Genomic DNA, 72,089 nt, shown 5'->3' on the forward strand with positions numbered 1-72,089 from the left:
AAATAAGGAAAGACAAGTCTTAAACATAAATGTTGAAAACTAAAAGCTCAAATGTCAAGTACTTGCATGACGAGGTTAAAAATTCAGTGATCATATGGCTTAAACATCTCAAGGATCTCATCCATATTGTCACGCCACCATTTCTCATCATCGAGATCAACGTCCTCTTGAATTTCTTGTATCTCTTCCTGTTTGATTGTTAAATCTTTTGGAGGATGAGTTTCTTCTTTGATCTCCTCTTTTACTGATACATCAGTAGTAGCTGCTGGAGCAGTTTGGGGAACTGAAAGAAATGTTAAGTATTTTAGTTACATATGTTTTATCATGTAAGTTATAAGATATGATAGATAGGTAGATACCTGACACATCTTCCATTTTGCTCTCTGTCTTATCCATAACAAATTCTTAATCAATTTGCAAGAGAAATCCTGCTTAATAGAGTTTGACAATATCTTGCAGGCACGGGTTAACGGATTCCATAGAAGTAACTCACATGTGTTTTTAAGGCAAACACAGAGCATGCCATCCAAGCTTGCTAAGAATAACAAATTCCTTGGACGAACATTAAATGGGGTTGGAACGTCGGTGGCTAAGAAGTAGTTAGCATCCGCAAAGTTCAACGAACGTACTAAACACAAGCTAGGGTTTCCAACAGTGAGGATTTTCTGATCGGGTGATGCTCGCATGAAATGACAATGCACCCTTAGAAATTCCGGTTTTGAGATGTAGGCCAACCATTTCTTGCTGACCGTCTTGCATTTTGCGACAACTAAGGGGGGGCCTTGCAATTATATCCAGCATAATTACATAAAATGGTAGTGACGACATACTGACCTTGATCTAAAAAATGAAAAAATAACTATGTCACTGTATATGACTAATGAAATATAATTGGACACTCTCGTAGGTGATACATATAATTGAAATGTAATTTGTGCATCCGAGGGGCGGTGATACATTAGTTAAAAATATAATTGGACACTCTCGTAGGTGATACATATAATCGATTCACTGGGCGAAATCTAGGGTTTCATCCTTTTCATTTTGTTATATAAAGTAGCACACAAAAACAGTCTAACCTTTGATTTATTTTATTCATTTTGTTGTTTCCAATGCTCTTAGTGGACGTGAACCAAAATTTCAATGGGATTTTTATTTTGCTATTTCCAATATGCTTTACTTTCTCCGATGGTGGTTGAAATTATTATATGTTAATAATTTATTTTAAATTCAAAATAAATAATATGTTGGTATGGACGGTGGATGATGTGTATTGGAAGATGAGATGTGTGTGGACGGTGGATGATTGTATTGAGACGTGGGATGAATATCAGACAAACACTTCAATGATTTTACACAATCCAAACCCTAAGATGCCGCCTCCTCCTCCTAAATTAGAATATCTCTCACAAACACCATATGTTGCACATCGCTCACACTTTAGATGCCGCCTCCTCCTCCTCCTCCTCTTCCTCCTAAGTCCTCTCTCCTTCTATCCTTCACTTTCCGATTCGATTAATTCGTTCTGTTCAGTTCAGGCTTCAAAGTTCAACCGTGTCGTGTTATAAACTGCCAATTAGGTATTATTGTTAGCCTAAGTGAAGTTTTTGATTGTGTTTTTCAGTTCGTATTTGTGTCTTAACTGGTGGTGTTATTATCTTAAACAGGTCGCATTCCGTCCCGGAGATCCACCTCCGGCGACTCTTTTTCACACAGATTCTTCTCATCTGAATCGGTAATCTATTACTACCTCCGTTTGTTTTGAGTTATATTTTGAATTACTTGAAATTTAGGGTTTATTGTGGAACTCACATGGATCTGCGAGATAAAGTCAATTCTAAATCATGCAGTTCTATATTTCTATTGATTTGATTACTGTAGCGTTTAATTTAGTGTTAGTCGTATGTAAATCATTTAGTTTTTTCTTAATTAGTGTGCGATTTTGTTAATAGATTGCTCACAGATTGTTAATTTTTTTTAACTTTATTACTACGCTAGATTTTTTGAATTTAGTTTGTTCGAAAGGCATGTGTCAGTGTGTTTTTTTAATCATGCAAATATGTATTTCTATTGATTTGATTAATGATTACTGTAGTGTTTGTTCAGTGCTAATCGTTTGTGAATCATTCAGTTTTTTGGTGAATTAATTTGATTTTGTTAATAGATTGCTGACAGACTGTTGATTTTTTATCAGTTTATCATTACGCTAGATTAGGGGTGCAAACGAGCCGAGCCGAGCCCGAGCTTGACCAGGCTCGAGCTCGGCTCGATTCGAGCTTTGTTTTCAAGGCTCGAGCTCGGCTCGTTTGTATTTTCTCAAGCTCGAGCTCGGCTCGGGCTCGGGTCGTTTATTATCTATTAAAATTAATATATTAAATAAAAATAATATAAATAATAGACTTTTTAGGCTCACGAGCTCGATAAGTGAAGCTTGGGCTCGGGCTCATTTACTAAATTAACTTATTTTTAGATTCGATGTCGGCTTGTAAACAAGTTTGAATAAGCTCGGCTTGACTCGGCTCATTTACACTAAGGCTCGATAAGGCTCGACGAGCCTAACGAGCTTCACATGCGAGGCTCGAGCTCGGGCTCGATAAACAAACGAGCTTTATTGTAGGCTCAAGCTCGGCTCGGGCTCGATAAGACTCGGCTCGTTTCGAGCTTTTTCTCGAGCCGATCTCGAGTAGCTCGCGAGTCGCTCGGCTCGTTTGCACCCCTACGCTAGATGTTTGAAATTTGATTTGTTCGAAATGCATGTGTCAGTGTGTGTGTGTGTGTGTTAATAGTGTTTCTGGATGTGTGTGAACAGAAAGTTGGAGGATCAGCGTATATGATAGTTGATGATCATACATACGAGCCGGAGGTGCGGGTTTACGAGCTGCAATTGGTCTATCTGAGCATGGCTTTAATACTGCTTGTATAACTAAGCTGTTTCCAACTCGTTCTCACACTGTTGCCGCTCAGGTTTGCTGTATTTTTTAATTAATTGGCTCTATTTATGCTTGCTTTGTTTAGATTTTGATGAATTGATCTTAGAGAGTTTGCAACTTTACTGAATGGAGATCTAGATTATTGGCTTCATGTGATCCTACAAACCTCCTTTAACAATTGATTTTGTAACCTTTGGGAATAGAAGCAAAAAGAATTGGGGCAAATAATGTAAAAAAGGGGACAAGTGATCACATGACTCTTGTTTCCTACACTTTATCGCTTTCTCATCTGGACCAAATAAGTAGTTTAAGCATAGTTGTATATCTCACCTCAAAAAGTTTTTTCTTGCAATATTTCATTTACGTTTGGAACTTGAAAGTAGACTAATATGATCACAGATGTACTGTAAGTATAAAAACATGTAAAAAATATTATTGTTAGCCTAAGTGAAGTTTTTTATTGTGTTTTTCAGTTCATATTTGTGTCTTAACTGGTGGTGTTATTTTCTTAAACAGGTCGCATCGTGTCTTTACAAGCGCTATATTTTCCGGCAAATTCAAGGTATCATCCTATTTTATGTACATATACATTCCCCTGAAAGTTTTTTGTTGATTTTTTTTATAGCTTATTAGGGTTATAATTGGGGGAAATGGTTTACTGTATAAAACGTGAGATCTAAACTGTTTGAAAACGGAATGATTAATATATCTAAACATGATGCATCTTTAGAAGAACACAGAAAATTATAAAACACAACAGTTAGAAACATATATTTTTATAAAAAAAAAGCATACATCATAATCATTTTTATGAAAGAATCCATACCTGTCTAAGATCAACTCAGGATGAACTTTGATCAACTAAAACCACTGCAAGGATGAATGTTTAGATTAAGAATTGTTTGCAAAAGTCATTGTGTATTGACGATGTAGAAAAACTTGAATACGGTTCTTACCTGCTAAACCCGCCAATTGAGAAGAACTGGCTTTTTGTTGGAGTAAAACAAGTAATGAATAAGGGAGTTGTATCTATATATAACACACTTGAAACCTATGAATTTTTAACAAACTGTAGCTTTTTTGAATCAACTAATCTTATCTTATTAGTCAAAATTTTAAATAATAATCCCTATTATAATGCAACAGTATCTAGTTTACTTGCTGTAGCTTTTTTAAAATAACTTAATCTTATCTTATGCTGTTTTTAAATGATAATCCCTAAAAAAATGCAAAAAGATCTAGTTTAAATTTGCTGTAGCTTTTTTGAAATAAAGTAATATTATCTTATGAGTCTAATTTTTAAATAATATCCCCCTAAAAAAATGCAACAAATACGAACTATCTAGTTTAACTTGATGTAACTGTTTCTTATAATATGATACTTACCCAAATTAGGGCTTTTTTTAGGGATTTTTTATATTGGTTACGTGCTATATATAATGCATAGTTATTAAAATACACCATGTTTTAAATTCTCTCCTTAAATCACTCCTATTTTATCTCTCATTATATTTTTTAAATTTTCAATCTATCTATATTAATTAAAATTTTCAATTAGCTCAGGGCCCTCATATTACGTTTTTTCCCACTGCCCCTGATTTTTCATATGAGCTTCTAAATAAAAGTCCTTATATTTGGCATTTATTTAAGTGGAAAATACTTTAATACACGAATTATTATTAAGAATCAAACAAAAAAAAAGAACATAAAATAGAATCTTAAACAATTACGAGAAGGTAACCTAGATTTTCCCACTGCCCCTGATTTTTCACCGTTTTCCTTTTCGAATGGCACATAGATACACATTACGAGAAGGTAAAGTTTTACAAAGAATATATATGGTCTCTAATGTAGTAAAAATATATAAATAAATTGAAGTTTGTTTTTTTTTTATTACTGTAACTGCAATAATTGTTCACTGGATTTAAGAGGATGTGGGAATTCAAACACTGAAAATTTAAAATATAAAATAAAGTTTATTAGACTGCATTAATTCTAAAAAAAACTGAAAATGAAAACAAAACAAGTGAAAATGAAATTGTCTAGATCAAACATAACTAAAAATGAAAAAAAAAATAAAAGCACTTGAAAGATTTCATATTATGCTGAATGAAATCTATTCCTCTTCTGAATTGACACTTGAGGAATTTTTAATTCGGTTTTCTTCTTTGCGCTTGAATCGGCTGTGTCTTCTAGTTCTTCTTCTTTGTCATCTTTTTCAGAATCATCTAAATTGATAACTTGGCTCTATTTCCATTCTGATAGCCTCTTGTATCTCTTCCTTTGAGCTTCACATGTTCGATCCTTAAAAAAAGACAAAAACTGAATAAATTCGATCCTTAAAAAAAAGACAAAAACTGAATAAAAAAGTTAAAAAAAAGATTAAATAAACCCTAAAATTACCTCTTCAGAAAATTCACGTTGAAGATGAGACTTGTACGGGCTGAACATGTGACCGTAACTGATTATCTCAACAGATTTATCACCGTCATCCTGCAAAAAACCCGTTAATATGAACAACTCATTATTTAATCGATGTTTGAACAGAAAAAATTAATAAAATAATCAAAATCGAAACCTTAGAAGTGGGAGCTGCAACTGGATTGTTTAAATCGACGCGTTCACCTTCCAACTGAAACGAAAAAATAACATAACAGCTCGTTATTTAATCGATGTTTGAACATAAAAATTAATAAAACAATCAAAATCGAAACCTTAGAAGCGGGAGCTGCAACTGGATTGTTTAAATCGGCGCGTTCACCTTCCAACTGAAACGAAAAAATAACATATATTATAAAATTAAAACAGAATTTATAAATTGATACGAATTAACAATCTAACCTTTGAAAGTACAAAACATCATATGATTGTTTTTTCGCAATCACTGGATTCGAAATTGGATCCATAATCAAATGTTAAGCAATAGAAATGGGTGCCCTACTATAATAGTATTTATAGTAGGAATATAGAGGTGAATGACGTGATGTCGTGGTCACAATCAAATTTAATCTCAATAACAACTATATAGATAGTGGCAAGTGGGTATCGAACACAGGGAGTTTGTGGAATATGTGTTATTTGAAAGTTTATCTAATTTAACTAAATTAATCTAATTGCAAGAGAAATGAAATTCAAGAGTTGGTTTGATTGATTGAGTTTTCAAAAACTAAATTACTATTCTAATTGCAAAATGAAAGTGTTGGTTGTAAACAATTTAGAGACAAATGATCATCTTTAGTTTCCGGTTTGCTTTGACATTTATGCTATCATTCCACTAGAAAGAACTACATAGACATAGCTCATGTGTGATTACGTGTAGTGATGAAAGGGAACTAAGTACTCAGATTCCTAGAACGTGAGGTTGTTACCCGATGATCAATTAACCCTTACCCAACTCTAATTTTACCCATGATATCTCGATTGCCAACGGCACCAAGAACGTATGATTTCAAACTAGATTAACATAAGAATCAACAATTTACAACAAAGCAATCAGACACCATAACAAACAAATCATAAAGATAAAGATTGTTATTCTAGAAATTAGGAAATCAAAGCATAAAGTCTTACAAACCTTCAACTAAAGACAATCATAACAAGTTTAACCACTCATGGCTTTAACAAACATCATAACAAAGTCTTGATCTTCCAAATAAGTTAGAAACATAAGAACAATGATTAAAGATGTCTTCAAGCTCCCAAGCACAACCAAAAATCGTCCCTAAGTGTTGTGTAACCGAATGGGATTGATTAGAGGTGAAAGGGCATCATAAATCCGCATTAAAAGGTGGAAGTTACACATTTACGTAGGTCAGCGCCGTAAGCTACGGTGGCCACCGTAGCTTACGGTGGCTTGGAATGGCTTATGGTGGCTTTAAACTGTCATACGGTGACAAAAAGTGCCAGTCGGCGCCGTAAGCTACGGCCCTTGTCGTAGCTTACGGCAGGCTTCAGCATGAAAACTTGTTTTCAGCATAACTTTTTCGTTTCAACTCCGTTTTCTTCACCGTTTTCGCCTACGTTCTCGTAATTTGGCCCTCTATCATGCTATCCTCTTAATTCTTCAATTCCAAAAATTGATTTTTTCATTGATGCTCCAAATCACTTCCCTTTTAAGCTCTATTTGCACCTGCACGTCCAAACAACTAGTAGTTACCAAGTTCAAACAATTAAATGTGTAAAGCATGGGATTTTAATCTTTTTAAGGCACTTAAGGGTTGTCCTACGGACCACCCGTGACATCCCCACACTTACCCGTTGCTTGTCCCAAGCAACTCATTCACTAACCAATTCAAAACCACAAGCGATCAACATGCAAACCAAGCTAAAATGTACCGTACTTTTACTAACTTTTTATCATACCACAAGACACACCCCTCACAACAACTCTCGGTGACAAGTAATATTAGCAACATTATGCTAACACGCTCAATGCAAGTGTGTGATTGTGCGACAATAAGCTTGTATACAAATCAAGTTTCCTCGTATCAAATACCTAGCATGCTTATGAATCAAAAGGACTTACGGGTTATAACGGGGCTATGTGTAAAGGTAGGAAAATGGTGGGATATATATGCAAGAGCTAATTGATTTGACCCGGTTTTTATTTCTACTACTAAACAAAGCAAACATCAACTATATACACAACTTCTTCAACATTCTCAACTACTATTGCAACTAAATACTTCTTTTTTTTTGTATTTTTCTCATATTTTTCTCTTTCTTTTTTTTTCTTTTTTTTTTGTTTTGTTTTTTTTAAGCATAGAACTCAAAAATATATACAAGAACATCAACAATCACAAACTAAATTCCTAAATCGGGTCATCTCAATAGGTAAAGTTTTTTGTAAGAAGTAGGTTTGGGTCACAACCGAATGGTATAAGGCCCAAACATGGCTTTCTAAAGACCAAACCCCCACCCCCTCACAATACCAAGCTCATATATGTAACGTATGAGGTCCAACCCCCAATTCCCACACTCTCACACATTCAGACGAGGCTACCTAAAAATCCCTATCATTTTCACAAGCATGCTAATCCTAGGCTTCAACAAGAATTCGTACACAAGCTTGTTAACACAATACAAACACCGCCACTCAAAACAAAGAAATATTCTCTAATAATCATATGTGGCTCAAACACTCACCAAGAAATGACTAGAAAGGGGTGTCGGTGTGTCAAATGGAACAATATCAAGTTTTCAAATTTTTGACACTTTTACTTGGTTTCACAAAAAATATTAACTTCTCAAAAATTTCCCCCCATCCCCACACTTGGGATACATTGTCCCAATGTATGGTTTTGAGGGAAAGATCGCTTTCAACAAAAACACCAACATTTGCTTTACATCTCGAACCCCAAATTTCTTTTTTTTTTTATTTTTTTTTATCAACTAATACCAATATTTTAATACTAAAGAACATAACAAGACTAAGGAAAGAGTACATTGACCTGGTGAAGTTTGACACAACAGATGTTGTAGATAATCCGACTTCCTATCATCACCTTCACACAACTCTCCTCACATCTTCCCCACACTTATCTAAAAACACCTTGGGTTGCCTCCCAAGCAGCGCTAAAGTTTAGGTCTTCAGCCCGACCGTACCTGATATGTCTCAAGGTGGTCTCAATGCACATTTACCTTTTTCGTTGCTGATGTAAGCACGGTGTTTGATTCTTCTATTGTGTGTGTGCTTTGTCACGTCCCATCTTTCTTTGCAAAATTCTTTAAATCCACATTTTCCTACCGAATTTCCAACAAATGCTCGGTAGTTTACTCTACACTTCACTACTTCGTTTTCTGTGCCCAACAAATCCAAACTCTCCCATAAACATAACTTATGAATGAAATCTCCCACATCATGAAGTGCCACCTTCCTAGTTTCTAAACATGCATCCTTAACACTCTTGGTTTCCATAACCACCACAGCCGGAGAGTTGTAATCAACTTTGATTGGTTCATCAAGTAAAAGGCCCTCAACTTTGCTCTCCATAGTTGGTTCCTCCACAATAATTTCAATTGTATATTCCTCATTTGGCCCTAATAATTCAGTTTCAAGTTCGGGAGGACTCACAACCTTTTCTTCTACATCACCCATAGGTGTCATTTGTTCAATCTGCACATATATCCAGTGTTGTTTTGCTTGACGTTTTTCCAATATCGACGTCCCTGGCCTCATCTCTTTCACCTCTTTTGGTAACAAATCATATTTCCATTCCAAAAGTTCTACTCGTTCTTCCATTGACAAATGAGGTTTTATTAATTCTTTTTCAACATGAACCATGTGTCTCTTTCTCATCATCTCGTCAAGACTTTCAGATTTATGTGACTGATAGTGCAAAGTAGGTTGTTGGGTTACCCATTCATAACCATACTGATCAAATGTATACTGAGCATGATAATAGTCTTGATCGTACATCTGAGGGCCTTCATATGAAAGTTGGGAATATTCATAATAATCACCGTAATCGTACTTCTCTTGGTAACTCATTTTTTAATCCCCTTAATGTTCGCTAAATTTCCGGATCAAACGCCAATGGTGTCACACCCCAACCAATGGCGGAAACATCGGGATGAGACGAAGTGTGAAGATTGCTAGAGACATCATAACGCTATTTGTGACAATATTTAATAAACCGATTTCATTTCATAATTCATTTGTCAACGTTACAAAGAAATCAAATAACGTCAGGTTCAAAGGAATTAGAATACAACATAATCAAAATTGATACAATGATTAAACCTAAACGTCTATATGTGTATCTAGGCATCAACGCTACTTCATTTCATAGCATCATCATCCTCAACCTGTGACATGTTTAAAATAAAGTTCAATGCAAAAGCAAAGGCGAGTATACAAGTTTAAGCATAAGTATAAGTATAAGTATAAAAGTTTAAAACGAATCCACATGGCAACTTAGTTTATACGAGATCAACCTATCGTGGCATGCAATATTTCTAGCCAACCTCTGTTTACGCAAGTAAGTTTAATTAATTCAACATGACCCAAGTTTAAGGGGGGCGGTGCGTTACTCCTATAGCGCTATACATGTCGAAGGGAGGCTCGTGAGAGCTAATGACTAAAACATATCACATAAGTATGGTCCACGTAAGCATCAAGTATCATAACATAGTATTCATGTATAAGGATTGTTTTGTGCATTGCATAAAGAATAAGTTTAAGTGTAGTTTAATAGTAAAACATGTTACACCCCAAAAAGTGGTAAACATAAAAAGGGGGTTGCGAGTATACTCACAAATTTGCATATGCTTTCCGATTATCCAATGTGACGAAGTTGATGAGGTTAGAAAGTTGAATGTGTAGGGTTAAAGTTCTAGTATGCTTAGAGTCGAGATTCAGTATTTAAAACAACATAAAAGTAAGATATGAGAATAGCATGTGAAAATAATCATCTTCAACACTTAACCCTTGTATGACACTTGGTAACCACAAGGGTTATGATAATGTTTTCATGAGTTGAACACCCATAAGAATCACAACAAGGTTTAGGTCTTAGGTGATGTTCTACTACTTTAACATATAAACACAAGTTCAACATCAAAGGTTCGAATGAGTGTATATATATACTTAGGTTAGGTACTACATATTATTTAGTCCAATAATTCAAGTAGGAGGTAGAAGATTAGGATCTTCATTTAGGCACCTCGTATTATCATAGATGTCATGTATGGGGTAGGAAGGACATGCTTCCATTTAGGAACCCCTTGAATGTTCACCACTTCACTTGGTGTAACAACAACCAAGGAGGGTCACGAACTAGGATTTGCACAATAACATAAACAACCTAACTATAGAGAAATCATCAAATCATGTGAGGATTGTATGTAGGACAACCCAAGTCGTTCCATAATCACTCATGTATCAAAGGCTATGTTTGACATGATTTGTGGGTTGAAACCCTAAACAAAACACCAAGTTTATGAGGTTAATCCTCTGATTTTAAATGTGTCAACCTTGTTTTTAAGCTTAACCAACCATGGGATAAGTTGTAAGCATTAGGACATAGGTATAAGATGTGTTGAACACAAGTTACATAGGTTTAAACAAGTTTTTGATGAACATAAAAACAAACAGAAAGTTTATGGACGATTTCGGGGCATTTCCAGGTCTGATTTCTCCAAGGAGAAGTCTAGGAATCGAACCCCATGATTATCCAAGTAAGTAGGAAAAAGAATCAAGTGATTTCGTTAAGAAATGAGTGAGTTATGCTCATTTTCGTGAAGGGGTGTCAATCTGCTCAAACCCTTGCTTTCAGCTACGGTTTGGAGGATGTTTTGAGAGTTTTTAGTGTTGCAAAAGTGGTAGGGAGGCTGGTTATAAGTGGTATTTATAGGGGGAAGGATTAGGGTTTCAATGGGTTGGGCTTTGGAAGTGTTTAGAAGGGGTTACACCTTGAAACTAGCCCACAAAGCCCAACTATATGGGGCTGAATTTTGCTGAATTGGGGCTGCCATATTTCTTTATTTTTTTATTCTTTTAAAACATTTTAATGAGTAATTTTGTTAATTAAGTTGTGTTATAATATGCAACAATATTTCCCCTAACTTGTAACAAGGTGAAATATGAAATAAAACATGATTTAACTAGGTAAAAAGTGTAATGTACAAGTATCTAACATGTTTGTAAGTGACAAGTATATGTCACATATTAGATGATTAACTGTTGTATAAATAAGCATATTATTAGGGGTTTTTAGGTAACAATTTGAGGACAAGCATGGACATGCATCGTGAATAAGTATCGTATAAGTATGAATTACAAATAAGGATTCGATGTACAATGAATTCCAACGTATGAACATGTATGAATATGTAGATGGCGAATTTAAAGAAATACGAATTTTATTTATGATCCAAGTCTCGGATTTTACAACGAAAAGACGACTACAATAATACAAGAATTCCAAAAATAGCATTACAAGGCGAGCTTTCTAATTATGGAAAGTATGAAAAAGCAGGGCGTTACAGTCTCCCCTCCTTTAGGAAATTTCGTCCCGAAATTTATTTAAGAGGTAGATTTAAAGAGTTTTGGTAACAGTTCGAGACTTGAGATTTTGAAACGTTTTGAAAAGTACGAGATTTTGGGAAGATAAAGATAAGTTTGTAAAATGATTTGTCGAGCCGAAATGGGTTTGAGGCATAAGCAGGGGTAAACAGGTATAGGTAAAATGATTTGTAATGGCTAATAATTAGAAAGTTCTAAGGGTAATAAGATAAGTTAGGATTTGAATGCTTAAACGAGCTTGATTGTGAACGAGGTTCGTATGAAAGGAAGGAAATAGGAGCATGGGGCGAACAATTGACACTAAATGAACGCAAGTATACGAATGATATGGGCATTAGATAGATGAAAGTAGCATGTTACGTATGAAGTCTCGTCATGGATAATCGGACATAATGTGTTTGTGAGTTGCTTAAAGCTTGTATTAGGTCCAAGAGGTCTGTAAAACACTGAATTTCCCATGGCACGTTTTACGAAATTTTGGTAACATGGTGAAAACACTTATATATAGGAAGTACCAGCGGCGTATCCACCATGTTTTGACCATGTTACGTCCGTTTCGTCTTCGGTGTCATGTTACGTTCCGTGTATTACCATACGCAGTAGCACACTCTATGGTTCTCATACGCCTATCACTATAATCCCGTGTGCACCCGTGATTATTTTGATCGTCGCATGATCCGCATAGCTTGTACTAGTTGTGTATGCATCGGGGTATACATAAAAAAGTTTAGAATGTGTACGTACAAGAATATAGTATATAAGCAAGTCCATGTTTAAGTATGTGTGGGACCCACGCAAGCGAATCCCTCAGGTTATGCTCACGTATAGGTACGAATGTATGAATCATGAGTAAGGATGAAAGTATGAGCATAAGTTTAAGTATGAATACGCATGTATGTATGAGCATAAACATAAAATGTGTAAGTAGTATGTGTACAAGCAGAAGCGTAAAACGTATAAGTAGTATGTGTATGAGTACAAGCATAAAACGTATGAACATAGGTGTAGGCATGAAAAATAAATATTGCGTATATAGTGTTCGTTGGGACATCACGGATCTAAGTGTAATAAACATTCAAAAGGTCGAGTACGTAAATACGAATGATATAAATGATGTTATCGCGAGGTATCGACCAAAATGTGTACGATGATATGCATGTATAGTTGTTTAAACGAAACGTTGAGTTTATTGAATCAAATTTAGATTGAGCTTGGTTTGAAAGGTAGAATATAGTTTGCATATGTAAGAGGATATAAAGTACTTATTGGTCATGCATATCGTATTTTGTAATGAATGGAAATGCTACCTTTGTTTTAAAAGAGTTTACGAAATCCGAAGATGGTCGGTCCCCATGGAGTCTTCTTGCCCACGTGTTTTGAAAAATAGGTGTAGAAAAAGGTAAGTTCGTTTCATCAAAACAAGAAATTTTGGAGTTTTTGTGAATACGTTGATCCTTGGAAAAGGGATTTATCAAAGGTCTTAGTGTTCATTTTAAAGGGTTTTGACAAATGGTTCGTTGATGTTGGAAATATTCTTTGGTAAAACGATCTCATAATATCTATAAGATCCTATAGGTAATTGAGAAAGGTTGGTTTGGTTTCAATTAAGAATGGAAGTCTCTAGTATGACGATATAATGTGAGCAAGTTTTAGTGATTAAGTCGAATACGAAGTTCATGGGCAAGAGTTTCATTGGGCCGATTAAATTGATAGGTAGCATTTCGTAAGGTTTTGAAGTTTGCGTAATAAAATGTTTTAAGACATGATTAAGAATCTCGTGTATATGAATTGAGTACGTTTTGACAAATCAATGTATTTTGAAATTGGTATGAGTGGGTATTTTGAATAATGATAAACAATTTGGGTATAAAATATGATCGAGTTTGCATAATAAGATATTTTGAAGAGACGTTTTGGTAACGATCACCTAGGTAAGAGAATCACCCCTAACTCGTTGGTGAGGTCGTTTTTAAGAAAAAGGGAGTGGAGTTAATCGTCAAGGTAAGGAAATCACTCCAATCTCGATGATACCTCTCCACTAGTTGTTACAAGGAATATGAATTTAAATTATAAGAAAATCATGCATATATAAATGTATCGAAAAGGTTCGATATGTTGTGCGTGTGAAAAGAGAAATCAAAGGTAAACTCGAGGTTGAAAGATTGCATCGTATAAAATGAACAATAGAAACGCATGTTTGACCAAAGTTTGGAGTGTTCCAAAACGGAACTTTGACTAACCAAAGTGGTCGAAAAGTCTTTTGAATTTGAGGAGCATGCTTTGGCCTAATAGGTAAAATACTCTCGCCGACAAGTCGGTTAACGGTATTTACCCTTCCGGTTACTACATGTCCCAAATCAATCGAAATTTCGAGACTTGGCGGGATTTATGAAAAAAAAATGCCAAGGAGTGGAACTAGTCGACAAGGTGTGGGTTTCACCCCTAACTTGACGATTTCGTATCCTAAGTGTGGTTGGTACTCGTCGGGTCAAAATTTAATTTCGACGTGTTGACGAGGGTCCACTAGAATTTGAAATTCGAATTTCTCCATCAAGGTGAGGATTTCACTCCTAACTTGGTGGTGAATTCCGTGTAAAAAGAAAGGTAGAAGGATTGAGGTCATTCACCAAATTGTGGGTTTCACGCCTATTTTGGTGGACTCGTCTCGTTTGTGCAATATGTGTGTTGTCGGATTTAGAATAGTCGAGTAAAACGCGTGAGGAAAAGTGTATATTAAAGATTAAACAAACAAGTATAACATGTCAAGAATATCACAATAAAAGTGAAATGATGAAACGAATATTAATGCATAAAAGTATGTCAAGAACACACATAAAGGATAAGACGATGAAACAGGTATTAACACATAATAAAAATAAGTATAGCATGTTAAGTGTTAACGCATAAGTGACACATATGCTTACAAGATCAAGAGAATAAATAAAAGCAAATAAGATAGCATGCAAGTAGTTTTTAGTAAAACGTACGAATAAGGCTCTAGAACTATAGACTAGGTTAAAGCATTCCTACTTTTCCTAATTCCCTATAATTATGGCTCTGATACCAATCTGTCACACCCCAACCAATGGCGGAAACATCGGGATGAGACGAAGTGTGAAGATTGCTAGAGACATCATAACGCTATTTGTGACAATATTTAATAAACCGATTTCATTTCATAATTCATTTGTCAACGTTACAAAGAAATCAAATAACGTCAGGTTCAAAGGAATTAGAATACAACATAATCAAAATTGATACAACGATTAAACCTATACGTCTATATGTGTATCTAGGCATCAACGCTACTTCATTTCATAGCATCATCATCCTCAACCTGTGACATGTTTAAAATAAAGTTCAATGCAAAAGCAAAGGCGAGTATACAAGTTTAAGCATAAGTATAAGTATAAGTATAAAAGTTTAAAACGAATCCACATGGCAACTTAGTTTATACGAGATCAACCTATCGTGGCATGCAATATTTCTAGCCAACCTCTGTTTACGCAAGTAAGTTTAATTAATTCAACATGACCCAAGTTTAAGGGGGGCGGTGCGTTACTCCTATAGCGCTATACATGTCGAAGGGAGGCTCATGAGAGCTAATGACTAAAACATATCACATAAGTATGGTCCACGTAAGCATCAAGTATCATAACATAGTATTCATGTATAAGGATTGTTTTGTGCATTGCATAAAGAATAAGTTTAAGTGTAGTTTAATAGTAAAACATGTTACACCCCAAAAAGTGGTAAACATAAAAAGGGGGTTGCGAGTATACTCACAAATTTGCATATGCTTTCCGATTATCCAATGTGACGAAGTTGATGAGGTTAGAAAGTTGAATGTGTAGGGTTAAAGTTCTAGTATGCTTAGAGTCGAGATTCAGTATTTAAAACAACATAAAAGTAAGATATGAGAATAGCATGTGAAAATAATCATCTTCAACACTTAACCCTTGTATGACACTTGGTAACCACAAGGGTTATGATAATGTTTTCATGAGTTGAACACCCATAAGAATCACAACAAGGTTTAGGTCTTAGGTGATGTTCTACTACTTTAACATATAAACACAAGTTCAACATCAAAGGTTCGAATGAGTGTATATATATACTTAGGTTAGGTACTACATATTATTTAGTCCAATAATTCAAGTAGGAGGTAGAAGATTAGGATCTTCATTTAGGCACCTCGTATTATCATAGATGTCATGTATGGGGTAGGAAGGACATGCTTCCATTTAGGAACCCCTTGAATGTTCACCACTTCACTTGGTGTAACAACAACCAAGGAGGGTCACGAACTAGGATTTGCACAATAACATAAACAACCTAACTATAGAGAAATCATCAAATCATGTGAGGATTGTATGTAGGACAACCCAAGTCGTTCCATAATCACTCATGTATCAAAGGCTATGTTTGACATGATTTGTGGGTTGAAACCCTAAACAAAACACCAAGTTTATGAGGTTTAATCCTCTGATTTTAAATGTCTCAACCTTGTTTTTAAGCTTAACCAACCATGGGATAAGTTGTAAGCATTAGGACATAGGTATGAGATGTGTTGAACACAAGTTACATAGGTTTAAACAAGTTTTTGATGAACATAAAAACAAACAGAAAGTTTATGGACGATTTCGGGGCATTTCCAGGTCTGATTTCTCCAAGGAGAAGTCTAGGAATCGAACCCCATGATTATCCAAGTAAGTAGGAAAAAGAATCAAGTGATTTCGTTAAGAAATGAGTGAGTTATGCTCATTTTCGTGAAGGGGTGTCAATCTGCTCAAACCCTTGCTTTTAGCTACGGTTTGGAGGATGTTTTGAGAGTTTTTAGTGTTGCAAAAGTGGTAGGGAGGCTGGTTATAAGTGGTATTTATAGGGGGAAGGATTAGGGTTTCAATGGGTTGGGCTTTGGAAGTGTTTAGAAGGGGTTACACCTTGAAACTAGCCCACAAAGCCCAACTATATGGGGCTGAATTTTGCTGAATTGGGGCTGCCATATTTCTTTATTTTTTTATTCTTTTAAAACATTTTAATGAGTAATTTTGTTAATTAAGTTGTGTAATAATATGCAACAATGTTTCCCCTAACTTGTAACAAGGTGAAATATGAAATAAAACATGATTTAACTAGGTAAAAAGTGTAATGTACAAGTATCTAACATGTTTGTAAGTGACAAGTATATGTCACATATTAGATGATTAACTGTTGTATAAATAAGCATATTATTAGGGGTTTTTAGGTAACAATTTGAGGACAAGCATGGACATGCATCGTGAATAAGTATCGTATAAGTATGAATTACAAATAAAGATTCGATGTACAATGAATTCCAACGTATGAACATGTATGAATATGTAGATGGCGAATTTAAAGAAATACGAATTTTATTTATGATCCAAGTCTCGGATTTTACAACGAAAAGACGACTACAATAATACAAGATTTCCAAAAATAACATTACAAGGCGAGCTTTCTAATTATGGAAAGTATGAAAAAGCAGGGCGTTACAAATGGTGATAGCTTGTGAGAGCTCCTAGTACGCATTCACCTGTCAATACCTGCACACTAACACACCCATCGTAAACCAGAAAAATAACAAACTTAAAAAGAAAAAAAAATAACACACGTTGCGCACTACTCCCCGGCAACGGCGCCAAAATTTGACGTGATGTCGTGGTCACAATCAAATTTAATCCCAATAACAACTATATAGATAGTGGCAAGTGGGTATCGAACACAGGGAGTTTGTGGAATATGTGTTATTTGAAAGTTTATCTAATTTAACTAAATTAATCTAATTGCAAGAGAAATGAAATTCAAGAGTTGGTTTGATTGATTGAGTTTTAAAAAACTAAATTACTATTCTAATTGCAAAATGAAAGTGTTGGTTGTAAACAATTTAGAGACAAATGATCATCTTTAGTTTCCGGTTTGCTTTGACATTTATGCTATCATTCCACTAGAAAGAACTACATAGACATAGCTCATGTGTGATTACTTGTAGTGATGAAAGGGAACTAAGTACTCAGATTCCTAGAACGTGAGGTTGTTACCCGATGATCAATTAACCCTTACCCAAGTCTAATTTTACCCATGATATCTCGATTGCCAACGGCACCAAGAACGTATGATTTCAAACTAGATTAACATAAGAATCAACAATTTACAACAAAGCAATCAGACACCATAACAAACAAATCATAAAGATAAAGATTGTTATTCTAGAAATTAGGAAATCAAAGCATAAAGTCTTACAAATCTTCAACTAAAGACAATCATAACAAGTTTAGCCACTCATGGCTTTAACAAACATCATAACAAAGTCTTGATCTTCCAAATAAGTTAGAAACACAAGAACAATGATTAAAGATGTCTTCAAGCTCCCAAGCACAACCAAAAATCGCCCCTAAGTGTTGTGTAACCGAATGGGATTGATTAGAGGTGAAAGGGCATCATAAATCCGCATTAAAAGGTGGAAGTTACACATTTACGTAGGTCAGCGCCGTAAGCTACGGTGGCCACCGTAGCTTACGGTGGCTTGGAATGGCTTATGGTGGCTTTAAACTGTCATACGGTGACAAAAAGTGCCAGTCGGCGCCGTAAGCTACGGCCCTTGCCGTAGCTTACGGCAGGCTTCAGCATGAAAACTTGTTTTCAGCATAACTTTTTCGTTTCAACTCCGTTTTCTTCACCGTTTTCGCCTACGTTCTCGTAGTTTCGCCCTCTATCATGCTATCCTCTTAATTCTTCAATTCCAAAAATTGATTTTTTCATTGATGCTCCAAATCACTTTCCTTTTAAGCTCTATTTGCACCTGCACGTCCAAACAACTAGTAGTTACCAAGTTCAAACAATTAAACGTGTAAAGCATGGGATTTTAATCTTTTTAAGGCACTTAAGGGTTGTCCTACGGACCACCCGTCAGTGAATTAGGGTTATTTTGAAATCTAGCACCCTTTTGTTTAGAAAGTTAGTTGCATAATCTGGCACCCTTTTGTTTAGAAAGTTAGTTGCATCTATTTAATTTTGAATCTACCAATCTTTAAAAAAAGACAAACGATTAGCTATTTATTTAGAATTTATGGGCAACCCATTTGAAGTCTTTATGTTTATATCTTGCTTTAAAAAGCTTTAAAAAAAACAAACGATTAGCTATTTATTTAGAATTTATGGGCAGCCCATTTGAAGTCTTTATGTTTATATCTTGCTTTAAAAAAAAACAAACGATTAGCTATTTATTTAGAATTTATGGGCAGCCCATTTGAAGTCTTTATGTTTATATCTTGCAGATTAATGACGTACCGCGGTGCCGATTTATCATCTTGGAGTTGAGCTGATTAGAAAATATTGAAGGAAAAAAAAAGATAAAGGAAACTAAAATATAAGAAATGATGTTGCTATTACTTGGCTTTCAGTTGTCATTTTCAGTTTTTTTTTTCGTATGCATTAAAAATATCGAGATATGTTGTCTCCCTTTTTTTCGTATGCATTAAAAATTTGTTTTATAAAACAGAATAATACACAGTATATTATACGGTACAAATTTTTGATACAATAAAGATGTCAAATTTTTGTTTTAAGAAGTTTGTTTTGTAATAGTAAAAAGTATTAATAATTCACCTTTAAAAAGTATTAATTATCATTTTAACTGATTAATAATTAAAGGATATTAAAATTGTGTTAAATTTAGTTAACAAGTTTACTTGCGTTTAACAATGTTAAATGGTATTAATTTACAAATTAATTGTGACATTAGTTAATAAAAACGTATTTGAAAAACTTATTTTAGTCCAAAATGAAGACCAGTTCAACCTTTTGAAAGTTTCCGTAGCTTTATTCTTTATTTTCTTGAGATTTGGTTGGTCAAAAAAAAGGATTAAAATGTAACTAATTTGAGGGATTAAAAAATAAATAGTGTTTAAAAGACCACTTTACCCTCATTTTAGGGGTTTATTTATAAATAAGGGGGTAAGAAGTTCTTAACTTTTGGGAATCCCTCCCTCATGCATTATAATATAGTATAGATATATATATTTCAAATCATATTTTCTTTATAATAATTCTTTTTTCCTTTGTTAAATTATATTTTATTTATCGTTTAATTTTGTATTTTTTAATACCTTACTTTCGTAAACTTTATTTAATTTATTAATATTTTTTTATTTTAAAATCATATTTCCTTTTCTTAAATCATATTCCCTTTATAACGATTTTTTTAGATCATCTTTTTCCTTTTTTCAAATCATGTCTTTTATTATTTAATTTGATATTTCTTAAATCAATTACATTCGTTAACTTTTTACAAAAAAACCTAAATATGTAGTTATGTTTGGTTTTTTTCGACATTCAAGTATAAGTATTGTCAAAGATCAATTTGTATTCAAATTAGAGTATATATTTGGTATCATAAAATGGTACGATGATGAATTAAACCGATTATGACGGTTTGGTTATCTAAACAACAAACTTCATTCTAAAATAACTTTTGTATTACATTATCATTTACTCCGTTTCGCCGCAATGCGCAATTTTAATAAAACTATTATACATTATACCAAATATCTAAAGTTAACTGAGTTTGTAATAAATGACACCGCATGTTATCATGTGCAAACTTAAAGGACATCCAATGTAATTTTTAAAATTAAAGGACGCTGTCTAATGAAACATTGAAACATAAAAGACGAAAAGTGCAATTTTCTCTGATTAAAGGGATAAACTTACTTGTTGATCCTTTTATTTATCTTCGTCTTCCTGGTTGAGTTCGGCTTAATACATCTTCAACGTGTGATCATTTGGCCACACTCTGACAACAATTGTTGGCATAAGCTTCCAATCACGAACACAAAAAACCAAACACAAACGATTTGGAGACTAACACGTCTCATACTCTTTTATTATTAAACTCAACTCAAAAAATAAAACTAAGGGTTATTGGATTTTAATAATCGTAAGTTTCACCTATTGGCCGATAATAATCCAAACTTTAAAAATTCCCTCCAATAATCCCAACTTGTAAAAGTTTGGCCGCCATTAATCCTTTTCAAACATATAAGAATTTGGTCTCCTCAATAGATATAATTACACCTAGAGACTACTTAATTGATTTGAGTGCACCTATGCTAGAAAAGGATTAATTGCGGCCAAACTTTTAGAAGTTGGGATTATTGGAGGGAATTTTTAAAGTTGGACGGGTGAATTAGGATTATTAAAATCCAATAACCCTAAAACTAATTACATAACCTAGTAGTTATACTAAACATAAACTAATTCTAACCCAACTCAAACTCTATTTAAATAATAAAATAAACTAATTTGATCAACCTATCTATTAAACCCTGCTTTTTGGAGTCCGGGATAATTTAAGAGAGTCCTCTATCTTTAACATGATTAAGTTGTAGTGGTGATATATTATGTTCATGTTCTCATAATTGGGGTTTTTAGTTTGACTCTGGGTCTATGAATAATATGAATTGTACCTATTAACAACAGTTTGCTCTATACGGAACTTAATTGTCAATGGATTCTTCAATCGATATATTTGACTTTCTCAATTCAGAACATATACTCTATTTTGTCCGTTATTTGAATATGTTATACTTAGATTTAGGTTTTTTTTTCATGTTTTAGAGTAAAAAGATGGTAAATGATATTCGGTGACAGCAGAGAGACATGTTTTTTTTCATGTTTTAGAGTAAAAAGATGGTAGATGATATTTGGTGACAGCAGAGAGACGAAGTCTTGATGAATTAAGGTTCTGGCGGATATTCAGTAAGATTAGCTTCACTTACATGTATTCTTTTCAAATAGATTGGCTCATTGGGAGATGACTGAGACTAACTTAAATTGTGACTAATGACTAATGTAATAAATTTGAATTGTTATCCAGTTCCTCCATTAGGTTCTTTGAAATGGGAAGGCCATGAGGACTTGTAGATAAGCTTCATGTTAGCACCTGGTCCACAGTTTGTACATGGTATTAACTAGCAAAAAAAGGTATAGATGTGATTGGTAAAACTGCAGAAGAAGGAGGTGTAGATGTGATTGAATCGTACGTATTTTGGAATGGATATGAACCATCACTAGGCAATAGTTAATGAAAAATAAAAGATTAAGGATATTGTGGAGTACAAACAAGCACAACAGGGGATTAAGTTGTTCCATGATTCCTAATTGTTTTTTTTTTGTTTCATACATGTTCCTCACCTGGTCCTTTCGTCTTCCTGTGCATTGTTCATCAATAAAGTATCATCATACCATCAAGGTATGAGATACACCTTTATTATTTTCAAACAAACTGGTTTTAGCTGGTTTAGTTGATGTTAATCTGTTCTTCAATTGTTGTTGCATCAGCTTGGTGGTTATGGCAGCCAACCCGTTCCATGCTCTGTTCTACTTGGTCTTCATGCTAACCACTTGTGCACTTTTCTCAAAAGCTTGGATTGAAGTTCCTGGATCATCTGCCCGAGATGTGGCCAAGCAACTTAAGGTACGACTCACTTGATACGTCATGATTTTTGCTTTGTGCTCTCTACTTTAGTACGTATGTAAGAAGATAGCTAGAGGCCATTAGAGCGAGACGAGTTTAGATTTTGAATTATGATGAAAGCCAGTTCCTTTATGTTCAACTTGATATGTGCTTAAAAAAGAATTTATAATTAATAATCTACCAAATAAGTAAGCTTGGCAAAACGGGCCTCCCGACTAGCTGGTCAAAACTGGGTTCTAGGTCAAAATTATACCACAAAGTTTTATTTTACCAAAATTATAGTTGTCCAATTAGATTAAGAGCGAGAAAAACAAATTCTCTAAAAACACTATTTTGGTAAATATTTTTGAAGCAACACCATAATGGTAAATACTTTTTCCCACAACACTATTTTAGAAAAAAACTCTACCAAATGTCACATAACTTGTAACTTATAACCATGGTTGTAAAACAAGGTTTACAAGGCCGAGTACTCTCCGAGTAGTCGCTACAAGGTAGGCTGCTGAGGCGACTTTCTTCGACTCCGCCTAATTACTTGAAGTCGGTCAAACGCGGTCAAGCTCGGCGAGAATTGGATCTAGTAGGTCAACTCGAGCCTAGTTTGACTTAAATAATAATAAAACATAATTTCTATGCCCATCATATTAAAGAATGAATATCATTTTCACGTATTTTGTTATAAATGTTAGTAAATTTATGTTATTTGACATATATTTAACCTTCAAAAAGTAATTTCTTTATAATTTAACATGTCCGAGTACTCCCCGAGTACTCTCCGCCTAGACCGAGTACTCTCAACTCCCCGATCAACCGACTAGGGAGCGCCTAGCGACTTTTGCAATCATGCTTATAACATCACAGCCAATAAAACAAACATGGACCAATACCACCTACATTGTTAAAACTACATAAAATTTCCCAATTGTCAATATCCCCTAAGGCTCACGTTGATTTACCCGACAAATTTATCGGGTAAATACTCGTTCCGTTAGGATAAAACAACCCGAAATGTCGCTCCGTTTCTGGGCCCGGTTTCTGATTCTCATTGTACAAAGCCGAAATAAACGATGTCAGTGCGACAAAGGGCTTATACGGGGTACCTCTTAGTGGTATTTCGGTCAATATCTTGATCACATTCTTGTTGTATACCGCGGCATTGTGAATATTTGCTCCGCTTTGGTCAACACCGCCCCCGTTTGGCCAACCCGTTTCCGAGATGGATAATCGGATATCCGGGTACCCGGCACCTTTCATAGCAAAGTACACCGCATCAAGCATTTGCTCCAACAAATTGGTAAAAAATAACCCGACAGGCTCATCCAAATACCATTTAGTATTCGCTTCAAGTAGAGCATAGTTGAGATCAATGTTTTTCGGGTCGGATGCCCAAGCATAATACGGGTAGACATCAACAAAGAAAAATGATTTTGTATGGTTGATGAAGTGTAACAACGGCTTTATAACGGTATTCGCTACATTTGATCGAAAGTTCGCGCTCGAAGGCGGGTAAAAGTGTTCAAACAATCCATGGCTAGAGGTGTACCAACTTTGATTTTTTTCAAGTTATGTGAAACTAACGATTTCCGAATTCGGTACATTGCGGGTACGAGATTAAACCAGGTTACGTTGTCGGGTTGCGAGAGGACTTGCTTGCCGACAAGAACGGTTTGGATCTTGGTTTTGGGGTAAAACCGGGCAACGTTGGATGTAACCCATTCGTCGGCTAGGGTTTGATTGGAGGCGATTGCGGTGATGATTTTATTGGGTACGGTTATTGTCACCGGAATGTTGGTGTTACTAAGTGCGGTAAGGATTTTGGGATTGACGTTGTCGAGCTTTACTCGTCCGGCTTTCAAGGACTTAATTAGCTCGACGGATTTAGAGGGAGACGGGAGGTTGTTACCGAGTTGTCCGTAGCACACCCCGGATGTGGGGTCAATCGCAGCACCTGTTAATATTTAGAAGTAGATTTAGTAGGTGTTATAAAAACATAAAATAAAAAGGTTGTAGTTTAAAAGCTTACCGGATAGAGTAAAAAGAAGACATGAAAAGGGTATAAGAAAGATTAAATCCATTTTGTGGGTTTTTTGTATTAACGAAAGATTCAAAAACTGCAATGAAAGTAAAGGAAGAAGAGTGCTACTTATACGAGTGTTGGAATGGCCAAGTGGGTTTAATTTGAAAGAATAGGGTTCGGTTTGTAAATCTCAAACAATTAAAATGGCACGTGATGTGTTTATCGTAATATGATGATCTAGTTAAATCTTGGTAATTAATACCACATTAGGGGAGATCAGATCGAATCTGGATTGGACGGAAAGCTAAGTATAATGTAACTACATTGGAGTATATGGAGAGCTCGAAATGATATGGTATTTAGAGGTATCGATCTTAAAGTGGCGGATATTATTACGGAGGTGAAAGCGTGCGGTTATTTGTGGTATAAATGTAGACATAAAGATAGTCATTGTGATTGAGTTTCGTGGTGTAATTTTAACTTGATGTAAGTGTTTCGAGGCGGCTCGGTCTCCTTTTTGGAGACGAGTTTTTTTTTTTTTGCCGTTTAATGAAAGTTTCTTAAAAAAAAATAACATAACTGAATGATTAAACAATTTCTATTGGGTTTTATAGAAATGTGAAACAAAAAAAATCTAATCGAGAATTGGATGTTGTGAAAAAGTTTTTAACAAGGACAACAAGATAAAGAACTAAGACCATCCGTAGTGGTTGTAAATTTGGGTGTTTTTGGGGCTTAATCATGCTCAATATTGCCCCTTTGCCACTACGCATGGGCGTGATTGGGCTTTTGTTGGTTTGGGCGTTTTTTAAATCACGCAAAGAGGGGGAAGAATTGACCAATCAGATTTGAGCTTGCATTGTTTTGTCCAATAACATTTTTTGAATTGTTTTTTTTTTTATTTTATTTGATTACAAACAACCCCACAATCCTCATATCTCCACTACACCCATTTTAGAAAACACCAAATAATGCCTCATTGCTGACTGGGCTGCCACATGGCGCAAAACGCCCAAGGGTGAATATTGCCCACTACGCATGGTCTAATGGTGAAGAGAAAAAAACTCCCTTTTGTTACTTTTTATACCTCCTTTTTATAAAATCACATTTAAACTTGTCATATTTACCCCCTAAACAAGTCATTTTTTTAAAAGTATTCTTTTTTGTCACAAAACAAATTCAAAAATGTAAAAATTCTAGACGTTTTTTTAAATGTTTATTTAAAAAACCATATTTTTTAAAAGTTTTCAGATATTTTTTACACTTTCTCAAATAGTATTTTGATTATTTTTCTTTTATTGAACATCTTTACAAATTACTAATAACGTTTTTCATATAAAAACAATAATAAAAACGTTTTGAATTTTTTTTTGAAAAAAGTCTACGTTATATTTTTTTCCTCGTCTAGTTTGTATTTTAACTGTCTTATATTTATTATTTTAAATATTTTAATTTTTTTTATTTTGGAACGACTTGAAGTGGGTATCTGATTCGTGGTCGAAAACCGATGATTATTCATAATTAAGTTTATACTTTTATGTGACTTTTGGTTTCGAATCACCTACTTTTGATTACAAAAAAATCCACATATATTTTTGAAATCAACAAGTTTAATATATTTTTAAAATAAAGAAGAGAACAATATTTGTGAATCAACCCTATCCATTTGTTTTGCTTTAGAAAAGTGTTCACTTCGATCAAAGTCTTAAACTGGTTTTAACTTGTTTATAACATACTCTTTACATTAATTAAATTTGAATTTATATAGATTGTTAATTTACAGTTTGATAAAATAATTTTCGTACATATTGTTTATTTGTTCACTTACATAGATGGTTTGAATGATTAATATGTGCTCTGGCTATAAACGCTCTTTTAAAAGAATTTTTTTTTTTACTTTTTTGATAAATATAAATTGTTAATTATTTTATAAACACATCTAAAGTATTAAAAAATATAAAAGTAAGACATTTAAAATACAAACTAAACGAGGAAAAAACATAATATAGACTTTTTTCAAAAAGAAATTTCAAAACCTTTTTTTTATTATTTTTATAAGAAAAATGTTATTATTTATTTGTAAAGATGTTCAATAAAAAAACATAATCAAAATACTATTTGAGAAAGTGTCTTTAGAAACAATGTATAAAAACTTTTAAAAAATATAATTTAAATAAAAATTAAAAAATAAATATTTAAAAAACGCGAGTAATCTTTTTTTACACTTTTGAATTTGTTTTGTAACAAAAAGAATATTTTTTAAAAGAGTAAACTTCCGTTTTGCTCCCTATGGTTTGGTCACTTTAATGGTTTTGCCCAAACCTTTAAAAATAACCAGTTTACAGTTTACTCCCTGATGTTTCCATTTTATTGCCAGTTTGCTCCCCGCCTCTAACGCAGTTAAAAATCACAATTAAAAGTAAGGGTACTTCAGTAATTTTACTTGCAATCAGAAGGACATTTTGGTAATTTGATATATACGGATTTAATTATTTATAACTAATTTATTAATTCATAAGCCTAGGCCTGATATATACGAACATTTTGCAATCAGAAGGACATCTTCATCTTTGTTGATGCACGGAATGTCTGTTGACTGCGTCTACAAAAAGTCTGAAGTCAAGATTGGTCTAAAGGGGTCAAAGTGTAAATATTGAGTAATATAGACTTAGGATCGCTTATTTGTCATTGATGTATTGAGAACCGCTTTTGTGTCATTAGGTTTAGACTGGAACCGCTTTTAGGACATTAAGGTAGGATCGCTTATGTGACAAGGTGCTGGATCGCTTATTGGACTGTCACATAAGCGACCCATGATAACTATAAATAGGGAGGAGCGGTTCTTCATTTGAAACAATGTGTGTATGTGCTAAGGTGTCGAAACTCTGCTGAAATTTTATCAGAAAGCAATACAAACACAAGGAATTAAAAGGATTAGCTGTTGTTACTTTACTTACGTTGATTCCGCCTTCGTATGTGAAGATGAACTACTTCGACTGACTTTTCGGGTCATAGAACGGTCCAACAAGTGGTATCAGAGCTCAGGACGAGGAGTTCATACTACAACAGCACAAATCTGCAGAAATCTCTCTTTTCTACTCACTTTCTCTCACAATTTTTTAGTTTCCAGTAGTTCCAACGGTCAAAATTGTCTGAAAATTAAATATAACGTGTAAAACACACTTTTAACAAACCCTAGAAAGAATCAGGTGAAAATACGGACTAAAAATGGTAAAAACTTGTTAAAATCTGTAGATCGCTTTTTCGGACGTAGGATCGCTTATTTGGACCTAAACTGTCTGGATCGCTTCAAATTCACACCTGAGATCGTTCTTTCGGGCAATTTGACTCTCTGGATCGCTCGAACGGACAATAGTGTTGAACCGCTCGAACGATCATACTTGGACCGCTCATACGAACACTTCAGGTTCGCTCCAACAAACGAAAGTTGGATCGCTTTTGTGACAGTACTTGAACCGCTCGAACGGACATACCTAGGACCGCTCGAACGGACAAGTTGTGACTCGCTTTTCTGGACATTTTCTGGATCGCTTTTCTGAAAATACTCTGGACCGCTTTTGTGGTTCTGATAATTTTCAAAATCAAAAATTTTGCTAAGTATTGTTTGATTTTGCAGGTACAATCAAAATGGATGATATTTTCTTAAATCCGTTCAGTGATATGTACGCATTCTCAGGTAGTACGGACAACAACGATACGTCATCAAGCAATAAAGATAAAAGTCCGCCGAAAGAAAGAAAGAAAGAAGCATGGGAGTCCGAGAGCGCATTCGGAACATTCAACAAACCCCCAAAGCTTATGGCTATAGAGGATTATAGTAGGTGGGCAACTAAGTTTGAGGATTGGATGATGGCATTTGCATTTCCAAGCTGGAAAAGCATGAAAAATGGCTATGCAAATGGCAAGAAGAATGGTGAAGCGTTGAGATCAACTGAAGAAATTGATGCTTTTGTGGCAGAACAAAAGTGTGTAGCATTGCTTTTTCAATCTGTCCGAGAAGACATCATTTCCTTGATCGATTACTCAAATGCACAAGATTTGTGGAAAAAACTGAAAGCAAAATGTATAGGAAGCGAGGAAATTGTAAAGAATAAGAAGAAACTTCTTCGGAAAGAATTTGATATGTTTGGGTGTATGAAAAATGAATCAGTGGGTAAAATGATTGAACGGTTTGGTCATCTTAAGCTGGAACTTGTTCGACATGGGATCAATTATCCTGATGATGAGATAGTTGATAAATTGTTTGATTCACTACCTGATGAGATGGATTGGAGATATTATGCATTGATGTTAAAGAACACTATTGCTCCTGACCAATTGAAACCAGATGTTGTGATTGAGAAACTTGAAAGTCATGAGCTAGAGTTGAAGAAAACATACAAAGTTAATCACTCATCCTATCAGCAGAATCTGGATCTGTATTATCCAAAAAGCTTGATGCCGAAAGCTTCTTCTCCGAAAACGGCATTTTCTGCTGAGAATGTTTCTTCAACAAACAAAGAAAGTCAAAGCAGTTCAAGTAGTGGAAGTCACAGTGGGTATCATAGTGGATCTACGTCTTCTACAAATCGTTCTGATGCGAAGTTTTCATGCAACATTGCAATCGATTTGAAGAATGCACAAAACTTTGACGAAGAATCGGCCAAGCAACAGATGGTTTTTCTAGCGTCTGTTTTGGAGTCCTATGAAGGTTTGGTAGCCGGGAAGATCGGAAATACAAATTTGACCAAAGAAGACTACGATCAGATAGATCCCGAGGAAATGGAGCTTATTGACATTCGTTGGGCAATGGCAAGTGCTGTGCGACGTGCGCAACGTTTTATGGAAATTACCGGGAGGAAATCAATTGGTGGTCCGTCAACAAAGCTTGGGTTCGATAAGTCAAAAGTGACGTGTTTTAAGTGCAAACAAAAGGGCCATTTCAAGCGAGAATGTCGGAATGCATACGTTGATGAATCTGAAAATCCATTTCGTGACGATTATTACAAGAAGGCAATATATCATCAAAATAAATCGGAGCCGCCCAGACTAAAGCAGGCTGAAGAGCAAAGAGAAAAGTCAAGAGCTTTAGCTGTGATCTATGATGATGAGGGTTACGATTGTAGCAAAGAGGTTTTGCCGGAAGATGATGCCATTGGTTATGCTTTCATGGCAAGTCATGATGAACCGATTCCTTGGAAGGATGATCGAACAGAGGAACAGAAGTATCAATACAGGAAGTTGATTGCTGAAACAAAGATTATCAGACTTTCTGGTGTGTACTTGGAAGCAAGAAGAGCAAATCGTTGGGATCCAGACAGGGAGTGTTATCTTGATCGGTATGGCAATGTGGCAGTTGATGACAAAACGCTAGATATTGAAGCCATCATTCAGGAGTACAAAGAAGATGATGAATACTGGCAGCATAAGTGGTGGGGAACACCAACTTCGAAGATGATTGAGGAGGAGAAAGAAAAAGAGAGAAAGGAAAAAGAAGAGAGAGAGAAGAAAGAAAACGCAGAGACTGAGAGATCAAAGATGGTTGATACGGAGAATTCAGAGAAAGTGACTGACCAAGTGCTAGCTGCGAAAGCACTTGAGGTAGATTCTATTTCTGTTTCTGAGTCAAAAGAGAAGGTCAGTCAAAGTGTGTCAACATCCAGGTCAGGTAATAAAGTCGATGGAAATGTTGACTGCAAAAATTGCAACAAACAATGCAATTTTTGTAGTACAGTCACGTATTTGAATGATGAGAAATTGAAAAATCTGAAATCAAAAGTTAAAACTTTTGAAGATCAGATTCTCGATCGTGACACAGAGTTAAAAGTTTCAACTGAACGGTTTAATGAATTAACCACTAAATGTGACAAAATTACAATTGAAAATGAAAAGTTAATTCTGGAAAACCGTCAGATCTCCGAAAAATTTGAGAAACTTAAAAGTGTTGTGAAAGACAGTGATGATCGAAACGGAAAAACATTCAAAGAAAACGAACATCTAAGAGCTGTGTTGCAATTAAAAGAAAAATCAATTAATGAACAACTGGATGAGATTGCAAATTTAAAACTTAAGGTTAAAGAAATTGAGATTGAAAATGAAAGAATTCAGTTGAAATTAAACAGTTATAGCTCAGCTAGCTTTGTTTTGCAGCACATCGTTCCCAAACCTATAGGAAAAAACAAAGCTGGTGAGGACGTGTTTTCTGATGGAACGGGTGTAGGGTTTCACAAAGTTCCACCGCCAATTTTAGACAACTACACGAAAAAGCAGTCTAGTTTGATGGAAATTGAGGAAGAAAGTGATGTTACACTTCCTGAAAACATTGATGTCACGTTCACGTCTTCCAATGAAGAGGGTGTCCAAAATGATGTGGTGAAAAGTGTGATAGACAAAGTGCTTAAACCGGATTGTGACACTTCTGAGGAGGATGAGTGTTTTCTAGATAAATACATTCCGAAGCAAAAGTCCAAAAACAACTTATATGATGAATCTGATCTTGTCATGTACAAGATGTCGGGATCGGATAAGTTGTTTTCGGATTCTGAGTTTCCATTAGAGAATGTTAATCTGAACAAATTGACAAATGTTTTCAAACTGGTCGAAGTCGAGTTGTCAGCAGTGAACAATCTGAGTCGAAAGAAAGAAAGGGTTTACAACAAGAAAGCTGTTTATCCACCACGTTTTTACAATAACAACAGAAACAATTGGTCGGGTGGTTATCAGGGGGGTAAACCATTTCATAAAAGAAATGTTTCAAACAAGAGGTATGTCGAAAAGAAAAAGTTTGTGAATAGTTCAAGTTCACTTGCTGATGAAGAAAAAGAAATTTTTACAAAATCAAACAAAGAATTTTTTGAGAAGAGAGCTTCACAGGCTCAGTCTGAAGGCACGAGTAGGGTAGTTGATACTCGTACTTGTTTTAGATGTGACCAGGTTGGTCATATTGCACGAAAGTGTACATATGTGAAGCCTAAGACTGAAGCTGTGAAGGTTCAACAAAAGAAAGTTGATGTGAAGGGTAAAACACCGATGTATGTTGAGAAGAAAGTTGTTGGGAAGAAAAATGTTCAAATTGACAACTTGAATGTAAAAACTGAACCCGTAAAGAAGCTGGTATATCAAAATGATAAAGTTTATAAGAGGGTTGCTGTAGCTCAACAGGTGTGGAAACCTAAAATTGAACCAAAAGTTGAGAAGAAAGTTTCAAATTCTGAGGAGAAAAAGGCTGAAGAGCCAATTATTGTTGATTATGATGCAAATTTTCCGCCTCTCAAGGCTGAAAATTTCAAAATTCAAATTGCAAGAGTCAAGGTTGCACCTAAGGCTGATGAGGCCTGGGTGGACTCTATGTTTGACTAAACAGTTTGAATTGCCGGAGCTTCCTGGATTGCGAAGCATGAATCGACATCTTTCTTGAAGTTGTTTAAATGATGATTTGTTATGTGCAGGATCTTCCAAAACTTGTATCCAGGTGGATAATGGATAGTGGAGCTTCAAGGCATATGACAGGGAAGACCGCATTGCTGTATGATGTGAATGACATTAATGGTGGTTATGTGGGTTTTGCGGGTAATCAAGGAGGCAGGATCATAGGTGAAGGAACATTATCAAATGGTATTATCACGTTTGAGAGAGTTAACTACATCGCTGAGCTGGAGAACAACTTGCTGAGTATCTCCCAGATCTGTGACAGGATGTATACTACTCATTTCACCGACAAAGAATGTTTGATCTTGAAACCGGGTTTTGTGATACCTGAAGAGTGGATCATCATGAGAGCACCAAGAGTCAACGATCTGTACGTGTTGGACATGAGCGTTGCTACTACAACCACGGGTCAGGCTCATTGTTTTGTGTCTAGAGCAACGGAGAAAGAGTCAAGGTTATGGCACAGAAAGATGGGGCATATTCATTTAAGGAAAATGAATCATTTAGTGCATAACGACTTGGTCACCGGAGTGAATATTAAAGGTTTTCATCTGGAAGGGGAGTGCATAAGCTGTGTCAGAGGTAAACAGAAGAAAAAGTCACACCCTACAAAACAAGTCAATTCAGTTTCGAGACCTTTGGAAAGACTTCACATGGATTTGTTCGGTCCAGTGAATGTTAAGAGTATAACAGGAGATTCCTACTGTTTGGTCGTGACTGATGACTACTCCAGATTTTCGTGGGTCATGTTCTTGAAAACGAAAGACGAAACCTTTGATAGTTTGGTAGTTTTGTTTAAGAAAATTGAGAATCTGTACCAGAGACCGATTTGTAGAATTCGAAGTGACAATGGTACTGAGTTCAAAAACAGTAAGATGGAGGAATACTGTGATGAAAGAGGTATACTGCATGAGTTTAGTGCTCCGTACACTCCTCAGCAAAATGGAGTTGCAGAACGCAAGAACCGGACGCTAATCGAGACAGCCAGAACGATGCTTGCAGATTCCAAGTTACCAATCAATTTCTGGGCTGAAGCTGTTTCTGCTGCATGCTATACTCTCAATAGAGTTCTTACTGTGAAGAAGTTCAACAAGACGTGTTTTGAGCTAATCAATAAACGCAAGCCGAATTTGAAATATCTAGAACCGTTTGGGTCACCCTGTACGGTAATAGAGTCACATGGCAAGCTTAGTCCGAAGAACTTTGAAGGAATATTTGTTGGATATTCAGGTCCTACACGGCGTGTCTTTGTTCCAAGCGAAAAGCGTATTATTGAAGCAGCAAATGTTGAATGTCAGGGTTATACAATGCCGCCTCAGAATCCTGGTGATTCATGGCGTTTTAATTATGACAAACTTTGGGAGTCGTTTGACATGAGAGAAGAATCAGAGGAAGAGGAAGATTTCTTTGATGAGCTGGATATTTTACGAGAATATGAATCGTCGCTCAGGTTTCCAGCAGAGTATTCTAGCAGACCTCGGGAGACTTCAAATGATGATGAAGCAGGTCCTAGTAATGCTGGTGAACATGATGATGAAGTTGCTCCTGGTAGTCAGTCAGAGGTGAATGATGATCAAGAAGCTGAAAACATGCCAGTTTTTTACTATGGTGATTCAGATCTTGAGGGGGAGCAGATCCAGTTGTCAAGTCAAACAAACCAAGTTGGTGAACAAGATGCAGAGCAGAATGTTACTAATCTGGAGGGAAATGTAGAAGTTCCAAGCGAAGTGATGCCGCGAACTCTTTCTTATCATCCAGATGAGTTGATAATAGGAGAATTGCAATCAGGCGTTCGGACGAGACGTCAAATTGACCAGGGCTTAACATGTTTTTATTCTACAGTAGCACCTTTACAAACTGAATTTTCATTAAGTTGTTTTATCTCGCAGGTCGAACCTCGGACATACAAAGAGGCGCTTACTGAAGACTCTTGGGTCATAGCGATGCAAGAAGAATTAAGTCAGTTTGAGAAGTTAGGTGTGTGGAAGTTGGTTGATCTACCGGACGGTCAAAGAAAAATTAATACAAAATGGGTTTTCAAATGTAAGAGGGACGACAGAGGAGTGGTTGTAAGGAACAAAGCTCGACTTGTTGTTCAGGACTTTAGTCAACAGGAGGGGATTGATTTTACCGAAGTCTATGCTCCTGTCGCACGACTAGAGGCTATCAGAATTTTCCTAGCATTTGCGTCTTGGAAGAATTTCAAAGTATTTCAGTTAGATGTTAAATCAGCGTTTCTTTATGGGAAGGTCAAAGAGGAGGTTTATGTTGGTCAGCCGCCGGGCTTTACTGACCCAATCCACAAGAACAAAGTTTATTTGCAGGACAAAGCGTTGTACGGTCTACATCAGGCGCCAAGAGCCTGGTACGAGACTTTGTCTCAACATCTACTCGCTAACCAGTTCATACGTGGAAAAGTGGATGCCACTCTCTTCACTAAAGTCGTTGATGGTCATCTTCTGATAGTACAAATTTATGTAGACGATATTATTTTTGGGTCGACGAATGAGAAATTATGCAAAGATTTCGAACAGGTGATGAAGCAGAAATTTGAAATGTCTTCAATGGGGGAGATGAAATTCTTTCTGGGACTACAAGTTGAACAACTTCCTGAAGGGATTTTCATTCATCCCAACGTGCCTCGCAGCAAGATTTCAGTCTAACCCGAGAGAATCGCACATGATTATTGTGAAGAGGATTTTACGTTACTTGAAAGGCACACCCACATTGGGGTTGTGGTATCCTTGCAAAGGCGATTTTACGCTCGAAGGGTTTTCCGATTCAGATTTCGGATGCTGCAAAGTTAATGCGAAATCAACAACTGCAGGATGCCAGTTTTTTGGACCGAGATTGGTTACTTGGCAGTGTAAGAAACAAACATCTGTGGCGCTATCTACATGTGAAGCAGAGTATGTGTCTGCTAGCAGTTGCTGCTCTCAGATCCTGTGGATACAGCAACAGATGCGCGACTACGGTTTGCAGTTTCTTAACACACCTCTGTTTGTTGATAATGAGGCCGCGATTAATAGAACTAAAAATCCAGAACATCACGCTAAAACTAAACATATTGAGATTCGTCATCACTTTATTCGCGATTGCTTCGAGAAAAAGTTGATACGAATTGAGAAAATCCACACTGACGAACAAAAAGCTGATTTGCATACCAAAGCTTTTGATAAAAATCGCTTTCAATATTTGTTAAAACTTAATGGTATGAAATTGCTTTCGGTGTCGGATGGGGTTGTGAGCGTTGATGAGAGTACTGTTGCGGATGAAGATGAGAAACAATCTGCGATGGTTTGTCGATTTTTTACGTGTTTTGGTATTTAGGGGGAGATAGATAGTTGTACATATTTTATTTTCAGAAAAATACAAAAACAGTAAAAAAATGAAAAAAATCCAAAAACATGATAAAATTGAAAAAGAGCTTGTGTATATAGGGAAAATGATAGTACATCAGCTAGACAATTACAGTATGCTAAAGATTTGGAAAGATAAAATGAGTTAAACAGTCTCACTAATGATGTGTCGATAGGTTTTCGTACATTTAGTAGATTTATTCGGGATATAAACCTAAAATTTCAAACTGGTGAAATTCGTGGGGAACACTACTTGGATATATAGGTAACCCCTGAAATCTCGTTTGAAAGGTCTCGTATTCTGATATACTAGGTGGTTATACTCTATGATGTCTGGGGTATTATTCCGGGACTTCTGCTGAACGGTGGTTCTGACCTAGTCCCTGGCTAATACTTTCACCCGAAATGCTTGAAACATAGCATAAAGCCCTCAGCTGATTAGACGATAAAATTGATAATCAGTTGTTGTAGCTAAAAGATTCTCTAAAGGGAACACATTGCAAAGTCGAAGCTGATATCTCTCTGCTGAACGGAATTTCTGACCTGAGATCCCTCAGTTCTCGCATACCCTAATTTATGTACAGACATCATTGTAGTATCTTTGCCTGTAAGACTGAATATTGGGATTCTGGATACGGGAGTATATTCAAGAGGTGGGACACATGAATCGATCTATGTTCTTAAAACACTTAAACAGTATCCTGAATAGATTGAAGTTTGTATGAAAATTTAAGATGGATCAGTATATCGACAATCAAGGTGAATTGTTTAAATCTGAATATGTAATATAGCTTAACGGTACTTGTAATCTGTCTGAAAAGCTGATATGATTCCCTGACACGCTCGCCAAAAACAAATTTGTAAATAGTTTGTTTTTCTGCAATTTAAGTTTTCTGTTATTTCATTTCTTAGTTTAGATCATCCTAAAATCCAAAAAGATTTTATTTCTGCTTTATTTTAGACAAACCAGAGTGGAAAGTTGATTGTCGGATTCTAGAAAAATGAAGCAGATGCAGGAGATTCTGAGCTGAAGATCGAGGAGAGCTTACATTGTTGGAAAATGTTTGTTTTCAAAAGTTTTAAACAAGTTCATTAAATTGATACTTGTTATTTTTCAGAAGATTGGAAAATTGTTTTACTAAATCAGTTTGTTTCGTCACAAGATCAACCAGGGTCATTAAATTGAACTTGGTAGATTAATCAAGTATTCAGGGTCATTAATTTGAACTTGAAAACTTGAGTGGATTTTTAAAACTGATTGAAGGTGTGTTTATTGTTTGATAAGATAGAATGTAATGTTATCGGTTGAGTAACAGGTTTGGACGATATTTCCCAACGGAGGCAAATTGCAAAAGCTTGAACCAGATATCTCAAGATTCCAGCATAATGAGAGGGGGAGTCAGTGAGAGGGGGAGTCTGGATTAACAGCTATTGGGAAGTTGGTAGATAAAGCTAGAAGTCAGTCTGAGAACCTGTGAAGATTGTTTGAGGTGACAGACAGCGTTGGTGAAAAGTCAAAGACTAAAGACTACGGATCTGAAGATGCTAAAAAGACTACGTCAACATCCAAGGGGGAGTCTGTTGATGCACGGAATGTCTGTTGACTGCGTCTACAAAAAGTCTGAAGTCAAGATTGGTCTAAAGGGGTCAAAGTGTAAATATTGAGTAATATAGACTTAGGATCGCTTATTTGTCATTGATGTATTGAGAACCGCTTTTGTGTCATTAGGTTTAGACTGGAACCGCTTTTAGGACATTAAGGTAGGATCGCTTATGTGACAAGGTGCTGGATCGCTTATTGGACTGTCACATAAGCAACCCATGATAACTATAAATAGGGAGGAGCGGTTCTTCATTTGAAACAATGTGTGTATGTGCTAAGGTGCCGAAACTCTGCTGAAATTTTATCAGAAAGCAATACAAACACAAGGAATTAAAAGGATTAGCTGTTGTTACTTTACTTACGTTGATTCCGCCTTCGTATGTGAAGATGAACTACTTCGACTGACTTTTCGGGTCATAGAACGGTCCAATAATCTTCAACCTGAACCAAGAACATCAAGCCTCCTAGCTGTGCAAACCACCTGCAAATCCTAGCCGCTCGACAAAAAACCAGCAAACATCACCGCCACTACCACTACACCCCACACCGGCCACCATCTGCAAATATCACCGGTGTTGCCACTCCACCCCTAACCGGCGAACATCGTCGCCACTGCAACTCCACCCCACAACGGCAAACATCACCGCCACTGCCACTCAACCCAAACCGGCCACGGTCAGCAAACATCTGAATAGTCTCTTTCTCTCTAAACCCCCATCAACACCATTGTAGATCCAAGTTGTCTCTCTCTCTAAGCCCCAACCATCATCATCTCAAATCTGAAACGCCAGCGACCCCCACCTCAAACCACCCCCACTTTCTCTCTAAATTGTCTTCGTCTGAAACAGATCTGAAGTTCTAAACCATCTGCGACGGTGATGACGTGGCGACTCTAGCGAAGAGGCGACAAAGACTGGCTAGATGTGTAGGTGGTTTAAACCTCTCATTATTCTTCTATGAGCATCCACCGTTTTGTTGATGTTTGGTAAGTTCTTGATGGTATATGTTAAAATAGTTTTGAGGGTTTGTTGAGTGGTTGCTTTCTGAGAAAGTAAAGAAAAGAAAGATGAACTGAAAATATGAGAAAGAATGGTGGTGATGAGTAGATTAGCGCTTCGATTTTGGGGATGGTGGTGGCTGGCACATGGTATCAGGTGGTGGTTGGCAATGGTGTTCAAGTGGTCCGGAGAAAGAGACAGAGAGAGGTGTGTGAGATGAGAGAGAGAATATTAGGTTCATATATGAGATGAGAAAAGACTAAAATGCCCCTCATGTGAGGGACATGTGACCTGGCTTTAACGGTTGAATTGGATGGCGTTAGGGGCTGCGAGTGAAATAGAGATAAGCTTCATAGATCAGGGAGTAAACTGGCTATTTTTAAAGGTTTGGGGCAAAACCATTAAAGTGACCAAACCACAGGGAGCAAAACAGAAGTTTACTCTTTTTAAAATGATGATTTGTATAGGGGGTAAATATTACAAGTTTTAATGTGATTTTATGAAAAGGGGGTATAAAAAGTAATAAGAGGGGGTACATTTAACCTATCCCTTTTCACATATTGTATACCATTAAACCTTTTCTAACAGAAAAGAAAATGGGACAAAAAGAAATTAAGGTTCTGTTAGTAAAGATTTATTGGTTTACAATATATGAAAAAGTGGGACCACCACTGGTTATTTTTTAAGTTGGGAATGTTATCAGTCAACGACTAATAATTAGGATTATTAAAATCTATTATTTTTTTTAAAAATATTTATCTCACACATTCTTTTAAAAAATACTTTTAAATCTATACCCATGTTAATAATAGGGACTAAAATTCTTAACCATTTGAAGAGAAACGTCTTCGATACATTTTGATACCGTTATATTATAAACCCTTTGATTGTTGTCATGTTGTTTACTTGAAATAAAAGTAAATGCTTGCATCCAATCCAACCATCATACATGATGACGGGGGTAGCCCAAGACTAAATAAAGTGACTAAATATGCAAATGCTTAAATGGTTAAATGGTTCAATGGTTAAAAAGCTGTAAGATGGGAAAAGCGAGGAGGAAACAGTGGCCAGTCACATCCGGAGCTCGCTTCACCAACCCATGGCCACAAAAGCAAAGCAGGTCTGCACAATGCACGCTATTACCCAGGGGTCAAAAGCCTTTAACCCCCAAAAGGGGAAACCCTCCACTGCAAGCAAGGTTACTAGTCTAATACATTCTACTTCGGGAGATGTCTTCTCTTATAAATTGACACTTCATTTACTTCAAAAGACATCTCCTGGCCAGCTCTGATTCTCCAATCTCTGGTCATTCGTGTGGAGTACTTGTTCACATACAAGTCACTCCTTCTCACATTCAACACACACATTCTATTTGCTCCTACTTCCAAATCTGAATACATTTCAGAGAAGGAATCTTCAGCAAATAATAATAACAAACTAGTAAACCTCCTTCCACGTCTTGCAAACGTGGGGGGACCCCGCGACTTGCGTTAGGAAAAGTTGAACCCTTCAACCCTTTTGCCTAACCAACCCAGCTACTACCGTTGGTCTTGTATTTGTTGCATCAACAAGTTGGCGCCCACCGTGGGGCTACGCCGCTATTTCTTCTCAAAAAAGACCTAGTAGTGTAGCTCTCTTCACTTAAAGTCACCATGTCTGAAAGTGGATCTCCGGGAGAAGTAAATCAGATTCCAAACACTTCCACCCCGGGTAGTAGCCAAGCTCACGTGGCTATACCAACGTCTTTCTCAACTCCGGGGAGCACACCCGAGTTCCTTACCTTCAACACACCAACTCCGTCCAGATCCGGGGTTCCATCTCCCAATGTCGGTGTCTCGGACACCCCAGCACGTGTTGAACTTACCCCCGAGGGGGTCGCAAATAATTTCCTTGAGTTAAGATCACTTCTCAACCAGCATGTGAGTAAAGAAAGGGAAAAAGGTATAAGGATTCGTTTAGACTATGACGAACCTGAACCAACATTGTCTCCCGGACCACCCCTACCTCCTTTTACCACAAGAAGTGAGGCTGGTCCCAGCAACCCTCCAAACCCTCACCCTTATCTGTCCACCATGACAAATCCTACGGTGCATCCTATCTTCTCTTCCCAACCAATTACTAGTGGTGCTCCTTTGGGACACGAGCTAACACTTGATCAGCTCCTACAGTCCCCAGCAACAAGCTATCCAGCTTCTGTAACAACCACGTGGGAGCAAGCTCTGTCCGTGCTCCCTTTAGCACGAAGTGCTGTTATGAGCACCCCTCTCGGGATACACTGCTCGGTTGGTCCAGGAAGCCTTCAAGGCTTCAACCGCGTACCTAATATGATGACCCAGATGATGGCCAACTTCCCGTGGCAGCACTTCATTAATCAAGTGCTAGCCACTCAGGGGAATCACGGCAATGGCAATAATGTAGATGCAAGGGCTGAAGAGGATTTGGCTAAACCTTATAAGACTAGTAACCTTTCATGCTTCTCAAGGCAGATAGCCGATTATGATTTCCAATCAAAGATTAAGATGCCGTCCCACATCAGAACGTATGATGGGGCTGAAGATCCTGAGGACCATCTCCAGATCTTCACTGGTGCAGCCCGAATAGAGAAATGGTCAAACGCTAAATGTTGCCTAATGTTCATGCAAACCCTTGTTGGATCCGCCAGAATCTGGTTCAACGACCTACCTGCTCAAAGTATTCGAAGCTTTGATGACCTAAGAAAGGGTTTTTTTGGCCAACTTCTCCTAGCAAAGACGATATGTCAAAGATGCAACCGTCATTTTTCAAATAAAACAGCGAGACAATGAAAGTCTTCGTGAATTTATTGAACGATACAAGAAGGAAGGTCTAACCTACGTAGGGGCAGATGAAAAAATGAGGGTAGCCGGTTTCATGAACGCTATCACCTCAAAATACCTCACAAGAGATTTCAACAAGTCCCTGCCTAAGACCTTGGAGGAGGCTCTTGAAAGAGCAGAAGCCCACATTCGGGGAGAGGAAGCAGTTGATATCAAGGAACAGAGGAAGAGAGGGTCTAGCTGGCGAAGTAATAGCCCAGTCAGAAAAAGAGGGAATTACAACTCCTACGATAGACGGCAAAAGGGTTCAGACCATCGAAGGTCTGAAGGCCGGAACCCTTCAACCAGGGAAAAAGGCATGAGTTTCACACCCCTCACAAAAACCCCTCAAGAAATCCTGGCAACAGAAGAAGTCAAACAAAACTTCAGACCTCCCAGGCCTCTCCCCAAAAGCAAGAAAAATGAGAACTCCACACAGTTCTGTGAGTTTCATGAAGAAAAGGGTCACCACACCAATGATTGCTTCCAACTAAAAAAAAGAATTGAAGAGGCTGTTAAGTCAGGTGAACTCGCCCATTTGGTAAAAGGAGTTCGAGACAAGATGGCTGAAGGCAAGGGAAAGGAAGTTAATATGGTAAACTCTGATGAAAAGGTTCCTCACAAGAGGCAGCGGTTGGAAGCTTGGGAGCTTCAATGTGTTTGCTTTCCCCCAACAGAAAAAGGCCCCCTTTCAAGCCCTCTGGTCGTAGAAGCCACCATTGGAACGTTGGAAACACGTAGGGCATACATAGACACTGGGGCAGCCACGGAGATCATGTTCGAGAAATTTTTCAACTGTTTAAGCAACGAAGAACGTTCAAGGCTTCAACCCACTGGAACCTCCATAAAAGGTATCGCCGATATACCCCTCAAGCCTTTAGGGCAATTGACACTGGATGTTTGCTTCAGTGAAGGTCTGAAGAAGAGAGTCCAGCCGCTTACCTTTGTGGTCCTCAACATACCTTCGAACTATGATGTAATCATAGGGAGGCCAGGGCAATGTGCCTTCTTTATGGCAGTATCCGTTGGACATGGCACGGCTAAATTCCCAACCGAAAGGGGGGTAGCAACCCTTCAACCCTCCCAAGAGGCCTACATGATCGAAGGTGAAGGTCCCAGAAATGAAGAAGACAAGCAAAGGCTCATCATAAACCCCAAATACCCTGAACAAAGAATAAGGGTTAACCCAAACCTCTCACAAGAAACTCTCTCCTATTTGGAAAAGTTGTTGACATACTACAGCGATGTCTTCGCTTGGTGTCCGGAAGATATAACAGGAATCCCTCGAAGCATCGCTGAACATGAATTGAGAATACCTCCTGATGTCAAGCCTGTTGTACAAAAGAAAAGGAGCTTAGCACCTAAGAGAAGCCTAGCTGCTTGTCAGGAGGTTGAGAAGCTCGTCTCAGCTGACATTCTCCGAGAAGTTAAGTACCAATCATGGGTTGCAAACCCAGTCATGGTCAAAAAACCTGATAACTCCTGGAGAATGTGCATAGACTTCAAAGACCTCAACAAAGCTTGTCCTAAGGACTGCTACCCACTACCAGAAATTGACCTTAAGGTTGACTCGCTTACCGGCTACCCTTTCAAATGCTTTCTCGATGCATACAAAGGGTATCACCAAATACTCATGAAAGAAGAAGATGAAGAAAAGACGGCATTTCACACGGATAAAGGGATCTTCTGTTACAAGAAGATGCCTTTTGGGCTAAAAAATGCCGGTGCAACCTACCAACGTCTGGTGGACAAAGCTTTCGCAAGTCAAATTGGCAAAAACATGGAAGCCTATGTTGACGACTTGGTAATCAAAAGCAAGACGGAAAATCAAATGCTTGATGACATCCAAGAAACTTTCAAAAATCTCAGAAAGGTTAACATGAAACTTAACCCTGAAAAGTGCTCATTTGGGTTCGAAGAAGGAAAATTCCTGGGTCACATTGTCGAAAACAAAGCATCAAAGCTAACCCAAATAAAGTAAAGGCCGTCCTTGAAGCAAACCACCAAAAACCAAAAAAGAGGTTGAAAGCTTAAACGGGAAACTTGCTGCCCTGAAGCGTTTCACTTCCAAGCTGGCTGAAAGGTCCCTACCCTTCTACAAAACACTAAAAAATTGTTCTGATAAGAAGGATTTCAAATGGACCAATGAGGCTGAGGAAGCATTCAACCAGATGAAGCAACACCTGGCCTCCTTGCCAGACATTGCAGCTCCAAAAAACGGGAGCATTGATATCAGTTTATCTATCAGTTGCCGAAGAAGCCATAAGTGTGGTCCTCACAATCGAACGGAACACGGCTCAGGTACCCGTCTACTTCTTCAGCAAAACTCTAAAACTAGCCGAAACTAAATACCCTCCCCTCAAAAAACTTGCCCTAGCCCTAGTTCAAACAGCTAGAAGGCTTAGGAGGTACTTCCAAGCACATCCTATACAAGTGGTCACTGACCAACCTGTCAAGAATGTGCTTGAAAAACCTGAAAACTCAGGAAGGCTAGAAAAATGGGCAGTGGAACTGGGTGAGCACAACATCACCTATGTCCCACGAAAAGCCATTAAAGCTCAAGTTCTGGCCGACTTCCTTGTGGAAGTCCCAAACCAAACAATTGACGAAGTAAACACCACAACCACTGAACCCTCCAACCCTGAGGCCTGGAAATTATTTACCGACGGGGCTTCAAGCGTTGAAGGGTCAGGGGCTGGTTTAGTTCTAATCAACCCTGAAGGGTTAGAATTCACATATGCTCTCCGTTTTGATTTTCAGACCACCAATAATGAGGCTGAATACGAGGCACTGATCGCCGGCTTAAGACTGGCCAAAGAAATGAAAGTTCAAAAGCTTGAAGCGTTCACAGATTCATTGCTAGTCTCAAGCCAAGTCCACGACAGCTACGTTGCTAAAGAACCCAACATGAGAAGATATAAAGAGAAATCCAAAGAATTAATGAACACCTTCCAAGCATGTAGCATCAAGCAAATTCCAAGGTCCCAAAACAAAAAGGCTGATGCTTTAAGTAAATTAGGATCCCTCACCTTTGCCCACCTCACTAAAAAGGTGTTGGTTGAAGTGTTGAAGGCTCCATCGATTGATGAATTGGAAGTCCAAGATGTAGTCACTGAGGAAGATCCAAACTGGATGACTCCCATCAAAAAATTCCTTCAAAATGGTGAACTACCCAACGATCAAATAGAAGCCGAAAGGGTTAAAATCAAAGCAAGACAATATGTGTTACAAGGAGAAACCCTCTACAAAAAGGGTTACCTTGCCCCCTTGCTAAGATGTGTCGGTCCTGAACAAAGTAAGTATTTGATCAAGGAAATACACGAAGAAGTATGTGGAGTCCATTTTGGAGCTAGGTCGGTGGTTGCAAAACTCATGAACCTTGGATATTTCTGGCCCTCGATGCATCGTGACACCATTGAGCAATTGAAGAAATGTGATGCTTGTCAAATCCATGCCCCAATCCCGAGAAGTCCCAAACATGATCTTGTTCCAATAACCTTGGCATGGCCATTCCATAAGTGGGGAATGGACATTGTTGGGCCATTCCCTCCAAGCAAAGGAGGAGTAAAATTTTTGCTAGTAGCAATTGACTATTTCAGCAAATGGCCCGAGGTTAAACCCCTTGCAAAGATCACAGGAAAACAAGTCATAGACTTCGTTTGGGAAAACATCATCTGCCGCTATGGGTTGCCGGGAGTGATTGTCACTGACAATGGAAAGCAATTTGCTGAAAAGCCGTTCAGCCTTTGGTGCAAAGAGTACAGGATCAACCAGATCTTTAGCTCAGTGGCTTACCCGCAATCAAACGGCCAGGTTGAAAGGGCCAACCGAAGCATAGTGGAAGGCATCAAGACAAGATTAGGAAGATATGAAAGCAATTGGCTCGAAGAATTGCCTAGTGTTCTATGGGCAATTAGAACAACCGAAAAAACAAGCCACAAGAAAATGCCTTATAGCTTGGTATTTGGATCTGAGGCTGTAATCCCTGCTGAAATAGGAGTTGTAACCCAACGAGTTGTCAACATGGATCTCGAAACAAACCAACAAGAGACCATGTTGAATTTACATGTCACACCCCAACCGATGGCGGAAACATCGGAGTGAAACGAAGAAAGATTGCTCATCACACATAACGCTAATTGTGACAATAGAATTAAAGATAAATTGATTTCATTCATAAATAAATGTTACAATACATTAAAAATACAAGAAAACAATGCAGCATCAAATATGAAATTTATACAACGTATTTGACCTAAGACGTCTAAGTGAGTATCTATGCATCTTTGCTAGTCCGTTTTCATAGCATCATCAATCCTCAACCTGTAACATGTTTAAAATACAATTCAATGCAAAAGCAAAGGCGAGTATACAAGTTTAAGCATAAGTATAAGTATAAGTATAAAAGTTTAAAACGAATCCACATGGCAACTTAGTTTATACGAGATCAACCTATCGTGGCATGCAATATTTCTAGCCAACCTCTGTTTACGCAAGAAAGTTTAATTAATTCAACATGACCCAAGTTTAAGGGGGGCGGTGCATTACTCCTATAGCGCTATACATGTCGAAGGGAGGCTCGTGAGAGCTAATGACTAAAACATATCACATAAGTATGGTCCACGTAAGCATCAAGTATCACAACATAGTATTCATGTATAAGGATTGTTTTTGTGCATTGCATAAAGAATAAGTTTAAGTGTGTTTTTAATAACGAAACATGTTACACCCCAAAAAGTGGTAAACATAAAAAGGGGTTGCGAGTATACTCACAAATTTGCATATGCTTTCAGGTTGAGGATTGATGATGCTATGAAAACGGACTAGCAAAGATGCATAGATACTCACTTAGACGTCTTAGGTCAAAAACGTTGTATAAATTTCATATTTGATGCTGTATTGTTTTCTTGTATTTTTAATGTATTGTAACATTTATTTATGAATGAAATCAATTTATCTTTAATTCTATTGTCACATTTAGCGTTATGTGTGATGAGCAATCTTTCTTCGTTTCACTCCGATGTTTCCGCCATCGGTTGGGGTGTGACAGATTGGTATCAGAGCCATAACTATAGGGAATTAGGTAGAATTACCATGCTTTTTACCTAGTCTATAGTTCTAGAGCCTTATTCTTATGTTTTGCTTGAACCACTTGCTTGATACATTATTTACTCCTTACTTATTTGCATTTGGCCTTTTAAACATTTATGTCACTTTTGTGTTAATACTTGCTTTGTTTGTTAATACTTGTTGTATCATTCCATCCTTTATGTGCTACCCTTGAAATGTCTTTTACGTATTATTTCTTGAGATACTTATTATGCTTATACTTGGATTATTATTTTGAACATACATCTTTTTACTTGCTTTTACTAAAATCAAAACCACTCATAATACACAAACGAGATAACTTCACCAAAATACGCGTGAAACCCACAATTTGGTGAACAACTCTCAATCCATCTACTTTTCCTTTTTACATGAAATTCACCATCAAGATAGGAGTGAAATCCTCACCTTGATGGAGAAATTCAAATTTCAAATTCTGACCTCGTCAAAGTGTTGAAGTTAAATTTTGACCCGACGAGTACCAACCACACTTAGGATACGAAATCGTCAAGTTAGGGGTGAAACCCGCACCTTGTCGACTAGTTCCACTCCTTGATTTTTTTTTCATAAATCCCGCCAAGTCTCGAAATTTCGATTGATTTGGGACATGAAGTAACCGGAAGGGTAATTACCGTTAACCGACTTGTCGGCGAGAGTATTTTACCTATTAGGCCAAAGCATGCTTCTCAAATTCAAAAGACTTTTCAACCACTTTGGTTAGTCAAAGTTCCACTTTGGAACCATCCAAATTTTAATCAAGCATGTGTTTCTATTATTTATCTTATACGATGCAATCTTTCAAATTCAAATTTACTTTCGATATTTACTTCTCACACACACAACATCTTAAATCTTTTCATACATTTATATATATGCATGGTTTCATATAATTTTATTCATATTCCTTGTAACAAAAAATGGAGACATATCATCGAGATAGGAGTGATTTCCTTACCTTGACGATTAACTCCACTCCCTCTTTCCTTAAAACGACCTCACCAACGAGTTAGGGGTGATTCCCTTACCTAGGTGATCGTTACCAAAACTTTCTTTCAAAGTGTTTTATTATGCAAACCCGTTATTTTCAAAAAGCTTTTTCTACACCCCGTAATTCGTCATTCAAATTTCAAAACACGTGGGCTAGAAGACTTCATGAGGACCGACAATCTTCAACATACGTAAACTCTTTTTAAAACAAAAGTAGCATTCTATTCGTTTCAAAATACGTTATGCATAACCAATGAATCCTTTATAATGTCTTACATTTACTAACTATTTTCTATCTTCCAAGTCAAACTCGATCTTCTTTTTTATTCGATAAACTAGACGTTTCGCTTAAATCACTATACATACATATCATCGTACACATTTTAACCGATACCTCGAGACGAAATCGCTTATGTCACTCGTTTTATGTATTCAAATTTCTCAAACGTTTTATGTGTCCAATTTCGTTAGCTCCAACCTACACTATATACGTAAGTTTATTATTCGTACCTACGCTTACGCTCATACGTTTTATGCTTATACTTATACCCATACGTTTCATGCTTATACTTATACTCATACTACTCATACGTTTTATGTCGATACTCATACTTACGTGTATAATCATACTTAAACTCATATTTATGTTCATACTTTCATTCATACTCATGATTCATACATTCGTACCCGTACGCGAGTGGAATCCGAGGGATTCGCTCACGTGGGTCTCATACATACTTAAGCATGGACTTGCTTATATACTATATTCTTGTACGTACACGTTCTTATTTTTAAACTATGTATACCCTTATTCATACACAACTAGTACAAGCTATACGGAACAGGCGACGATCAAAATGATCACGGGTGCACACGGGATTATAGTGATGGGCGTATGAAAACCATAGAGTGTACTACTGTGTATGGTATGATATAGAACGTAACATGACAACGAATACGAAACAGACGCAACATGGTCAAAACATGGTGGATACGCCGCTGGTACTTCCTATATATAAGTGTTTTCATCGTGTTACCAAACTTTCGTAAGATGTGCCATGAGAAATTCAGTATTTTGCAGACTTGTTAGACCTAATTCAAACTCTAAACAACTCACAAACGCGTTATATCCGATTATCCATGACGAGACTTCATTCTTAGCACGCTACTTTCGTCTATCCAATGCATATGCCATTCTTATACTTGCATTCGTTTATTAAGAGTCAATCGTTCAATTCCACATACGCAACTATGCGTTTCCAATTATGTTTGGTACCTCAAATCATTTTAGACAAACGAACCCCTTTGCAAACCTATCTTGTCATTCTTCAAAACTTCATACTTTTTACGTTTCAAAATTTTCGAGTCTCAATTCATAATAATCACCTTTTGACAAAACTCTTTCAAGTCTTCCTCTTGAATAAATTTCGGGACGAAATTTCCTAAAGAAGGGGAGACTGTAACGCCTCGCTTTTCAAAACTACTTTAACCAGAAATATTATTCATGTGCCTATTTTTTTATGCTCACACATTTAAATTCGTACAATCTTTCTATACGTATTCATGCGTCTCGTAAAGGCGTGTCTAATCTACAAATAATTATCATGAATGCATGACCTAAAAAAATGCTATACTTATAGTTACATTGTTACGTGTTTCACAATCCATACATACACACTTGGTTCATACATTTACTCGTTTCTTATGTTGGATTAATACTTAAAAAATGTCATGTAATTGTTACCCAAATTATATGTTATTATACATAATATGTCTTAAAATATTGTTAATTAAACCTTAATATAGCATTAATATATATATATATAGATTTACTAAATATTAAGACTACTTAGTTTATATTATAATATCAAACTAAAAAAAAAAAGAAATGGACAAAGGTTGTTAGTCACGGTCGCAAACAAGGCCACACATGGATTTGACTTTGGTCATATTCATTCTACTATTTTAATAAGCATTACAATACATTAGAATTAATTGTTGTCAAAAAGAAATAATAATAAAATAAAACAATTAAGCCAATCCAAACTTGCAACCGTAAGTTTCAGCCCATATGACCAGCTTGGTGATTTCAAATTTTGGCTCCATTTTATTGTCTCAACTCTTAACTAATCACATTTATTAGACACTAACTCAAACCCTAATCCTTCCCTATAAATACCAAGCTAATCCAAGCTCTAAGCACTTTACAAACTCATCCAAATCACTTTCAAAACATCAAAAATCGTGGCTGAATTCTGAAGTTCGAGCAGATTCATACCCCTTCACGAAAATGAGCATAACTTCTTCATTTCTTGTCCGATTTAGTCCATTCTTTTTCCTATGTGCTTGGATTGACCTTAGCTTCGATTCCACGGGTTTTTCACAGTAAATAAGCCCCTGGAACTCCGGCAAAAAGGCTCCAAAGTTCACTGTTCATTTCTGATTTCATCTAATCTTTACTAAACTTGTTCAACTTGAGTCTTACTCATCTCAAACCTATGTCCTTATGCTTATAACCACTTCTATGGTTAGTTACGCTTAAAAACAAGGTTGAGACATTCAAAATCAGATGTTAAACCTCATATACATTCTGTTTTGTTTAGGGTTTTTAACCCACAAGTAATGTTTAAGTCCAAGACTTGATGTAGGTGTGATTATGGACTAACTTGGGTTGTCCAACATAAAATCCCCACATTACTTGATGATTTCTATTAGAGTAGTTGTTTATATTTTTGTATTACTCATAGTTCATGACCCTCCTTGTATGTTTTTACATCAAGTGTAGTGGTGAACCATAAGAGGTACCTAAATGGAAGCTTGTTCTTCCTACCTCCTACATGACTTCCATGATACTAGAGGTGCCTAACTGAAGAATAATCTTCTACCTCATGCTTGATTAATGGACTAAATAATACCTATAATACTTATACATATATTTACTATTCGAACTCTTGATGGTGGACTTGTGTTCATTCGTCAAAGTATTAGAATACATCATCCAAGATATAAGACTTGTTACGATTCTAATGAGTATAGTACTCATGAAAACATTAACCCTTGAGGTTTCATAGTGTCAAGAACAAGTACTTGGTGTTAAAGGATGATTACTTTCGAATACATATATTCTTGTGTTTTAACTTCCTAAGTCCCTAAACGAACATATTCAACCTTCTAACCTCATCAACTTCGTCACATTGGATAATCGGAAAGCATATGCAAATTTGTGAGTATACTCGCAACCCCTTTTTATGTTTACCACTTTTTGGGGTGTAACATGTTTCATTATTAAAAACACACTTAAACTTATTCTTTATGCAATGCACAAAAACAATCCTTATACATGAATACTATGTTGTGATACTTGATGCTTACGTGGACCATACTTATGTGATATGTTTTAGTCATTAGCTCTCACGAGCCTCCCTTCGACATGTATAGCGCTATAGGAGTAACGCACCGCCCCCCTTAAATTTGGGTCATGTTGAATTAATTAAACTTTCTTGCGTAAACAGAGGTTGGCTAGAAATATTGCATGCCACGATAGGTTGATCTCGTATAAACTAAGTTGCCATGTGGATTCGTTTTAAACTTTTATACTTATACTTATACTTATGCTTAAACTTGTATACTCGCCCTTGCTTTTGCATTGAATTGTATTTTAAACATGTTACAGGTTGAGGATTGATGATGCTATGAAAACGGACTAGCAAAGATGCATAGATACTCACTTAGACGTCTTAGGTCAAATACGTTGTATAAATTTCATATTTGATGCTGTATTGTTTTCTTGTATTTTTAATGTATTGTAACATTTATTTATGAATGAAATCAATTTATCTTTAATTCTATTGTCACAATTAGCGTTATGTGTGATGAGCAATCTTTCTTCGTTTCACTCCGATGTTTCCGCCATCGGTTGGGGTGTGACATTACAACTCCTAGAGGAAGCCCGAGATCAAGCCGCAATCCAAGAAGCCAAATACAAACAGAAGATGGAAGCCTACTACAACAAGAAGGTCAAGAATGGACGATTCAAACCAGGAGACCTAATCCTCAGAAACAATGAAGCTAGCAAAAAGGAAAATCAAGGAAAGCTGGGCCCAAAATGGGAAGGTCCATACACCATCCTCGAAGCACACAAGGGCGGATCCTACAAGCTAGCAGACTCAGAAGGCAAAAGGCTTCCAAGACATTGGAACGGCAAAACCCTGAGAAAATTCTATGTTTAGACAGAAAAGTTTGGTTTGTATCAAAATGAAAACCTTTTGTAAAAAGCAAGTACTGCTTGAATGAATGAAGTTGTTTTATCAAACTTGTCTTTCTATCCTAATATCAGGTTGAGAACCTAGCAAAAAACTCCATGGCAAGGGCCATGTAAGGGGATGAGCTCCCAGGCCATATCGCTCAATAGGTTCAAGGGTTGAATGAACCTATATAAGGGGTGAGTTCCTAGACCAATACAATTCCATGAGACTCATTCAGTTAAAACAAAATTGTCTCATAGACAGGCCAGAACAACCTACACCAATCGTTCCTTAAGCCTTAGAAATATAACCAACAAACAGGCTTACGAAGTAAAATAAATCACAAAGAAATAATAAAGAGGATAGGTGCTATGTCTTTTCGTTAAAAACACCAAGGCTAAGTCTCTGCAGCACTGATCCCTTTAAGGTGTAAAAACATAAAGGCAGCGCAAACTCAACAAAGACAATGTTAAAAAAGGGAAAAAATTATCCAAGTAAAAATCCATCAGGAAAGCATACAAACCAAATCAAAAAATATCAAGACTTCAAACCACCCACATGATAAGCTTGAAACGTTGAAAGCTTTAACCCAAAAACAGCTAACCAAAAGGCTTGAAGGGTTAAGGGCCTACCAAACAAACTAAGCAAAGCAAGCATAAAAACATAACACAAGTAACATAATAACCACCATATCATAGCAAAAAAAGTCATAAAAGACTTTCAGATAACAGTTAAAGCAAGTTCTAGTAACTTGCAAGGTAAACTACTGTTCAGATGGCCATACAGGCCCAACACACCACCAACAGGAACCTTAAGGGTTCCTGGAAACCTAATATTGTTCAAAATAACATTACAAACCATAAAGTGTTTTGCTAAGAAAGCTACGAATAATCATCAGATGGCAAAAGGCTTCGAACCTTCAGCTTTGGACTTCTTGGCTTTCTTAGACTTCTTGACCTTGGCACCATCATCACCACCAACCGCTGAGGCCTCTAAACCAACATCGTTCGAAACATCCGGCAGACTCGAGAGAGTATCATCACTATCTCCGGAATAAGATCTCTTCTTTGAAAGGGAGCCCAAAACCTCAGTGCACACCTTTTCATTCAGACCCTCAGGTTTCAAATCCTGTAAAACAGACAAAGGCTTACCAAAGCAAGAGGAAACCTCATGAACATAAGGATAGGTTAGCCTCTCCATTTGCTCAACGGAGCCTTTAAAAACATCAGAAGCCTCGGGACGAAATAGAGGTGACTTCTCCAAAGGATGTCCGGATTCATGAAGCTTATAACCAGCAATAAGGCCTTGGTGTTTCCCCAGGTTGAGAAGCTTAGTATAAACATCACCAAGGGCAGAATTGAACTCCTTGGAATGTAAAAGATAAGTAACAACCTGCTGGAAACCATGCTCAATTAACCACTGATTGTCAGCGGTAGCACGACCAACTGAAGCCTTCAACCCCTTTTTCTCCTCACGAAAAGTCTGTTGCTGAACAGCCAAAGTCTCCCGGTCAGCTTTTAACTTCAATAAGTTAGCCTCAAAACTCTTCTTCAAATCACTCATCTCAATCTCATGCATCTTCTTCAAGTCACTAACCTCCTTCTGCCATGCTGTTTCTTTATCGGCAAAACCAGCTATCTCCTTTTTCATCGAGGCCATGGAGGATTTCATCTTATCCTTTTTCTTGGAAAATTCCTCATATTCCTGCATCCTTTGACGAAAACGAGCAATACCTTGAGGAAGCATAGCAGCAAGGTTGTAAGTGCTCAAAACCATCCAAGACAACATCAAGTCATCATCCATCCCAGCAATGGTCTTGTGCACAGAAGGAGGAGCAAGGTGACTAAGAGCATCCTCACAAACAGCAGCATCTTTGAAGGTGTCGTCATTTTTCACTAACCAAGCAGGCACATAAGTCCCTTCAGGATCCAACCCTTCAACGTCCCTGCTTGAAGACTCCTGAATAGGGGTAGCAACAACCTTCTTGCCTGGAACCTTTTTACCATGAACAACTAATTCCTTATCCTTCTCAGCACCTGCTTCACCACCTTGATCTTCCGAAACTTCAATATCATCACTCAAGTCCACTGGTTCAGTAGAAGTGGATTGAGGACCAGCTTTCAACAAACGACGAGAAGATCGGCGGGTTGAAGACTTGGGAACGTTGGACTTAGAAAAACCCTTGACATTGGCAACACTAGCATAACCCGTGCCCTCAAACCTTTGCTCAGCAGTCCTAACCACAACATTCTCACCAGGAACAGACGGAGCATCCTCAAACATAACATCAGAAGTATCATCACTTTTGATAAAATCCAAAGCAGACATGACTGCAAAGAACAAAACAAAAGCAAATAAGTCATAAGTCAAAGGAAATGCAAAAAGGGCAAGAAGGGAAAATGCATACCCATGCCATTTCTCATTAGTACCGGATCCCGATCGGCTTTCCCCCAAATGTTACAAACCCCTAAAAGAACTAACAAATGTTCAGGGAAGGGACGAACCCTCGAAGGGCACCCCCGAATGGCTGTAAGAAAAGCATCATTCAATTCAGATTCAGAGGGCTCCGGATCATTGAGAACAGCATCCGGATGCCTCCACACCATCTTGAAGGGAACAATAGACTCGGAAACCTAGAAAAAGCGATCCTTCCAAGACCAAAGTGTTGTAACCATGGACGAAATGAGGCAAGTGTCAACCTTTGATGTCTCAAAGGTGAACCAGTCACCATTCTTAGCCAAACGAAAAAACCGCCGGAAAAGCAACAAAGAAGGATCATATCCAAGAGCACGACACAAAACCTCAAAATGCAAAACCCTAGCCATCCCCTTCGGATGAACTTGCCCAAAAGAAACCCGATAATACTCCAGCAAGTTCAAAACGAAAAACGAAAAGGGATAACGAAGATTCGACCATTGAAAATGATGACAGTAAAGAGCAATCGAACTAGGGTTCGGTTTATCAACAGAAACATCGCAAGCAGGGGCAGTTGGGTTAAATTTTCTATCAATACCATATTCCATACAAAATAAATCTACCTCCTCTTGTGTTATCCGAGAAAATGATTTTGCTAAGTCCTTACGAGCACCCATTTTTGAAAAAACAGAAAACGAAGAATGAAAGGTGTAAAGGAAACTAACCTTAGAGAAGGAAGGTAATTGGCAGAAACTTGGAAAGAATATGAATAATATGAATAGAGTTTGCAGATATAAAATAAATGAAAACCCACAATAGGGGTAATAATGGCAAAAAGTAATTTCTGCAAAACCGCCACCCTATCAACTGCCACACATCAATCAAATCAACTGTCAGTTATTTAAAATTCAAATATTAACCGCCTTCAGCCTTTCAAGCAATCAAGCAACGAACCCTTGAAACCTTCAGGCGATAAAACACATGCATAAAAGTCAGAAGTCTTTGAGCATACTACCCAAAAACCTCTGACTTGGGGGGCTGATGACGGGGGTAGCCCAAGACTAAATAAAGTGACTAAATATGCAAATGCTTAAATGGTTAAATGGTTCAATGGTTAAAAAGCTGTAAGATGGGAAAAGCGAGGAGGAAACAGTGGCCAGTCACATTCGGAGCTCGCTTCACCAACCCATGGCCGCAAAAGCAAAGCAGGTCTGCACAATGCACGCTATTACCCAGGGGTCAAAAGCCTTTAACCCCCAAAAGGGGAAACCCTCCACTGCAAGCAAGGTTACTAGTCTAATACATTCTACTTCGGGAGATGTCTTCTCTTATAAATTGACACTTCATTTACTTCAAAAGACATCTCCTGGCCAGCTCTGATTCTCCAATCTCTGGTCATTCATGTGGAGTACTTGTTCACATACAAGTCACTCCTTCTCACATTCAACACACACATTCTATTTGCTCCTACTTCCAAATCTGAATACATTTCAGAGAAGGAATCTTCAGCAAATAATAATAACAAACTAGTAAACCTCCTTCCACGTCTTGCAAACGTGGGGGGACCCCGCGACCTGCGTTAGGCAAAGTTGAACCCTTCAACCCTTTTGCCTAACCAACCCAGCTACTACCGTTGGTCTTGTATTTGTTGCATCAACAATACATTTCTAATGATTTCATATCTTGCCACCATTATCTTGACCATAATTGTTATTGCTCACATGTTCTCATCCTAATTCATGTAAACAACATCTGCATGGTGTTTTGTGTGTATATACTAGATGTCACTGTGACTCTTTTAGAGAGTGGTGTTGTTGTTACGTTTTTTGTTTCTGTGGTTTATCCAGATTTACTATGTCAGTCCATTAGTTTACAAATTGCCAAAACAGTCCATGTGGTTTTACTTTCGTAACTATTACAGTCCACCCACACTAACGTCATCCAGTTATTCTGTTAGCTTATTTGAAATGACCATAATACCTATGTTACAAAAATTAAAATTAAAATAAAGTGTTAGTTACATTTTTCGTCCCTATAAGGATCTTGAATTAAATATTGATTCAATGACTGTATTTCGCTGCTATGGTTCTGGTTTAAAACTAAAATGACAATTAACCCCTGTTTAGGCTTATATAATACTCATAAAAAATAAGTGAAAGTGTAAAATCCAATATCCCTTAATGTACAATACGTACGATATAGTGAAATCGCATGTTAAAAAAAATCATGTTGGAAATCGCATGTTGGTTTTTTTGATGAAATCGCATGTTGTTTTTTTTGTAGCAATTTCGCATGTTGGTAAATATGATGAAATCGCATGTTGGTATATAAAGCAATTTCGCATGTTGGGTTTTCAGCATAAATCGCATGTTCAAAATTGAATTCGCACCAGATCGAACGGCTCAGATGAGCGTGTGCATATTGTACGATAAGAGCTATTGTACGTTAACCTAACCCTAACAAACAATAACTCGGTCAAGTGGGAGAATGTAAGAATATATATAAACTAGAATTTTGATCCGGCACACGTTGCAGCGGGGTCGAAACCTACAGTAACTCAAATTTGTGTCGTCAAATATCTGACCCGACTCGTTTCCGAGTAAAACTTTCCGTCAAACTGTAGACTAACTGAAAACATAAATATAATAAGCCCGAAAACGTATTATATTTCATCTCACTCATTACTGAGCTAAATTTATCTCAAAACGTATTATATTTCATCTCACTTGGGAATTTGCATGACCCAAAACCTGCAAAACATATATTTATTATTTTGTCAGAAAATGTTATATAAATCCAAAGAAACAATAATTCAAGTTATTATTAATATATTCGTACAATAGTAAAACAAGGTACACAACATAAAATCAATCAAAAAGGAAAATTAAATTGCAAATAAGCCTAGATGAGTTCAAGTCTAGTTCTAATACAAGTTAGAAGAAATAAATTACATATTTGTATAAACTAAACTGGATATTAATAAATGGCAGTCAAATACAAACCTTTCTATTTACGACGAAAACCCTTTACATAAACCTTTTGCAGGTCGATACACGATGTGTTAATTAGCTAGTTACGTAATAGTCTGGGTAACCTCTCTAAGATCTTACATTCTATAGGCTAAACTAATGCGTGTAATGTGTTAGGGGTTGTTTGGCAACTTCTGAATGGTTAAGGGTTGAACCAGTAAGAGGACTGAACCATTAAGTGTTGAACCAGAAAGAAGTAAGAGGTCTGAACCATTAAGAGTCAGTATAATGCTTAATCTTTTAGAGGCAAATGTCTGACCAATTCAGATTATAGGTCTTAACCATTCAGACTCAATATAATGCTTAACCATTCAGAGGCAAATGTCTGAACCATTTAGATATCTGCTCGCGAAAAAAACAATTTAAACCATTTAAGTGCTCGAGCCCCTTGTGTGTTGACCAATCACCCTTTTTCGATGGTTTTTTGTCCAATAACATTTTTTTAATAGTTTTTAACATAATGCCCCACATCTCCACTACATCCTTTTATGAAAAACGCCCCGTTGCTGACTGGACTGCCACATGGTGCAAAACGCCCTAGGGTGGGACATTATTCATGTGTACCACTACACATGGTCTAATAGTGTGTTCAAATTTCACTCTCTTTTATTTTTTTATCTTTGCCTTATACTTATGATACATGAAAAAATGATGGATGGGAGCTTGTCGCAATGTACGGTATGGAATACGCGTTTGGAGCCAATGACTATTCGATTAGTGGAGTGTTTGAAGTCGAACCAAGCACTTGCCTGGGTATTATCCACAGATGTTCGATTTCACTTGGGCATACAAACATGTTGCCTTCGGAATTTAGGGCATTCATCGAGACCATAGCTTCCGAATATAACAGGGAGACATATCACTTAATTTCCAAGAATTGCAATAATTTCACCGATGGTATTTCTCATAGGCTAAATGCAAAGGGATTCCCGGGTGGTGATGTCTGTCGTTAAGGACATGCAAAAACCGAAATAAACTATGTAGATAGAGTAAGTCGGATATCGAACCAAGGGAGGATTGTGGAAAGTGTTATTATGCTAAGTGTTAATTAACTAATGCCAAATTGAAAGATCGGTTTGTTTAATTATGCGAAAGAACTAAATTAACGAATAAAAATTGTGGTTTAATTCAATGGGAGAAAAGATGGTTCCTCCAGATTTCAGGTTTACAACCAAGTTCAGTTATGTGTTTAATCAAAACATTCACATAGACATAAATGTTTAACCTAATTAACCAATTGTGATAACCAACGATAAGTACTCCGGTCAATACATAACGGGAGGTTATCGAATGATTATCAATTAAAATTACAAACCCTAATCCCATGTCAAATATATCCCAATTACTAGAACTCTCGGGAACAGAATGCTTAGAAATCAAGGTTTAAATAAATGTAACCAGTTACAATCAGTCAATTAAATCCATGGTGAAAAGCATCGGATGCTTAGATCACCAAGTTACAATGATTAAAAACACATAAAAGTACCTAATTACACAAACCCTCCATCCGGAGGAAACCACAAAAAGTTTAGCCGCTCATCTCACACGAAGAATCTTCAAAAGCTTGAATTGATGAAGAAATCATGGTTGATTCGGTGATGGAATGGAGAATCTTGATGGATTTGGGGTGAAAAAGTCTTCAATCTTTTGTATCTTGATGCCTTGGATCGATTGGGAATGATAGATAATGAGAAACTAGGGTTTTTATCTCATAAAAGCCCATAAAAATCATTAAAATCGCGCCCCCTATTGCCCAGCTTCACCCACAGTTCAGAACCGTGGGTCACGGTTTACCTTTGCTGCACTAACAGGGATTCTGAACAGGAAGTCACAGTCTGAAGTGGGGGTCACGATATAGACTTGTTGTTGGTTTTATAACTATACACTCCTGAACCGTGACCCACGGTTTACAAACCATGGGTAAGAACGTGAATTGCATAACTTTTCTCCAACAATTGTGCAACTTTCATAAAATGGCAAGATTGGTCCCCCAACTAAACTCCCATCATCTTCTTAACATATACCCATCATATAACTTTCGTTTAATGACCCGGAGACCCCTCAAACTTCAATATCACTTATGTCTTCAATATTTCAACTATGATTAACTTCCAATTAATTACCAAATGGCCCCTATACTTTGTAGAATCTTGTTTCTTGCACATTTAGACACAAAGCAACTTCCAATTAAGTACCGAATGGTCCCTGGACTTTGTTCTTTCATACTCATTTCACTCGTGAGCCTTCATATCACCCGAGCAAACTTCAATATTCATCCTCGAGCTGCAATATCCCATCCAAAGCTCACAACTTCATCTTTAACCATTGTAAATGCACCGATTTACGTGTTTTACCTACAAATCACCAAAATCTCATAGTTACTTCATTCCAAGCAAATAGACACATCAAATACACATAAATCATCATATTTAAACACTCTAAAGCTCGGGTTTCACTCTCTCCATCACATTCCCACACTTGCCTTTGCTTGTCCTCAAGCAAACCAACTAGAACTAGTCACCATAGCAACAACACCTCTAAACTCCCTAACCGGTTCAACCTGTTCAGTCCCAAGTCATACCCATCCCATAGATTGACACAATCGAGATTGACAGTCTGACAAGTAAATGATGCAATTTCAAAAACTCAAGACTTGTCTATCTAAAACTAACATGCTTATATTACTACACACATGCCACACGCCCCTCACAATAATCACTCCTCTTGGCTTAATCAAGACTAGCGTGTAATGTGCTAGTGTATAATTCGCTCAAAACCAAATACATTACCTTGCAATCATAAGCTTGTATAGCAATCACACCTCCATTGTATCAAATAACGTAACACATATCCAAAGGACTTTTTGGGTTTTGGGTTAAGGGTAAAGGTAGGGAAATATTTTTGGGTTTTTATGTTTATTGGCGAACACAAATGAATATACCAAACCATGACAACTTATTCACAATAATACTAACACTTTGGGCGATTTTCAACCCGTTTATTTAACACGAACATAACAATAATTTTTATTTTTTTTTCTTTCTTTTTTTCTTCCTTTTTTTTCTTTTTTCTTTTCTTTTTTTTTCAACAAATATCCAACACACAATTGTCATTCATGGTTGGTAATCAAACAAGGTGTAACAAACGAAGGGTAACAGACTCAACATGGTTCACTAAGGTGGGTGGATAAATATCAACAAATAACACAATGGAAGGGATTCTAATGCCTTTATCATTTATGTGCATACGCTAAACCACAGTCTCGGCACGTATCAAACTACACAAGTTCTAACACAAAGAAACATATGGCCTACTCTCAGCAAACAAACATTTATAGCAATTTAAACTAACAATCTAGTAGGCTCAAATATCTCATCGAACAAAAGGAAATTGGGTTGCTGACACGTAGCATGTATAATTCCTAAAGCATGTTACCCCTAGTTAGGCATCTCTTCTCAACTATTTTTTTTTAAAACTTGTCAGAAATACTCTCATGAAACTTAAAGGGACAACCATGACTAGGGATCTAAGTTAGTTTAATATCAGCAAGAAACCCATTAGCAATTGAAAATTTAGGTTTTCATGTAGCTCAAACATACTTGAGACAAAAAAAAAATTAAAATTTTTCAATTTTACCAAGTCAACCCTTCAAGCATTTAAAATCACTATCTTACCAACCCTTTCTCGAGTTACCGCATCCCCACACTTGGGATACACTGTCCCCAATGTATGGTGCAATTTATAGTCATAACCCGAGATATACCACCTAACAAACCATGAACGGCTAACAACTAGACGACTCAACACAAAGAAACCACTCCTAACACAAAAATTTCACACCACCAAGTACACAAAAACAAATAAAACACAGGATAGATAAACACATGCACCTGATCAGAAAACAAGTGAGTGGTGTAGCTGCTGCGATCTAACCGGAACATACGCCTCTCATAGATTCTTTGAGATCTCACCGGGGATGTTGCCAAACATCCCCACACTTGATTCATTGCATCCGTGAAGATAGAATTGTATAAACCTGTCAAAACACAACACACCAAACGAAACCAAAACAAAGTACAAACTCTACATCCTCGGGCTGCCTCCCGAGAGCGCTAAGTTTAAAGGTCTTCAGCCAGACCGTACCTGCTATGCGTTACGATGGTCTCAATGCACACTTACCCAAAACATTCCCAACGAATGCCCGAAAATTTACATGCCATCTCCATAGGTTTGTAAGTATAATTGGCATGTTCAGAGTGCACCTACGGGTTTCGCTAATCCACTTCACGATATGTACCCTGATGTCTTGTAGATTCACCCTTCTCATCTTCTTCCTCGAACCTTCTTCCTCACACATATTAATTTGAATGATTGATATGGGGAGAGGTTCGGTACACACATTTATCTCATCAGACTGCTCTGCCTCCTCATCCTCACACACCATCTGATCCACCAGTGACTCTTCATCAGATAAAGGATTCATTGGTGTGGTTTTATCCTCCACAACCTCCTTCTCCATGTGAGAATAATCTCTAATATCATCAGGTAATGGTGAGAGACGCTCTTCTATTTCGATCTTCATTTTTAACTTCTGACACTTGGAAACTAGACAGCTGATTCGATCTTCATCGGAAAGGTTGGGTGCTGATAAATACTGCTCGAGTTTGGACAAAGTAACTTCCAACGTCGCAAGCTTTTTCTCCTCCTCGGTCTGATAAGTATAGACACCCTTGTGTCACACCCCGACCGCGTATAACATGCAACCGCGGCGGAAAACGTCGGGGAGTGTTGTGGACAGAATTAATTGTTATACAACCATGGAAATTAAAGTTACATTTTATTTATCAAACACGGGTGTTACATTGTCTTAAAAGGAAGTACAGAATTCAAAACATAGTTATACTAGTTCTATCTTCACTTTTAGTCTCTAAGGCACAGGTCCGCCCTAGTATCGTGATCAACATCTTATGGAACAGCTCCTGAAAACACATGTGAAAGTAGGTACGTCAGCATAAAAATGCCTGTGAGATACATAGGTTTTGTGAAAATGGGATTCATGACTTGAGTTTAAAGAAATGTTTAATAACAGTCAGTCATGAACCTTGTAATTTGTCTTGCTTTGTAAACCATTTGAAAATCGATAACATCAGATGATATGTATAGATAAGCGTAAGGTTAAATGAATAACCTAATAAAATGAGTTGAATAAAATAAGTTGTTTTGTAAGACAATGTTTTATGAAAAGTATGTTATTTGTATAAAATGTTATATGTCTAAACTGAAATGATTTAGATAACGCTAAGATATGTAATATTATACAAACATTTATATATAGGAAGTACCAGCGGCGTATCCACCATGTTTGCATCATATTACATACTCCACGTTACTCAAACCATTTACCCAAACCATCCACCATGTAAGATTGTTCTTGTATAACTCAATTGCCAAGTGTTATTGTGTAAATCATGTCAAATGTCTATGTTCAATGTAAACCACCAAATGTGTATGTCAATGTCAACGTGTTTATGTTCAATGTAAATCATGTATTGTGTATCCCAAAATGTATCATGTACGGTAAGCGAAATGTATCAACTTAAACCATATGTAAAAATGCACAAAACAAGTCGTTGAAGTAAAACGTGGTTTAAATCAACGTTATGTTCTGTGGAAAAATGCATGCTCTATTGATATTAACATTTATGCGGTATTGTGAAATATGCATACATCCAAGCCTTGAGACTGTGGCGATAAACCCTTAAACAAATTAAAGGTTTATCTAAGTTATGTATATCGAATTCGGTCATTCCTTACAATCCTATCAAACCCAGGATTTCAGGAACGGGAGTTGTCAATTCCTATGGTACCACTACCTACTAACGAACGGCATAGCTAATGTTAATGAATGTATTGTCCCATGTTAAACAAACCAAATGTTATAACAAAATGAAGGCATGTGATGTAAACAATTGTACTAAGTATGCTAAGTAAACATACGAAGCAGAAATGTTCATGTAAATCAATGTGTCCATATGCTGAGTAAACATATGCAACAGAAATGTTCATGTAAATCAATGTGTCCATATGCTGAGTAAACATATGCAACCGAAATGTTCATGTAAATCAATGTGTCCATATGCTGAGTAAACATATGCAACAGAAATGTTCATGTAAATCAATGTGTCCATATGCTGAGTGATGCGTGTGTAGTGTAATGTATTTTTTGATGTATATTTAAACCCTTTTTACACTTTTAGCCAAGTTTTAAATTTATAAAAACACGATATTCACTAACACTAAACACACATATGGGCAAGTGCACCCATCGTGGACGTAGTATAGTGTTGGTAAGATACCGAGGTCGTCCAAGGACACAAGAGCTTTTAATACCGGTTTATCCTCAACGTCTAATCAAATCAAAAAGTGAGAAAAATGTTTTTTTTTTAACTAAGAAAATAAAAACTAACTAAATGCTGAAAAATAAAATAAAATAAAAAAAGATAGACAAGATGAATCACTTGGATCCGACACGTGTATTAGTATAACCTTTGATTATTTTCGCACTTTTGCACTTGTTTAAGAGATTATCTTAGTTATTGTAGTAGGCCCCTCTTTTGAAGGCGACGTTACCCTCAACCCAGTAGTTTGAGTCAGCAAGGATACAATCCTAAAGGGTCGGATTATTGAAAGATAATGAATTAAGTTATTAATGCAAATTGTGGTAGGCCCCGCTTTCGGCGGTGACGTTACCCTCGGCTAAGTAGTCTGAGTCAGCAGGGATACAGTCCTAAATAGCCGGGTTATAGTATTAATAGTAGTTAACTTATGAGGGGGTCAAAGAGTTTGGATCCCCGCCATCCAATACCTATGGGCATTGAAGGAGATCCTACTAAATTTGACCCAGGTCCCAAGCAGGACCTCTAAACGCTGAACAAGGGCAAGACCCTTACCAAACCGTTCCCTTAACCCCCGACCAGGTAGCCAACATACCTCCATATAGACCGTGGAGATATGAATGGTGAAAATTCTTTATTTTATATAGACAGTAAAATAATGCCAAGACACCACGGACAAACGATAAGGAAAGATCACCTTCAACATAAGTAACTAGTTATTAAAGTCATTAATACAAAACCAAATAAAAAGTGCAAAAGATTGAAAATAAAAAGTATTATACTAAACACTTGTCTTCACCAAGTGATGTAAGAGACTTAGGCAAACATGGCCTTGATTGTCAAGAACTCTTACGATCAATCTTGGATCCCGAGACGACTCACACACTCTACGATGGACAATGGATGATGGTGGTGGATGATGGTGTTATGGTGGTGGTGGGTGGTGGATGAAGTGTGAGAGAGGTGGTGTGCCAAGGGATGAGATGGAATGAAACCAAGCACTCCTATTTATAGGCTGAACAGAAGGCTGGGCACGGCCCCGTGTCCGCTGGACACGCCCCCGTGCCCGTCTGACACTCTCTCTCCTCATTAATTGTAATTCGCAATTACAATTAATGTGTCTGCTGTACTTTCACCACGCCCCCGTGCCCGCTGGACACGGACCCGTGGTGGGCAATGGAAGCTTCTATAAGTTTGTCTTTTATGCTGCTTCTTGGGCACGGCCCCGTGCTGGCTGAGCACGGGGCGTGTTCAGACTTCTGCTTTCTCTTCTTTGCTTTGGGGGATGCTGTTGAAGGTCCGGGCAGTCTACTTTTATTCCTTTTCTTGTATTTATGCTAGAATTAGTTGTCTTTTTGCTTCTTTTGTGAATTTGAGCTCATTTCATCCTGAAAATACAAAAGGAAGACAAAAACACTCTTTTTCCAACATTAGTACTTAAAAAGGGTTAGTTTTATGCCTTAATTGATGTGATTTATATGTTGCATTTTACACATATCAAATACCCCCACACTTGAACTTTTGCTTGTCCTCAAGCAAAACTCTTTAAATGTGGTTTACACTCCCAAATGGAATAGGTAGAAGAGAAAGTTTTTGGCTTGTCATAGAGTGTTGGGAATCCAAGATCTTTGTAAGTTTTATTTTTATTTATTTACAATCCTATTCGTTATGATTTATTTAGAACGTTTCACAGGATAAATTACTTATTCGGGCATAGCATGCCTTATTAAAATTCCATTTATATACAAGTTCACATACCTCACGGGAGATCACTCAACACTCGGCCGAAGGTGTATTTTTTTTAGTGAATCACTCGAGAGCGGCATGGAACTTACGCCTTCCATAGGCTTGCCAAGCAATCAATCCTCCTCCTTTTTAACTTTTTACCTTTGTAAATATCAAGAGGACTTTTTGGGTGAAGGGTTAGGCTTGGGTTAAAGGTGGGTGGTTGGGTTAGTGGTTAGTAAAAGGGCGAAAATCGTAAAAAGCGTCGGTTTTCGTGACACACCTTGTTTTTAGTGACTCTTTATTTTGAAGTATTTCTCCAAACAAGCTTTTATATAGCTTTTGTTTGTTTTTGACTTCATCATTTTTTTTTTGATAAGTCACATAAAATAGCGAGCTTACGAAAAACCGAGCTTGTTACTAAAATAAAGGGTGAAAAATAAAAAAGGGTTTTTGGTGGGTAAAAAGGGTTTTAGGGTAATGAAATGAAAGGTTTAGGCTCAAAGGGGCTAACTAGGGGGATTTTGGGTAGGTGGTAAAAAAATGAAAAATAATGGTGTAGAAAGAAAAATATGGTTAGTCCTAATGCCTCCATCACTTACTTACTTGGGTTTAAGTTGGTAAGGACCGGGAATGTATCGTCGTGGCAAGTTCTAGAGTTGTAAGAACCAAGCGGCTATTCACACAAGAAACAAAAAATGAGCATTTAGTCTAAAGATGTATATTTGTATGCTCAATAAAGGCTCAAAACTCACTTTTGTGGGAATGGGTCTTTAATGCGATCAAGTATATATAATCGAATTTTTAACTAGACTTGTTATGCCGTTTCGTAATTTTCTTATGTTGGTTCTTTGTTATCACGACGCTATCGGTTGTAAATTTGTAAAAATATAACCTTTTTAGAACTTGTTATTCCCAAATTAAACCAAGACAAAAAAACGAAAAGTTTTTGAAAAAAATTTGGGGTGTTTAGCGGTTCCAATAGAGTTTTGTGTAAGGCTTGTAATTAGGATTTGCAAAATTCAAGGTTTTAGCATCCCCCCCACACTTAAATTACACATTGTCCTCAATGTGTCCCAAAAATAAGATTTTCGGTTTATTAGAATGTGTAAAAGTGGGTTAAAAAGCAAAGATTTATGTTACTGGCATCCTGGACACGGCCCCGTGGTGACCGGGCACGGCCCCGTGGTCAGGTGCCAGTAACAGAAATTAAAGAAATAAGACAGAAGCCTGGACACGGGGGCATGTCCGCTGAACACGGCCCGTGTCCAGTTACCTGAACTGGGCGTTTTTCTGCAGGTGGCTCAGCACGGGGCCGTGTTGGTTGGCACGGCCCGTGTTGAGCCTTCTGTGATGGAGATTTGTGTCGGGTTGCTCTGTTCTTTGTGCATGGGGCCATTTTTTCTCGTTCCCTTTTCATCCATCACCACCATGAGTGTGTTTTATTTATTAATAGCCATCAAACCTTAGAAACCATCATATCATTGCAAACATAGAGAATTACATATAGTTAGCTAAATAACTAGGGGATACATGAGGTTATCATAAAGGTTCTACTTATTTAGGAAAATTTCGGCAATAGCTTCCCGATATAGTAACACCCTTTAGCCGACGGCTACTCGGTTGTTGTTCAAAGCCACTCTTCTATCTCCCTTGGGAGGTAGAAAGCAGCTTCATTCTCTTCAGTGGCTTGAGGAGGAACATTCACCGGGACTCCTTGCACCACCCTTTGTTGAGGTACTTGGTGCATGGCGTGCCATTCGGCCGGAATGATGACCTCGGGCACTACATTCCACGCTCTTTGGGTTATTACGGGAACCAAAGGCGGGGAAGCGAGAAGGTTTAACCTCTGGTGCAGGAGGTTTACTTCTCGAAGACAGCCCTCCAATCCTACCGTCAGATGATTAATACGGTCCACTAATGCTTCTTCTACTCCCGTCATTTCGTCTATGGCTTCCCTCAAGGCGTAAACGTAGTTTACTAGGGAATCTTCTGCTGTGGACGACCTTCTTCCATTTCGGTTATTTCGTGAAGATGATCCGCTATTCCTGCTGGCCATTTTCTGTGAAAGAAACCGAAGATAACTAAACTTTTGCAGAACAGTACCTCGAACACGGCCCCGTGCTCACTGAGCACGGCCCCGTGTTCAGTCGTCTGCAGGATTTTTGTCTAACGATTCTTGGGTTTTAAATTATTTTAACATCTTTTAACTGTGTTTAAGCTTAGATAATTTAAAACAAAGTTATGGAACTAACTTTAAACAAGAATCCGCAGCCAATAATCTTACAAACTTCACATAGAAGATTGGAATCATGGGGTTTCCAAGCTTCCATGGAGGAGATCTTTGAAAAATTTTGAAAGAAGGAGAAATGAACAAAAGTGGAAAAGACAAGATGGTCCTTGGGAACCTTCTTTTAGCACTTACCTAGGATGGTATATGTGAAGATCCCAGGAATCTCTGTTTAGTAAAGTGGTCAAAAATGAGCAGGAATCAGGCTGCATTTAAAGAAAACGACAGCACACTGGACACGGCCCCGTGTCCGCTGGGCACGGCCCCGTGTGCAGAGAAAATCCTGACACATTTTGTCCGTATTCTGACAAAATCAGCAGAGAATCTTCTGAGTGAGCACGGGGTCGTGTTGACCGGACACGGCCCCGTGTCGGGAGGCTGTTTTATGGAGTTTGTTGCTCCTAAGGAGCTTATTTATATCGGGTGGTTCTTGATTTGTTGGAACAACCCCAAAGTGCCTAAGATACCTTAATTGTCCTATACTAAGGCGAGAACGCAAGAGGTTATCGGTGAGGGTAATTCCTATTTTCATTCTAGGTGGACAAGTCCAACCCTTTTCCGGGCTCTCGTTAAAGAAGGTGTATGCCGAATCGCTCAGGTCTATGTATGCATCGAACGAAGTCGATGGGGAGTCCTTCACGGCACAATCGGCACAGGGACGACTATCGTCCAAGTCTTTTCTAGGTATGAAGGTATTTTCGGGAGCAACGAGGTTGTCGGAATGCGGTTCCAACATTTCCTCATGGTCATCATCTTGGGGCGGAACAATAAAATCCTTCCTAAGTTCTTTTGACCAATTTAGAATTAGTTCTTCTAGTTGAAATAACTCGTCAAGGAGCATTTCCCCTAGAATATCTGGCTGGGCGCATTCGAGGGAGAGATAGTGCTTATTTTTACTTTCGCCCCTCTTAAGGTTACAAGGAATCGGTGGGTCTATATAGTGGGGCCTATAGTTTAGAAAATAACATTTTAATTCTTCATGTTCGCCTCCACATAATCGACACCACATACCATAAGAGTGCCGAAAGTAAAAAGAATTACTATCACCCATGTTTGTGTCAGAAATTACCAACCGCCGGGATCTAACGGTTCTGTTTTCAGTAAGAGAATCTTGGGCACGGGGGCGTGTTGAGTGGACACGGCCCCGTGTTCAGCTTACTATCTGACTTAAAACAGGATTGCCAGTTCCAATGATTGAGCACGGGGGCGTGTTCAGCAGGCACGGCCCCGTGCTGAGCTCTGCAGAAGCTGAAAAACTAAGAAAAATCCTAAAAATTAAAAAGAAAAATAAAAATATGATTAGGCCGTTGATTCCTAACTTTCTTAAAATCCTTGTGTCCCCGGCAACGGCGCCAAAAACTTGATGCGTGTGTAGTGTAATGTATTTTTTGATGTATATTTAAACCCTTTTACACTTTTAGCCAAGTTTTAAATTTATAAAAACACGATATTCACTAACACTAAACACACATATGGGCAAGTGCACCCATCGTGGACGTAGTATAGTGTTGGTAAGATACCGAGATCGTCCAAGGACACAAGAGCTTTTAATACCGGTTTATCCTCAACGTCTAATCAAATCAAAAAGTGAGAAAAATGTTTTTTTTTTAAACTAAGAAAATAAAAACTAACTAAATGCTGAAAAATAAAATAAAATAAAAACAGATAGACAAGATGAATCACTTGGATCCGACACGTGTATTAGTATAACCTTTGATTATTCGCACTTTTGCACTTGTTTAAGAGATTATCTTAGTTATTGTAGTAGGCCCCTCTTTTGAAGGCGACGTTACCCTCAACCCAGTAGTTTGAGTCAGCAAGGATACAATCCTAAAGGGTCGGATTATTGAAAGATAATGAATTAAGTTATTAATGCAAATTGTGGTAGGCCCCGCTTTCGGCGGTGACGTTACCCTCGGCTAATTAGTCTGAGTCAGCAGGGATACAGTCCTAAATAGCCGGGTTATAGTATTAATAGTAGTTAACTTATGAGGGGGTCAAAGAGTTTGGATCCCCGCCATCCAATACCTATGGGCATTGAAGGAGATCCTACTAAATTTGACCCAGGTCCCAAGCAGGACCTCTAAACGCTGAACAAGGGCAAGACCCTTACCAAACCGTTCCCTTAACCCCCGACCAGGTAGCCAACATACCTCCATATAGACCGTGGAGATATGAATGGTGAAAATTCTTTATTTTATATAGACAGCAAAATAATGCCAAGACACCACGGACAAACGATAAGGAAAGATCACCTTCAACATAAGTAACTAGTTATTAAAGTCATTAATACAAAACCAAATAAAAAGTGCAAAAGATTGAAAATAAAAAGTATTATACTAAACACTTGTCTTCACCAAGTGATGTAAGAGACTTAGGCAAATATGGCCTTGATTGTCAAGAACTCTTACGATCAATCTTGGATCCCGAGACGACTCACACACTCTACGATGGACAATGGATGATGGTGGTGGATGATGGTGTTATGGTGGTGGTGGGTGGTGGATGAAGTGTGAGAGAGGTGGTGTGCCAAGGGATGAGATGGAATGAAACCAAGCACTCCTATTTATAGGCTGAACAGAAGGCTGGGCACGGCCCCGTGTCCGCTGGACACGCCCCCGTGCCCGTCTGACACTCTCTCTCCTCATTAATTGTAATTCGCAATTACAATTAATGCGCCTGCTGTACTTTCACCACGCCCCCGTGCCCGCTGGACACGGCCCCGTGGTGGGCAATGGAAGCTTCTATAAGTTTGTCTTTTATGCTGCTTCTTGGGCACGGCCCCGTGCTGGCTGAGCACGGGGCGTGTTCAGACTTCTGCTTTCTCTTCTTTGCTTTGGGGGATGCTGTTGAGGGTCCGGGCAGTCTACTTTTATTCCTTTTCTTGTATTTATGCTAGAATTAGTTGTCTTTTTGCTTCTTTTGTGAATTTGAGCTCATTTCATCCTGAAAATACAAAAGGAAGACAAAAACACTCTTTTTCCAACATTAGTACTTAAAAAGGGTTAGTTTTATGCCTTAATTGATGTGATTTATATGTTGCATTTTACACACATCACTGAGTAAACATATGCAACAGAAATGTTCATGTAAATCAATGTGTCCATATGCTGAGTAAACATATGCCACAGGAATGTAATGTAAATCAATGTACTAAGTACGCACACAATGGGCATACATAGCATAAAATGTAATGAAATCGTGTACTATAATGTACTAACAACATAGCAGGCATATGATGTGAAAACATGGAAAGCATGAATGTAACAGATAGGCACATGTGTTTTACCCCAAAACAGTTTGGAAAACAGTAAAAGAGGGGTTCAATGTACTCACATTGACACCTCGAAAGCATTTAAAAGATGGGGTTCTATGTACTCACTTGAGATTGCTTCGGAGTTCTTGTGTAATAACCAGATAATTCTAGAGATCACGGGATATCAAACGGCACCTAATAGGTAGCTATAATTAATATACCGGACCAAAATCGGAAGGATCGGATAGTATGCGGGTTTGTAAACCAAACGAGTGTGGAGACTCGTGTAATATGGTTTAACAAAGCCTACATACTAAAATGAAACTTAACCTAAGTGCTTACGGCCCATCACGACCCGTTCAAGTAGCTTATGCTACCCTAACGCGTCGTTCGCGTAGAACGCGTTCGGAACGCCTAACATCGCGACCACAAGGTATAACCTCGGAAGGTTATAGCTATGGTCACCTAATGTGTTTGGTCGGATCCTAATGATCGACCAAATGGGTCGGGTTCGAAAGTATAAGCGATGGTTTAGATCGCTTACCTTACGACCCTATATAAGCACTAAACTAAAAGTGACGAGCTAAGCATGTTAGAACATGCTTAACTAAGTTTAGAAAACAGGTTTGGCATCAAAACAAACGGCTTTGATGCTCACGAGTAGTTTGGTTACAAAATACGCAAGAATGCGCATTTTGGCCGAAACTACGACTCGTCACTGAGCCTAGATAACGTGGTAATCAGTAGGTATAGTCACTACGGACTATAACCATCGTGATCACGCTCACGTTATGAAGTTCCACGAACTTCTTGTTGACCATAGGCTGGTCAATGCAGAAAGTCAACAAAACGTTGACTTTCGGACTCGAAAAGCGAATAAAAGAACGAAAGAATACTTACGGAGGGTCCCCGAATGCTAGTCTAGATCAAAGAGCTCAGGTATGAAGCAATGGCATCAACTTAGAGCATTTTGATCAGATTGTGTGAGTTTTTAGCAAAAGGGGGGGTATTTATAGGAAAAGTAGAGTCGTTAGGATCGTTTCTTGATTTTCGTGCCACGATCCTAAGCGTCCACTTGTCAAAATGTTGTGGTTACTGAAAATGGCCCTTGGCTCTTGATTGGGTGAAAGGGCATTGCCCCTTGAACGAACGAAAGGCCAACTGCAAGTGGATTCAAACATTGAATCTGTTCTGTTAGTCCCATGCGGCCCGCATCAGGATATGCACAAACTCAGGCGGGCCGCCTGGGCCTGTCTGATCTGCACATATTTTTCAGAAATGGCAGTTTTGGTCCCTGTTGCGTATTTAAGCCGTTTCCGACACTTCTAAGGCCCGTAAAGCCAACTTTAAGGCCCTAAAATGATGCCTAAACATTGTGGACATGAAACATGCTCAAAAACATGACGGATGTTGGTTCGTTTGGCCGTACGATCGCGATGTTCGCTTAATTACGACGGAATGCGCATAAGCGCGAAAAACGATCCAAATGACGCGACGAATGGATTTTTCTCATGCCAAAAACTAAGGCATAATATAAGGATGCTTACATAAATTTTTGGATGTCCGGATGTATTCAGAACGTAAGTTGTGCGCGAAAGTGCAAACTTGTGCACTTTTTGACACTTTTAGTCCCTGAATGACCCAAAAGTTTGTTTTAGCATACCAAACCCCTCAAAGCCTATTTCTAAGCTATGTAAAGGATATTTATGGTATGTTTAACTTATGGACATGTTCCGGAATGTTCGTTACAGTTCAAATTGGCATACTTTCGCAGTTTGTCAAGTTTAGTCCCTGTAAGCGAATTAACTTGTTTTTGCTATACCAAAGCCTTCAAAACTTATTTCTAAGTTATGTAAAGGTTTTTTGTGGTATGTTGAGTATATGTTGATGTTCCGGAGTATTTGTCGCGTTAAACTGAGTACGTTTACGCACCAGTTCGCGTATAAT

At 37.5% G+C, this 72,089-nt stretch overlaps 2 long non-coding RNA genes and 1 pseudogene across 2 annotated transcripts; 2 read left to right on the forward strand and 1 right to left on the reverse strand.

Annotated features, from left to right (window-relative positions):
• Positions 1 to 1,360: 1,360 nt before the first annotated feature.
• On the forward strand, positions 1,361 to 19,317 carry LOC110938103. The gene is made up of 5 exons (XR_002591192.2): positions 1,361 to 1,580; positions 1,668 to 1,735; positions 2,810 to 2,964; positions 3,447 to 3,492; positions 19,254 to 19,317. It is a non-coding gene; the product is annotated as an uncharacterized LOC110938103 (long non-coding RNA).
• A 2,403-nt stretch (positions 19,318 to 21,720) lies between these two features.
• On the forward strand, positions 21,721 to 22,453 carry LOC118479721. The gene is made up of 3 exons (XR_004860297.1): positions 21,721 to 21,735; positions 21,854 to 22,228; positions 22,318 to 22,453. It is a non-coding gene; the product is annotated as an uncharacterized LOC118479721 (long non-coding RNA).
• Positions 22,454 to 23,335: 882 nt separating this feature from the next.
• Positions 23,336 to 24,528, reverse strand: LOC110927803 (annotated as a pseudogene).
• Between the last annotated feature and the right edge of the window lie 47,561 nt (positions 24,529 to 72,089).

This window comes from Helianthus annuus, chromosome 1, assembly GCF_002127325.2.
Source record: "Helianthus annuus cultivar XRQ/B chromosome 1, HanXRQr2.0-SUNRISE, whole genome shotgun sequence".
NCBI classification, from domain to species: domain Eukaryota; kingdom Viridiplantae; phylum Streptophyta; class Magnoliopsida; order Asterales; family Asteraceae; genus Helianthus; species Helianthus annuus.